Raw genomic sequence first — 72,089 nt, 5'->3', positions numbered from 1 at the left:
TCACACAAATATTTATGATTAGATCCTTTTTAACAATTATTAAACAATGAAGTGTAATGTTTCTGTCTTTTTCTCATTTCACTGGCATGTTGGAAATCTAATAGTTATTAAAAATGATGTTCTGAAACATGTCTGCTGAATTTTAGCCTGCCAACAGGAAGAGTTGGCTTGTGCATCTCAACATAAATCCAACTCTGGATCTCAGACAGAAACAGCACACCTCTTTCCTTCGGTAGACATTTGCATGTGCAGCCAAACTCCAAAAGCAGGTATAAAAGCAGCTCTACACACAGCTGAGATACGAACATGTGTGTCCACAGACACACACACCAGAAACATACAGAAATGTTCGAGCACACATTTAGTTCATATGTTCTCACGTATAAACACACACATAGCACACAGCCTGTGACAGCAGCAGCTGTGGCGTCTGTTGCCCACTGAGCCAGTCTGCTGGAGCTAGAGTCAATTATAAACACATTAGACTTTGTTTCCCATAACACACAATGACAGAAATACCTGTGCGTGATCGCTCACACATAAAGTCACACACACCACATATATAAGTCTATATCTTGGGCTTATTATTATTTCCCACTACAGTGGAAAAGAAAACAGATGATGGCAGTAGAAAGACAGAGAGAGAGAAAGATGTGGGGGGAGGGAAAAGAAAAGAGGAGAAAATTACAAATAAGAGCGAGAAGCTGTTTTACTTTAGGTGAACTGATCTTCAGCTATAATCCAATCTCTCCTAATACACAGGGGGCAAGTATACTTTTCACATTTGATATGAATAAAGATTGAGATCAAAACTCAGAAAATCATAAACAAAATATCTTCAGCCTAGACATCTTATAAAACTCAATTTGTTGAAGAATCCACTTGTTAAATCACAGGCATGCATCCAGTTCCCAGCAGATCCCTAAATGCTAAAAGTATCTGCGCTCTCATAGACAGCGGCTTTGGATTAAATGTAGCTGACAGACCGAATAGAGAAGAATATCTCTGTCTTTCAGAGGGGTTTCTTCCATTAGTGTGCTCAACAAGCCGTCACTGAGGCAGCACATGCAGGTGTACTTTGTGCTTGGGTGTGAGCTTGCATGTGCATCTTTGAGTACATTAATGCATGTGTGTGTTTGCAGTATGCGGGTGAATGCTTCTGTGTGTGTGTGTGTGTGTGTGTGTCTTAGTGGAAAATATCTCAGCAGAGCAGGTGCAGAGCAGACCTTTTACATTTTGCTCTATGTGTGTGTGTGTGTGTGTGTGTGTGTGTGCGTGTGTCTGACAGCTGACAAATAAGCATCACTCCCTCTGAGACTGACTGACAGGGAGACAGAGAGAGAATTGTGAACACACACACACACACAGTTGCAGACTACCAAGATTCAGGTACATGACATGAAGGCACAGTCATCAAGCTTGTTGCAGAGGTCTGTTATCATATCTGAATAAAAAAAAAACATTATATATGGATAAGAAGGAGAGAATCTGTAGGAAATTAGAGAAGAAAAGATAAGATGTGAGGAGCAAGCAACTGGTATCTGCTCATGCAAACACACACAGAAGAATCAGTCACAGCACACATATGTCTGGCAGCGTAGTGGGCAGATGTGACGGCCTGTCGTATTTAAGAAGGTTTTGTGATCACACTGCTGTCAGTCATGTCCTGTGTGTAGGGATGAAGGTTGAATGATCTGACAGTATTCTGTCTGTCAAAACACAGAGTAGCTGGAGGGCTTGCATGTGTGCTTTTGTGTGTGTGTGTGTGTGTGTGTGTGTGTGCATCTCTGACGTCAACATTGTTACTACACAGGAACAACTTGTGTTTGATTACTAAAGACAGACAGTTCAAGCTTCATTCAGTCAGTTAAACCTGTTTGCTAATAGCCGAACATCTCTCATTCACATTAAACCCAACCTTCAGCGTACTGTACATTATGTTAAGCTGTGTTTTTTTAGGGTTAGGGTTAGTTTAGCAAACTGAGCATTCGTGCTGTTTACAGTCAACTTTTTTCTTAATGTGTGTATGTTTTAATGTGTGTGTGTTTGTGTGAGGCGACAGAAAAGCGAATAAGAAACCTACTCTCCCTCTAGGTGTCCCAGGGTGCAGCAAAGTGCCCAGGGATAAACAGTGAGTGAATATGTGTGTGCATGTGTGCCGGAGTGTGATAAGTAATATGGCAGTGTCATAGAGGAAGCCACTGTAACCTTTATACAGCTCTTTACTCTGTCACTTCTTATAAAAACTCACCTCCATCACTTGGAAAGCGAGAGGAGAAGAAGGAGGGAGAAGAAACAAAGGGGGGGAGGGGGGCTGACAGAGGGGACGAAAGAGGGCAGAAGGGGGGAGGGAGGTGTGAGAGAAAAGTCACAGAGGAGAAGGGGCAAATCATCTAGAAGAAAAAAGATGGGGAGCTGAAGCTGGTAAAGTAAGATGGTGCAGAGACAGGGCACAGAGAAAACAAAAGACGGAAGAGTAACAGGAATAACGGGAGGGAAAGAGTGAGAGAAACGTTTCAGATTTTCTCAAGGTCAAGTGTTGTAAATGGGCTCAGACTTCCTGTGTCACGTGAAGTCAGCCTGCCCGCTGAAGCAAAGGCGGAGAAAAAGGAAACACACAGCAAAAGCGAACACGCTCACTGTCAGATCAGGAACGAAAAGATGGAGATAGAAATATACAAGACAACACGAGGAGTAGAAGGTGAAAAGGTCAATGGCATACAAATACATTAGGAGTGAAAATGAGTAAAAAGTCAACGTAAGAACTGCAGAGAGATGTGAGAAGGGGTCGTATTGGGGCATTTGTGACTTTTGTAACCTTGGAAATGATGTGTGTGTGCGTGCACACAGAGAAGAAACACATTGACCTTTCTCAGTGTACATCTTGTCTTTGCCCTCCCACAAATAAGCATTGCAAAAAAGATGCATCTGACTATAATTTGCGTTTTGTTAGGTTTCGATAAAATGAAATCCTAAAAAGAATCAATCAATGGCAGCGCAGGCTGCAAAATGGACAGCCATGTAAGAAGTGTGACCTCTGCTGTATGATGGCTTCATCTGTATTCAATCTTAATTTCCCTTCAGACAGAGCGAGGGGATTGGATTTGAATTGACCTTTACCCTGATACTCACACTGACATTCTCTGTGATCATACACATCTACACATCAGGGCATTGGAAATGCTGCATGTTAGAGCTGGTTTGCCTTGAAGCTGATGGAGACAGTGGACTTGCTAACATGTTTGGCATGACTGTACCAGATAATATTTTGTGAATGCTGTGTTAATAGTTTCCTGCATCAAATGACTGAACTCTCACAATTCACCAGTCATTTGCATTATTCTCTTTGTTCACATGTCCTACTTTGCTCTGCAGTAACTTTGATTCCTGCCTTTCCAGTCATCTATCTAACCTCTAACCTCTCTATTCTATTCACCTGCCACCTGTTGCCACCAAACACCTCTTCCAGCAAATATACTGTACCAGCCTGGTTCTCTAGTCCGCTAGATTCCATATCATCTCCAGCTTTATTGTTCTCGTTACCTCTGTTTCTAGTCTAGGAACTAGCCTAACCCTCATAAATTGTGTAAGCCAAGGTCAAGAATCTTTTCTTAAATGTTTGTACACTTCTTAGGGCATAACATTTTTTATAAATTAATCAGGTTTTTCATAAACATGATTTTACAGACATGTCCAATGCAGCGGACTACATGCTCCTGAGCACTCAATGTAAAACAGCACTTAATGTAAAAATAAATATATTGAAAATAACTTCCTCATACTTAAATAGCTGTCCACTGCGGCGACCACTGTGCACCAGAAGGCTAGAGTTTTGACCTTGGATTGATTTTTACCTTGTTGCCTGGCCCTTTTTAACACCGCTGCCTCAATCTGTGACAAATCCTTTGTCATTAAAGTCATTAAAGGCAAATACGTGCATATCAGTCCAAACCTGAGCATGTGATAGATACATGTAAAGACGTATAACGGGGAATTCCATATGTGAAGAGACGTGTGTGTTTGATAAAACAAAGCCATTCACTCTTTTTATGCCACCTTTCTATATGTTAGGCATTTGTCAGACTCCTACCCAAAGACACCTGACATGAACAGCAGTGTAGATCCTGCCTGGCTGTCGTTTGGATGAAAAGACAGTGTAACATGAAATAACATATCAGACGGAGCTCTACTGTGTGATCGTTAATACAGATGAATGATCAAAGCCATTACAGGAACACAGAAACACTGACTGTACAAGGTGTCTGTTAAATTTAGCACATTTATAAAACTGGCACCCTCTGTGCACCCCGCTGACGCAATGTCTCCTTCCTTCTGATGATCTTCTAAAAGCTAGCTAATTAAGAGGACTGCCTTAAATTATGAGCATTGCACAAAGCACAACTCCCCTCATGTTGAATTTTATGACAGATTTAGCATGGGGGGAAAAAGTCCATGTCTTGTGATAGGTTCAGTGTCGGAGTCAGCATCATGTGTTACAGTAAGCATCACTTGACTTCCTCATACAGAGCGCAGGAACATGTCAGACACAGATGTGAAAAGACATTCCTCAAGCTCAGACACACATAGCAGCTTGTTGCTAACAAGTCTGTTGTCTTTTCCCTGTTCTGAGTCCGCAGTATCAATACTAATCCTGCTTCAGGCAGAAAAGAAACAATATGCTCTGTGGTGACCTTTACCCTGCTGGACAGTTTGACATTTGTCATGATCATCCACATGTCAAGACAGTCAACAGGGTGGGTACACAAGAAAGATTTGGTTTGTGCACCTTGATGCATTTACATTTACATTTAGTCATTTGGCAGACGCTTTTAGCGTCCTACAAGTGAGGAACAAATTAGTTACACAAGACGACACAAAAGCGCTGCTTTTTCCTATAGAGAATAGAAAATATCATTTTATTCTACTGTATAATATTTTACCCACAACACCTAAAACCTCAACTGGAAATAGTATATTAAGTGGCTTATGGTTAATAAAGCTACAGAAAGTTTGGTTTAAACCACACTCACTGATTAGGCAGAGGACCTAATGCCAGCTGAGATGGTTTGATTATATTCATGGTGTGTCTGATAGTAATAGCAATGCAAACATTTATCAGGAGTATTTATCAGAATGGGCAGCATATGAATGTGACTTTGACTGATGTCATTTTTGATATATTGACCTGTGTACACCATCTCACCATCAAGTTCATCACACACGACACAACCATATGACAAAAAGAACAACCCAATCAGACAATAGTTCCAAATAGACCAGATGATGATAAGACATAATTCAAAATGACGCAAACAGACACAAGTGGAAATGATCTGGTGATAGCAAAATGTGCCCCTGATTAAAGCAGCACTGGTTGAAAACAGTAGCAGTGTACGTCACCTTTCCCTACACCTTACAGTTAACTCGCTATCTCTCCTCACAAAACACTTTTTTTCTCCTACAATACCCATCACCTCATGATTAGAGGTGCCATTCACACAGGTATCAGATACAGTAATACACAGACCCCAGTACCCACAACAATAAAACAGGACTCTTCTCAGCTCAGGGTAAACTGATTATAAATGAACATGTCCTAAAGTGGATTTCTGCAAAGTGTAAACATAAAATCATCAGTTTTCGCTTTGGGCCTTGTTGTCCAGAGTTGTCTCTATGTCTCTCTTGTTTTTGGACTGTCATCCACATGAAAATACTTAGCACCACGAAGGAAAGTATAAAGAGACATGAAGGAAGGAGTAAACTCCATTGTGTTCAAATTCTCTATACATTAAAAATATGTAATCATCAAGAAAAATGTTTTTAGCTAAATTTAGCTAAATATTGACATTTTTATTTACTAAAGGTTTGCATATACAAAAATCTACTAATTTGATATCACCCTCAAATATGTCTTTCAAACAAGCAAATACAGCATGCTGTGGATTTTGCACCTTTGCCTTAAGATGTAACATGGGGAGTTTTGGGAGATGAAGTAATAACATAAATTAAGCACATGCAGTGAGTTTGATCAAGCCTGAAAACAATTGCGTTGGCTATGATTGAGTCTGTATTTGATACGTTTGTCAGGCAGGCGCAATCTGCTCATGCACAGATGGCTGCTGCTATTATGTTGAGGAAGAGGCGTAAGAGAAATAAAGGAATAAGTTGAATAAGTGTTTACCAATCATGTTAATATATTATATATAAATATATTAACATATATTAATAATATATTGTATATATATTATAATTCATATATTAAATTATTTATTCCAACTGAACAGAGTCATTGTAAGAAGTGTTAAAAATCTTATATCATGGTCATTCTTCAACCTCTTCACCAGTGAAACACCTCCAGGTAATTTTTCTTAGTAGATCACCCACAAAATACCATAAACAAAACACACAATTTTCAAGACTGTGCTTTGAATTTGGTAATTGCTATTTCAGCTCTTAAGCAAATCAGGCCTTTAGTGTGTATGTGCATTCTTCAGTTCTGGGACACACACACACACGTTACTATCACGTCTCAGCTCCATCCTGTGTGGCCTTTGCCAGTGAGCTGTCTCCATGCCATCAACTCTCATTAACTACAAACGTGGTTTTTCTCTCTGTTTTTGTTTAGCTATGGAAATATTGGCAAATGTCAAGTTCACTGCGTTGAACGTGTCACTCTTTTCTAAAATTTGTCCAGTGAGAATGGTAAAAGGAGGAGGGCTATCCCCCCCCACCTGCTAAGTGCATTAATACTGTACACACTTAGAAGATGTGCTGTTTGCTGCAATGCAGGTGGAATCGAGGGAAGAGTAAACAATGTGACTCTTTCTCTCTCTCTCTCTCTTTCTTTCTCTCTCTCTCACACACACACACACACACTCGCGCAACTATGCCTACCTGTCAGTCTCTGCCCACAGGTGCCTTCCCAGGAGTGCCAGGACTGCTGAGACACTAAGAAGAAAGAGGTGAAGGAGGTAGAGCAGCTTTGTTCTACAGCGATAAATTACACACACACACACACACACACACACACACACACACACACACACACACACACACACACACACACACACACACACACATATCTGAACACTGCATGTGTAATAGACCTGGCTAAAAAAGGTTAAACGATGACTATTTCACTTTGTGTAGGATGTTTTTAAGATCATCAATCTCTAATCGACTATAAACTAAGACATTTTATATTTTGCCAATATTAGTCTTAAATTAAGATACCTGGCAAACAGTAAAACATTTGTGGACATTTTGAATTTGGAATTAACATCCTTAAAGGACATTTCCTCTACACTGATTAAAAAACATGAGTAATATGAAATGTTATTACTTGATCGAAAACATCCACGAAGATTGAATCAGCACAATAGCTTATTTTTATATGTCCATTTCCAAGAAGTTCAGTGGAAAGTACTGCTTCATTTAAACCCAAAAATATATTTATTCTTCTTTCACATATTTGGCATTTTCAGACTCTCAAGGTTACTCAGAAATAAATGCGTATTAGTGTACTGCAGCATTTAAACAGTGTTTCTCATTTGTTGTAGTTGTTTCCAGGAAGCATTAACTGGTTAGGTAATGTAACTATGGCTGTGGTTTCAGAAAGACAATTTCTCCATATGGTCTCCAAAAACCTGTATTACCCTAAAAACTTAATGATACATGGATGTGTAGCCTTAAAGAAGAAAGAAAACGTATTCGCTCCCTTCATGAAATTAAACAAATCCCTTAACTTTTCCTTGGAAATGAACAGAACCAATTGTGTTCATAATCATAAAAGAACAAAGGCAAAATCTTCACTAATTCTGATTAATGTATTTTACTGATGAGTTGATTTGAAACAAGAAAAAACAAAAAGGACAGGCGCTGCATTAGCCACCAATGGTATTTCCTAACTAGGTTAGTCTCTTGAGGGATCTAAGCCCATTCTGACGGCAGATTTCTTTACATTACTATTCAAAATGTCCAAATAATCTTCTTTACCCATGATTCCATGCACCTCAACAAGGCTTCCTGTGCTTGCAGCTGCAAAGCAGCCCCAAAGCACAATGCTTCCACCATCTTTGATAATGGCGTTGAAGAGCCCTCACAACAGACTCCCTTGAATGTCCAGAAAGTCCAGAGTTCCCTCTCATTTCAGTATCCCAGTGCCACTAGCCTTAGAGTCCCTTAGTAAAGTTCAGTGTGGATTGATTGTTCAGGTTTTCTTTGAAAATAAATAAATAAATAAAACACACAGGTGTTTTTTTTTTTTTTCTTAGTCAAACTTAGTGAAGATTTTGTCTCTCTTCTTTTTTGTTATGGTTATTGCCATAGAAAAGTTAATACGCTTGTTTAAACTCATAAATAGTTTGATTTTGAGGTTAACTGTATAGAATCAGAAGCAAGTTAAATGGATTCTTTTGCTAAATCAGCAATGGATTCATAAGTAATACATATATATCTAATTCAAAAATCCAGTCCTGTTGTTTCTCAATCACAGCATAACCAAACCTATAGCTTCGATCATGTCTCCATTCCTTCTTTCATTTAGATTTTACAGCAAACCTGTGGAATATATAAATTTGTTTCATTATAACAATGATTAAGAACAATACAAACAACAATGACACTTATTTATTTACACTTGGTTGCGTTATATCATCAATAATATGTGAATTATTTATTACATTTGTAAAGTAATTATCTGCTGCAGAGACATACATGATAAATTACTACCTGCTTAAGAAAGGTCAACTATGATACCTATATACAAAAACAAACAATTAAAAGCATACACTGCTGAAGGAGTTTGATTATTACTATTATTATTAATATTTCCCCTCTGTTAGCACTATTTCCAAACCTTTATTAGATAACACATTTGAGGAATAGGCTGCTCTGAATTATGCCAATCAATACATGAGCTAGTGAGGCTCTTAACAACATAATGCAGCAGGTGGCCTTCGTGCCATTACCTGCTTGTAACTCTGGTCAGTGTGACTGTTTTGGAGATGTTTTGGTTCAAGAGAGACTAACTGTAAGTTCCTAGTCTCCATTTGAATGTAAAACAGCATGTTCTCACATTTTGCTAGTTTCTGTCTGCTTGAACTTGATAGTTTGGTTCAGGCTCATTTGACCTAAGCCAAAGAGAGTCCACACACATACTTATGACTCCACATGTTCCACATCTTCCCGTCCCAGCTATAGAGAAAGGCAGTCAGTCTTCCGTGTGTCTTGCCTTTTACATCACAGTATTTAAACTTTCTAAGAATATAAATCACCTTTGTAAAATGCAACACTTCGAGACAATAACAACCCGAGTGACATGAACATAAAAGTTGGACAGAACACAGAGTTATAACCTATCACTTCAGTAAAATCCTAGGTGGATGTTTGTGTACCTGTTTCACAAGAGCAACATTTAATTAAGGTACACACACTGTGGACTCACACGGTGATTTGGAAATGTTCCTAAGACCGCAGCCACATACACTGCAGCTGTCCTGCTGCATTACGAGAGCAAAAAGGAAATAGTAAAGCACACATACAGTAACCTTTAAAAGTTTGTGATCACTTAGATCTTTTATTGTTTTCCAAGGACACACACATGAAATTAGTCAGAATAGAAAATACAGCAAAAGAACAGGACATGCTGACAATGTCATAGTCAGAAATTATTATTTTGATGGAAATGACGAATGTGTTCTTTAAACTTGTCATTTATCATAAAAAACACCTTGTGCAGCAATCAAAGCCTGGCAGACCTGAGGAATTCTAGCTGTCAATTGAAATAGCTTTACTTGCTCAAGGTCAAATCTCCTATTTTAACTCTAAAGCACCCCCAGACCATCACGCTGCCTCCACTATGCTTGACTAAAGTATGAAGCACTGTTCTAGCATCTTTTCAATTGTTCTGTGTCTCTCAAATGTTCTTCTGTTTGATCCGAAGACCTCAAACTTGGACTCATCTGTCCACAACACCTTCATCCAGTCTTCCAGTGTCCAATATCTGTGCTCTTTTGCCCATCTCAGTCTGTTTTTTATTGGCCAGTTTGACGTACAGCTTTTTCTTGGCAATTCTGATTCTCTACTCACTCCCCTTATCACCTGATCAACTTAACCTGTGTTCTCCCTCTGCTTACTCACCTTAATAATCAGATCAGTTTCACCAGTGCACCAGCTTACTTCACTAAACACCATCTAGCCAGATCGTCAGTTTTTGAATCTGGTCTCCAGCAACTCCTAGTCTTGTTTCTGTTTTTGTATGCTGCCTAGCTTTTTGTTTCTAGCCCTGTACTACCTCGGACCCCGACCTTGTTTACTCTTGGACCCTGCCTTGCCCTAGCCCCTTTTTGTTTTGCTTGCCCTGAGCTCTGGGCCTTTTCCAGCTCTTGGATCTGACCTTGAATTACGGACTTTGCACATATGCCCTTGTGAGTGTTTGCCTGCCCTTTCGGCTGCGCTTTTTGTTACTTTATTCTTTGCCAGTGACAGAGACACCTGCCTCCAGACAAGTCATATTACTTTTGGATCATCATCAGTGCAGTTTGTTGGTCAACTAGTGACAGTAATAGAGCTGGTGATAACATGACGAAGGCGTTTCCTGCTGTGATCATGAGAAGAGAAACGTACATGTCAAAAAAACTCTGAGGGATTTGGATGAATATACTCATGTGTGAAAAGGTCAAGATATTTCTTTACTATTTCCATATGTGACATGTGAGGAAAAGCTAGAATTTGCACACACATACACAAACAAACAGACAAAGTGCCCATGTAATGATACCAGAAATTAATTTGAACTGGTACTATGTGTCACAACATCAGATCTGTGTGTGTGGTGGGGTGGAGACCTAGGGGGTGTTTGGATACAACAGATATGGAAGAGGGCATTAATTGAGCTTCTAACCAAAGGGGAATAGAGGGAGATGGGGAGAGTGGGGGTAGTTGGATAGAATGACAGAGTGTGTGTGTGTGTGTGTGTGTGTGTGTGTGTGTGTGTGTGTGTGTGTGTGTGTGTGTGTGTGTGTGTGTGTGTGTGTGTGTGTGTGCGTGTGATAGAGAGTGATGATGTGAGTAGGAAAAAGGGGGTTAGAATTGCAGAGACAGACAGATGCAGAGGGAGAGAGGGGGAGAATCATGCTGAAGGGAATAACATTGAGTGATGCTCATTAAAACTGATTATTAAAGCAGTTAACATTGAAGAGCTGCATTCAGGCATAGCCACAACATCCCAAATGTGTTTGTGCGTGCATGTGTGCGTGTGTTTGTGTGTGTGTGTGCATCTGTTGTTACTATAAACAGATAGCCACTGAAGTATTACATTGGCAGAGAGCACAAAGTTAAAACATTCAGCTGATTTTCATAAATTAAACATTCATCCTGTTTTCTAATTGTTCTGGTGCAGAGTCACACTCCTTGTCTGCGTCGTAATGCGTGAGTGAGTAAGGCCGTCCTGTCGTTCAACAAGTGCTGTCAGGGTGCACTCGTGCAGGGCACGTCAGACAGGCACCCTTAATACCCTGTGGTGAAATCTAGGCAATGTGGACTGAGCAGGTCCAGCTATGAATGTGTGACAAAATTATTCTGTAAAAGTGCTGGATGCATTTCATTCAGTCTATTTTAATAATGTGAATAGTGAAATTTGGGGAAATATTATTCATTTTTTGGAGAGTAAGATGAAAAACTAACACCTATACGTCTATGTCTATAGAGCATGATTCCTATGGTGATTAACCCAGCTTCAAAGTATGGTACTGCACACCTTACCAGGGACAGATTTAAGTTTAGTGCTTTCAGTGAATCATTGATTTCTCAAGATAAATTGGCTACAAGGTAACTGTAACAACACTATCACATTGAACTTAATACATGTGCTGTAATATGTGGAGTAATGTAGACTGAATAAGCTGTTTCTGTAAAAAACTATGTCTGTGGACACCACTCAACCCCTGCAGCTCTAGACCATCAACTTCATCATCCAACAGAGTCACTAAAATAAGAGATTTTGTTTCAGAGTCTCTTTACTCAGAGACAAAACATTGCTCTCGGTGAACTGTATAAAAATAATAAATGTTCCTCCAAGGGATGAGACTATATTCAGCGTCCAGAATTCATTACTTTGATCAAAAAAAGGGCTGTTTTTTGTAGTTAATAAGAGAGAATGCAGCAGTTTAGATGACACTAGCCCACACAGAGAAGTCAACACTGCATTGCAAAATTACATGTCCTATATTAACTTTCCTTTAGGATGCAATAGGGTGGAGATCTCCTATAGGGATGGGGCTATGTCAGTTCAACACAGTCCCAGAACACGACTGACCTGGACACCTGGTTTAAAGGTGCATCTTGGGGGATCAGACGTCAAGTGGACAGCCTGAATACTCAAGCCACTTGTTGAGGTGGTCTGCAATGCATTTGACCACATCCCTTTGTAGTGCAGTGCTCTGTTAATGAGTCTTCATGCATACCTGACAATGATGTTACAGAAAAATACATCATCCATGCAGGATGTGGTGGTTGTTTTGGTGAGAGCATGCGATAGTTCAAAAAAAAAGATAGACAGAGGCATGGAGATGAACACTTCGGTGCATGTTTAGAGTGCCAGTGAAATGACTGAATGAATACTTAACTCCTATTTGGATATATGAGGATATAGCTATAAAAATGGAGCAAACACACTGTAGTAATAACTGGGCAAAAAGCCTTTATGACGCAGCTATAATGGATTCTGTAATGGAAATTTGTTCAGAACAGAATGACACAACAGTAATCAATGGACACCAAACTCATCACCTGTCCTCAATGCTCCAAGAAGCAGATACCCGCCCTTTTGCCGGGTTGTTGTCCTTACCTACACTTCCTGGAGTAACGACCAGTCTCCCGGTATGCCCTCCACACACTTGATACTGTCATGGGAGACAGAGCAAACCTTCTTGTGACTGCATGAATGGATGTGCCACGTGGGAGTAACTGTAAAACAAAAAACAAAAATTAAAAAGGGGACAAACACCTAGAACTAACACATGATGGGAGATTAAAAACTTTATTTGCAACTTTATCCCTGGCAGTCTGAAGCCTGAAGCAGCATTAACACACTTCTTGGAGATATTTTATATAGTTTTTTTGTTTTGAAAAACCATGACAACAATGTACCCAGCCCTAGAAAGAGCTACTGTATCTGTGTGCATTACATTGAGAGAGTATAATATATATAATTCCATAATGATAGATGATGTAGCATCATTTATTAGTGCTTCCTGAGGCTTCTTCCACTTTTTTCATAGTAACACCTTTTTAGAGGCAAAGTTCACATTTGAAAATTTTGTGAAGTTAATTTCAGTTGACTTGTTACAATACTGGTTAATTACATTTATGTGGATGTGATTGATTTGCCACTGTGAATAAAAAAATAAAACTGACTTCAAGGAGAATCTCCTGTGTTTTGCCATTCAAATCTACTGCACTTGAAGAACTAGTTGGTACTAAAGAAAGTAAAGAAGGGAGAGGTGTGCACTGGATTGAAGGAATAACAACAGTGAGTAGACAAATGAACCTGTAGAGAGTTGTGTAGGGGAAAGATGAAGAGAGTGGAATGGATGACAGGACATGAAAACTGAGTGAGTTAACTCAAGACTCTAAGTTTGTATGTACATTTACATGGAAAAGGTCTTTAAAGTTTCATCTTGGATACCTCCCCAAGACGTTTTACATAATGCTACCTACCTTGTGACAGACACCAGTCAATATATGCATCTCTGCAAACACTGGTACTGGTTTTCCTACCTTCAAACTTAGCTTCCATCACGTCACCTCACTTCTAGCAGCAGACAGCTGCCCTCACAACAAAGCATTGCTTTGTTGTGAGGGCAGCTGTATGCTGTATTTAAATAGCATAATTTAAATATTTTAACAATAACATTTCCAACGTGTGAGTATACTCTGCTGCTCAGTGTTTCTTGGTGTGTATTTTTCAGGCTAGGTCACCTACAGTAGCTTTTGATTAGTATGTGCTGTCTGCACTCCAGCGTGCACTGCTAATTTATTAACCACCTGAGATATCAGCATCATATCATTATTCATCACCATATCATATTAATCATCTTTCCTCTTGTGTACATAAGCCCATTGCTCGGCTGTCCTTTACTCTTCATCATCTATTCCCAACCCCACCAACCTCCTCCACTCACCTTTTCTCTATTCTAATTGACCCTTTGTTCATGTTTGAATCCCCAGTGATGGTTGTTAACTTAGACAAGCCATTACAATGCACAAAGATTTGATGGAAAGCTTAAGGTATTTGCTGTTAGGTTACTTGCTCAGAGAGAAAAATGGCCAATTTATCATTTAGGATTAAATCCACTGTAAGATTGAGGTGTATAACTACCAAATGGGGGGTGAGGAGGGAATAGAAATTGCACATCCGTGTTTGGGTGCAGTGCTCTCTGAAAGAAGGTCTGGGGATTAAATGTTATGTAATTTGCCATGTTACCCATATGGCTGAAATATATTAATACCTGACATTTAGGTTCTTACAAATATTTGGTAAACTTTAGTGCTGACCTTTCCTCTAGTGCTACCATACAGATGATAATTGTTGTTCAAGAACTACACACATCCGTGCTCACTTCAAGATGAATTAACAACATCACTGTCCACGTTGTCCTTTTATAATTTGTTTAGACATGTTTAACTGTAGTTTGTCTGTAGGGCTGATTGACAAACACTAAACTAAAATGATGAACATGGTAAACATATTAAACATCATCATCATCATTTTTAGCTTTGTAATTGTGAGCTACTGTTAGTAGCATGCTGACATCAGAAATGAGCTAAAAGCTCCAGTGTCACTAAGTACAGTCTACTTGTACGGCAATGGACTTTTAATTCAAGCCTAAGACAAAGCAGTAAATGACGACAAGTCATCATAACTCATCTATTGTTAGCATTGTCCAAGCTGCAGCTCCTATGATAGAAGTTGAGCTCGGGATTTGCAAGATCGATCATGTTGTCTAAAGACAAACAGCCATACCAATTGTTTATGATTTAAATGATTAAAGATTGTAAGATTACAAATATATCTGGACACTTTTAATATTTGGCACATTTTGGTATATCAAAAAGAGTGCCCAGGCCTATAGGAGACTTTTCAGTAAGCTGGTATGGGACAGATGAATCGAGGTCAGGCTAAAGGAGAATCAGTGTCGTAAAAACCTTTATCTGGTGTTTTGTCACCCAATTGCACTTATACATCCCGAGATGATGAAGTGGGAGATGTGTTCACAAAAAAGGAGGATTAAAGGGGAAAAATGGCAATAAGTGGACAATTGGACTTGTAGAGGGTTAAATAGGAGGATGAATGAAGAATAAATAATGGTATGTAGAACATGAAAGCTCAGAGAAAGAGTTAATGTACACCATAAATTGATATGCAAATTTACATGGAAAAGGTCTTTACAGTTTTACCCGAGACACCTCCTGAAGAAGTTTTGCAGTAAAAGATCGAAGTAATGCTGTCTGCCTTTGGCTGCCACGGCTGCAAAAGGTTAGTTGTCAGTAAAATGTCAACACTGTGCCTTAAAAGTGTATCAGCGAATGCTGTAATTTTCCTGTTATGGACAGACTTCTTACTGTTCTGAAGCCTCCTTTCATGTTTTAGATTAAGGATTACCGTCCCACAAAATGAGAGCAGCAACTCTTCCTATAAATAATCTCAAACTTTGAAGCAATTTATCTTAGTTTCTCTGAGCCCTGTAAGAATTTTGTTTTCTTTTTTGTAAAGGTAGAGGTATTTCCTATGATGACAAATCAATTATGACCAAACAACTCACACGCACGCGCGGACACACACACACACACACACACACACACACACACACACACAGAGTGCCGCAGAATGCCACATCTGCCAAATCAAAATTCAGGGCTTTGTGAGTATGATGACAACAAAAGCTTTTTGTGGCAAGCGAACACAATATAATTGTGAAAGGAACGGAAAAAAGCAAGAATGTCATGTATACATCCGCCTCCCTCCTGCTCCTTGACTGTGTCCCCTCCCTCTGATCTGTCCATCTCCTCTCCTCCTTTTCTCTTTCCCTCTTCCACCTCAATCTCTCTGCCCAAAAGGTTAGTAAATGTCAGATGGGAGTTGTCATCATCTTCAATGGCATCATCTTTCTTCATAGAATCACTGTCTATCTGTGTGTGTGTGTCTCTCTCTCTGTGTGTGTGTGTGTGTGTGTGTGTGTGTGTGTTAAAGGAAATACAATTGAAAGGAATGAACACAAGGATGTTGAAAGTGGAAAATTACTGATTGCTGCACACACACTCACACTCATGCACGCCCAGAGATAGATTTAAAATAGAGAACATGAACATGTACAGTAATGCCTCACACTGCCTGCTCTCTCTATTCCCCCTTTATTTCACCTTTATCTCCTTCTCTGTGTTCTCTGTGGATCATAAAGAAACCATAAAACATCATTGAACAACTTAGCATCTGTGTAGATTCTTGTCACTTTTCCAATATCCTACACAGACATTTTACCTCTCTCTGCATCACTGCTGTGTCTTCATCAGAGCCTGTATTTGCCTCTCTATATATTTTATGACTAATAGAAGGAGAAGGCCTTTGTGGCGATGACAAATCCCTACACTCAGACAGTTTTACAGCCCCTAAAGAGCCCCTTGACAAACGACTGGGCTGTAAACCTAATATTCTAATGCGCTGTGTTATTGTAATAGCATGTGTGTGTACGTGTGCATGAGTGATTATTTAGGAGATGTTAAGTATTGCTTATCTCTGCCAATTATAAAAGTGCTTTAGCATCAAAAACAAACGTTAGTGCAGACGCATGCATACAAGCACACTCACAGAGGCTTTATATACTATGAGGAAGATATGTCTGCGTTAAAATGCACTCGGTCAGTAATACAGTGTGTGAAATAAACATGTTCTGCATGCATGATCTGCACACGGGGACGTCTGTACACATTTATTTGTGCCTGCCTAAAGCTCTTGGCTGTTGTAACGTCTCCAGCATGGGAATTTTGAAAAGTGGAATCACTTCACTATAAAATATCAGTATAATGAGTTCATGTAAAAATGTTCAGTTAATGAACTTGGTAGCAAATTAGCAAACCTGGGTTGCCTGTATGTCACCACAGGTGCAATAGTAGCCACAGTCGGCTATAACATGGAGAAATGTGGACATAGAGGTTAGGGGAGAAGAATATTATTACAGAAGGTGGAACTGGAACAAGCTTTTTACCAGCTATAGTCTGGTAAAATAATGGTGGCAAACAGTTGCCTGGAGTCATCCAGCTGAAATGGAACATTAGCACTGTCTATCATCAGAAATCTGCATCCACACAGAACTAGTACAGGTGGATTTGGTTATTTCTGTCTCTGATCACCCTGCCTTTACTCCAGAATTTTGTCACCTGAATGTTTCGGTTCAGTGTCATTCAGTGACCTTTGTTGCTTATTATGGAGCCAGTCTTATTGGTAGTGGCTTGCCAGGGCCCTGCTCCGCTAATCGGCCTAGTAGGCCATTATCAGTAATTATCACTTACTCATGCTTTTTACGGGAATACATGTGCAGGACAAAAGCCTGAAGAGCAGCATGAAAAGGAGAGCTTATCAGACTTTCTTTTTAAACTATCTCTGCCTAAAGTCAGGTTTAAACTGAAACTAACACGAAGTGCCTTGTAGCAGTCTAAATAAGATGCTTTTCATCGCCTGTAGTGGCTTTCTGTCTCTCTCAGTACGCTCAGTCTGCTCCCACACATAGAAATGCAGCAGAAAAAACGTCTTCTGCCACTATAGAACTAAAATATGTCTCAAGATTATCCTAAATAAGTCTGAGGTCAAGGAAAAATCTGAATACTTGTCTGCTGCACATATACACAGATTTCTAGTTACCAGGATTCTCAGACATAATTATGGGAGTGATGACTGATAGTGTTATAACATCTGAAGCAGGTGGGTTTATTTCCTACCTACCTATAAAATTACTTTTAAGTGTTTGAGCATGAAAAAAATGTGCCCACTAATGCTTTGGTTATAAATGACATGTGAGCACTTTTGTTTATAGTGAGACACTGGCCCTGTCATGTTAGGCATTGATAAATTGTGAGTGGAGTCTGCCACTACGTCGATAAGGCCTCAGGGCCCACATGCTCCATCCTCAGTCTTACAGTATATATGTCTCACACCTTTTCTTCCTTTACTCATCCATGATCCCCTAATGGCTACACGCCGTTATTTCCCCCGAGGGTCGGTGAGCCGCACACCGCTGCGGGAATGCATTAAATTCAAGAGTTGTTGACGCACGCTCAATGGAAAGCAATAACCTGCACAGGGTTGGCTTTTTTTTTTTGTCTTTCCTTTCATTTTCTGAGGTCGAACAGAATTGCCTTTCAGTGCTAGTGTAATCATGTTCCGTTTAACATGGGAATTATGAGAATTACACACATAAGTGTAGTGCAGCATGCCTCAACAAGATTAAAAACAGCTGCGCAGGGAGGGCAAAAGACACAAAGGACAGGTAGGGAGAAGGGAGCGAAGCACCCAGAGTCAGGAGACAGACGTGTAGCTTTACAGTTTTAATAATGATATCTCGCCTTAAACCTTTTTTAAAGATAAGTTACACACATTATCAATCCTGTGTGTTTTACATTTACTTACTGTAGACAGGAATGCACATCACTGACCTCTGGCTGTTGGAGAGACCTTAAACCCCAACAGGCAACACGCTCAGAACATTTAGCCTTAAATCTGTTGTTGGGAACATATATTTTAAACTGTCAAGATGTTAACCTCCTTCCTCTTGACACTTGCTGCCAACACCTAAACACTCCTCATGACAAATACTAATAAAGTAAATAAACAGTATTATTTGTGGGAACCACTGAGCACTTTTGCCAGTTTCCCAGAGTTTCCCAGTTTTCCCTAAAGTCCCAGCCTGTGACTGGCACACTGCCCTCGATCACCAATAAACACAAAATGATGGAAGCTGCCTTAAAGTACTCTACTGTAAAACCTGTCACTGAGTCAGGATTGTCAAAGTAAAGCAGGTATCAGTGAGCGGGGGGGGAATCCCTGGATACATCACCCCGAATGGTATGAGCCATGTCCGTCCTAGGCTCTGCAGCAGATAAATGAAATGGCTAGTGAAAATGGTTAAAAAAAACTCTCTCCCCTCAATGTGATTTGGACTAACTTAATCATCAGAATCAGAAGTGGAGCGCTTTCAAGCCGCTGGCACAAGACACTTCATTAAAGACCTGCCGCCGCTTCGTTACCCCAGCAACTCCCAGGGATCGATGTGTAATGTGCTTTTGTTTATGGAGGCATAGGAAAAAGGGGAGGAGAGAGGACGAACTAATTAAACTCGTCCAATTATTATCCTGGTAACCTCGTACTTGATGACAAGCTGGCACTTCAGAGAGATCCTACCTGTGAGCAATTACAGATGCATTTCCGACTCAGCAGACGCACTCGCAGGCAGCTATGTGAATGTTGACAGAGTGATGTCACACACCCCTTCCACTTCTTGGAGGTAGAAAAATGAAATCACTTGTCTTTATCTGCCTTGTTCTTTCCTCTGTAGACAGCCAATAGACTTTAACGGCAGGTATAATTGAACTGCACAGTCTGCATGCTCACACACACACTCACAAATAGCCCTCTTGGCTGTGAGTGTCTGAGTCAAACTAAACAGCACTAATATGGTGTCTCACACACAATAATTACAGCCCAATCTGTGGTGTTTTGCCTGTTTTCCCTTTTAATTACTCCTTTCTCTTTCTATCAGTTCCTTCCTCTTCTCCCTCTTGCTCTGCCCTCCCTCCATCCTAGCCTGTCTCTCCTCACCATACTGCATTTGAAGAATTAGCCACACTAACGTAGGCCCTAATTGGCTGTCACTGTGTGCTCGAAAATGTGAAGCCACTTCCTCGATATAATCATGTTTACACGCGAGCGCCGGGTGCCAGACTGCTGGGCTTGTCTCTATCGAGCTTGTTTAGGGAGTAATTTACTGTAAAATTGGCTATGATAGTCAGTCAGAGAGAGAGAGAGAGAGAGAGAGAGAGAGAGAGAGAGGGAGAGAGAGAGAGAGAGAGAGGGAGGAAGTAGCTCAGCGTAAAATGGGTGTTGTTGAGACACATTGACTTCCTCAATGTGCAGGTTATTTTCTTCTTGGTGCTGATTTGGGGGATGGGGTTGTACTGTAGGATCAGCAGAGGTGAGCCTCATGATCACCATATTATCTTTGCCAGATTAAAATAATGTTAACTCGGTTTGAACAGTGTGTTGCAACTGCTTACAAATCACATAAGATGCATTACAGGAAGTACACAACATTATGCTTTTGCTGGCAAAGTTATTTACACGATTTGGTTCCCCCACTTCAATTTATCACACTAATTGGATGAGATAAAATGCAGCCACTTCAGAAAATAACAAATCAAGATGCAACTTGAGAGTAATACATATGCCCATAATTCATCTGTCAACGCACTTCCTTTGAGCATAAAAGACCTTGATGGCGAAATGATCAAATGGGTTACTTCAAATAGAGCAGTCACGCCTTAACTTTCACACAATGTCTAACTCTACAGGCCCAATTTTCTAGAAGCATCAAGAATATTTCAGATTAAAAGCATCTTCATTTGGAAACAGAGTGACCAAAGGGCAACTCTCCCAGGAACACATTCCTTATTTACCGGCCCTGTTAATTCCCATTCCCAGCACAGCGAGGGTTGGGGGGCCGCTTGAGAAGTCTGCACACTGTGAAGTAGACCTGACATTTTTCTCCTCTAATTGTGTTTTCCTCTCCTTTTGCTGGATTCCAGTGTGCGTGTCTGTGTGTTTGTTTGTTTCTGTTTGTGTGTACGGGTGTGCGAAGAAAAAGTGCTTACAATATGTGTGTGCGCACGTGCGCAGACATACTTATTCATCTCTCTGTGTGTGTACAGCAACAGTGTGTATGTTTTTTGCCAATTAGGCACTCAATGACAGGACATGTGGTGAAGCAGCTAGCTGGGCTATTCATGGATCAGCAGTTATGGGAGAAAATTTCAAAATACCAACTGGATACAAACACACACACACACACAGAACCACAGTCATTTTGAATGCTAAGTCTATGAAGCAGTTCTTAGTCAATTCATCACGTGTTGACACAGTTGTCCTCCTCTTGTGTCAAGTTCACTTGTTACCTTGGGATTTGCAAATTTCAACGTTTCTGACAAGTGGTGTCAGCGTTCTCATTTTTCATACTCTGACGTTAACACTTGAATGCTGCCTTCAAGGGGTAAAAGGAACATTCTGGAAATTTAATATAGTTGTATGGCATCTTATCCAGACTCAAATGAAAATCTGGTAATTTCATCTTTGAGTGTTGAGTGTGCAGAGTGAGGTGTGGAACATGTTGAGTTCACCTTAGCAACTCGCAGCTCTGTCAAAAAGAAACTGAATTGATATTAAAGTCGCATTCTGGTTTTTTTTATGTGAACTCAGTTCTTAAGTCTGAAGTTGTGAACAAAGTTAACTTGTGAGCTACGGAAAATTGTGCTTTGTACATTTGGTAGCTAGAGATTTTTGCAGTTTGTGGTTTTGGGACACAGACAATTTGATTAAACTTGCTTTGGATTATATTTGAGCAGTGAAATATCAGTACTTCTCCTGTGTTTTCGCCTGTTGTCCTCCATAGATTCTCCCTGAGAGATTATGAAAGGCTTAAATTAGTTTATTGAGAGGACAGTTATCACTGTACATGATGTGCACTGAAGACTACAATCACATGCCCAACCAGTTAAATTGCTGTTGACATGCATGTCTGACGGGACTCATATTCTAATCAGTTCATCTTTGAATCCAAGTAGATGTTTGTGGCAGATAACAAAATTCCCTCCAGGCACTCATGAGTTATAGATTTAATGAGAATAGGACAAATGTGAGGTTCCCCTGACCTTTGGCCACTTAAATCTAATCAGTTCATTCTCAAGTCCAACTGGACTGTTGTTTCGCAACAAATCTCAAAACTTAAAGTGATCATTAATTAGAAGTGGATTCAATTTTCAATTTTCACAGTGTAGTCAATGTAGACAATGTATTAATATGCAATTCATTACAGCGTCCCCATTGCTCCACATTCATATGTTTCCATCTGCCACTATTTGTTACAGGCGTTATGTGTTTTTTCTGTTTTCATTGCACTTGTATTATTTAATATAAGTGCTATGGAAGACAATATGGAAGATCCACTTTAAAAGAGAGATAGGTTATACATCCACCTCTGAGTGTTTTAAAATGGGGAAGACAGAGTTTTGGCAGATTCTTCACAATAAAAATATCTTTTATTTGTGTTAAAATGGGTTGTAACTTCTCTTCACTAACTGCTAAACTGGTTATAGAGGTCACTGGCCATAGGAATGACAAAACAAGTTATGGGAAAGAAAATAAGAGAAACAAAGCTACAACATATGCAAAGAGTGGGAAACACAGGGCAGATAAAGAACTAGAAAAAAGAACGAGTGGGTAAAATAAAATGAAGCTCACTCCTCAAAGGCGTCAGTTTCTGGAATAGGCCAGAGCAGAATGTGTCGCATAGTCAATATTTTTCTATTATTTATTTTGGTTATGAGGTTATCCATCCAGTCCTGAGTGGACACTGTGTTGTAATGGTCACCCACTGGACTGAAGTCACCTCCTCCTTGATCGATCATCTCAGCCCTCCTCGCCTGAAGCGATGCCATATGGCATCCCTAACTCCCTTCTCTCGCCTCGTCTCTCAATCCTGTTAAATTTCCCCCCTCTTCGTCCTCTCTCAACCTTTCTCTTCTTCTCCGCTGGTCTTTTTTTCATGTGATTACTCCAACTCAATCCCTCTCTATCGCTCAAACACACAGATGTACATACGGAGACACACACACTGTCCAGCTTGCCCTCCTGCTATTGAGCTTTCAGGGCCAGATCTGTGTATGTGTGTATTAGTGTGTCCTTGTGCTTTGCCAGTGGGCATGACTTGTCTTCTTCTATCTCCTTCCTTTTTCTTCTTCTTTGTCACCTGTCTCTGCTCTGTTCAAGCTGCTCTATTGGGTCTTAGATCAATACAGCAGCAGAGCGAAAAAACAGGGAAGTATACACAACAATGTTGTGTTTTAATAATGATTGTGTCTCTGTGGTTATGGATAAGATATGGACGTAGAGGTTTCTATATCACAGCACGGTGGTTATATTTATATGAAGATCAAAATAAATAGAGTTGTAAAGGAAGTATATTTTAAAAATCAAAGTTATGACTGTAGAGATTCAGAACAGATTCCTTAATCATGCCAGGTGCTTGAGCCTCGCAATTTACGTGCGCCCCTAGTGTTCAGGGCTAATATGAGATGTTTAACACTGCACTAACTAATTTAATTTCAGATATTTGACAGTTTAGTGAGACACAAAATAAACTTTCACTGGAGATCATCCTTAGCTTGCCTTTCATGGAATTTGCTCAGAAACAATGTTGTGAACAGATGTATGGTTGTGGCAATTTACTGCGTTTACAGTACCTTGTTATATCTACTTTGACGATAATAAAATCATCCTTTATGCTTTATCATAAAGGTAATGTGGCCATGTACACAGTTAGTTAAAATATGGTCTACAGGGCTTTGATGTTGATTTGACTAATTTCCTGCTCACTGCTCTGATCCAGTCAGGTTGAGGTGCCTGAACGCCTCATGATTCTTTTAAATCCTTTGCCACAGAGGGGTCTAATTTACAGACTGTAGCAAAGAAAACCATTATCCATTAACAATTACCCAATCTTGTTAAGGATCATGGGGCTGTTGGACCAATGGCAGAGGCATTCAACCATTTACACATGCAGGAAATTCAGAGCCACCAATTAACATGATTGCATGTCTTCAGACTGTGGAAGGAAACCTACACCAGCATGAAGAAGACATGCAACTTATTCATTTTTGAATAAATGATACAGCCACAACAACATGCATAATATATATGGTTATAACTGTTTGTTATAACTGTTTGTTATAACCAGTCTTCATATGCACATAAAAAATTGCAAATAGAAAAGTGCACGTCACTCTCTGACTGGTTTAATTAAAGACATGATTGTTACATTGTTCCAGTAGTAGTTTCTGAGATGAACAGCTTCCACCATGTTTCTGTGTCTAATGGGCTTAATGTTCTCTCTCTCTTAGTCAGCTGACTAGACTGGGCATCCGTCCAAGCAACACACCTGCTGGATGCCACAAAACACATTAGTGTGGTGTGAGAGGCTCTCACTGCAGCCCTCAACTGCTCTCATTTCCTCTCCACTCCTCTCATCATGTAACCTCTGCATTTTCTTTTGCTTTTTTTGCTTCTCTGTCCCCTTCACTCACTCCTCTTTACTTCCCTAGTGTAAGACCTTAGTCCAGCCTCACTCCGAAGATGTTCTTTCCATGATCTTGGATCTGTCATGATCTTGTAGGTGTTTTGATCTGCACATGTAGAACTCACTGGCCTGGTGCAGTATTTGGTTTTATCACACACCGACTACATTTGGACACTGTCTTGACTCAGTCTTGCAGAGCCCACAGCTATGAGATGTTGGAGTGATGTTGGAGGTCTCTGGTAGTTTCTGAATTTAAACTGAAGCCTCAAGGAATCATCTCAACCTTAAAAGCTTCTGCACAAGTGGTAAGCCCACAAGTCCTCAAGTTCCATAATCCACCAGAAGCAGTGTTTATTATGTTTTTGAGGATCTTCCTGCCCATCTTTATGACACATATCCTTTTACTTCATGTGAATGCTCAATGCTACAGTTCCCAGTGAAACTCTTTAGAAAACATCACCTTGACTTTTCATCTCTCTCTGTATTTATCCCTTTCTCTGATTTATTCTTTTTAACCCCCTTTTACACTGTCACTTTAAAGCAGCTATACGGCGCTAACATGACAACAGCTGCAATAATTCTTATTATAATTAATGTTACCCATCATTTACATGTTGCTGCAAACTGTGACTGTTTAGTGTAATGTTTATGATCATGCTGATGTAAATAGTTTCTAAAATGTACAAAACTAGCAAAAGCACACGATGGTTCATTCAATGGTAACGGTTTGAAAGCGACGTACAGCTGACGTGCGCGTTAAAACGTCACCTAACCTGAGTAAAACGCACACTTGAGCGCCTTTATGGCAGAGTTTTAAAGTGCAGTGTAAACAGGCAAAGGTGCCTTAACGAGGAGGACACCTTCTCACCAATACGGTGGCATTTCTTTGTAAAAGAGGTTTAAGTCTTAAATTGCACAGTTTCTCTCTTATGTCTTTGACTCTTTGTTAGGAACCCCTTTCTCTGTCTTAATCTTTATCGAGATTTGAATTTGCCTCAGACTCCTTAGTTATCTTACTTAGTTAAGTGGTCTTAACTATGAAGACGCCTATCTTGAATTACAGTAGGAGATGCCACAAAGAAAGTCTTTAAGGTCCCTATTCATTTTTTTCTTTTCTGTCATCGAACAACAGCTCATTTAGGTTTTTTTCATATTCAGGTGATAGTAGGAAGTCTGTTGGTGTCTGTTATAGTTGGAGAATGTTTGGTATGTTAGCTGGTCCCTTTAGTGTGCTCCACATGTTACAGTATATGGAGGGTTCCTTTAATTACAATTAACCCCAGCAATTTTTTCTCAGCAGACATTTTGGCCTTTCATGGTAAGAAAAACACAGGCGTAACTCGTACCACACTGTAAGTAACAAGCACAATTCATTTAGGTAAGTCAGTTACAGGTTCTGGTTACAGAAATTGACAAAGAGACGTGTTCCCTCTAAGCTATCTGTCAAAGGTTGTTAAAAAATTTTAGATTTGAGGCAAGAGATGCAGTGGTGGAGCAGAATCATGCATGCAACATGGTGGTGACAAATTGTTTTCACATCCACCAATGCTAAAGGTGATAAACATAACGTACTGGTGGTTTGTTAAACACCAGTTTCAGTCTCATTCCTCACTTTTACACATGAAATAGGAGTTAAATTAAAAATTAAATGAGCTATTTATTCAGATCACCACACAATTAAGCTTGATCATTTTTGCTCACCAGCACGTTGTCCCAAACCTTTATTTCTTCATATTTATATTGCTTCTGTGAGGTTTTATGGAGGTGCTCCTCTTGCTTAAAAATATGCTTTGTTGAAAGAAACATCTCTTATATTTTTATTGAAATTCATTTTTTGTGCATTCAGAACAATCCTTCGTCTGCGGAAGATGAGAATTAGATGTGTCTGTTTACATCAGTGGCTTTAATCTTTAATGCAGCTACATTCAAAAATGTAGAAAAAGACTTTGTCTCAGTGACTGAGGGACAGAGGTAATAGTGCATTTTCAATTCTTTTAGTGTATTCAAAACTAGAAGTTATTCATCTCCTAATGTGAAGAAAAAACATTGATTACGGTACTTGCCACATAAAATACTAATATGTACTAAACTAATTATTTTTATATAAAATTTTAAAAAAGCACAAAAAAACCCACATGCTTATGCAGAATGAGAATCATCTGCTTCCCTGTCTCACACTAGTGGTTCTTCATCATTGCTGCAGCGACCTTTGTCACCGTTGCTGTGTTCCTGTGGGATCCACCTGTCGCAGCATTGGTGTAACCGCAGCAGGGAACACAGGCAGAACATGTTTCTGTATGCACTGATAACCCTCCTCACTGACACTGTCACACACACACACACACACGAACACACACACACACACACACACACACACACACACACACACACACACACACACACACACACACACACACAGTATATTTTCTTATACTCAAGTCAGACCCTTCTTTGTCCTCTGTCTCTCAAACACAAACACAGAAACACAAAACTGAATACCCACACATCCCTCCAACCCTCTTACTTTGAGCTTCTACAATTTTTGTATTCTTCAAATCGGGTCAGCTCTTCATTTTAGGTTTCTGACAGGTCTTCGGTTAGACAGACTGGCATTTGATTATTAATAGTGTTGCCTCCAGACTACAAAACCTTAAAAAGCCAACACGATGTTAAGACAGAAAGGCAGTTCAAAATTAATTAGCTGTCTAGCTTGATGAAGAAGATGAAGAAGTGCTCGAGACAAGGATAACAATCAGGATATGGACACCAATAGTATGAGTAAAACGTCAGAGCTCTTAGGCCAGATGAATAAAATTTCTATGTAGATTCACAACTAAACATGCACGTGTCTTCTTTTTGTCAGAGATACGTACACCTGGTTCTGTTTTATGAATTTCAATCCTTGTGCAAATGAGAACTAGTGCACAAGCAACATTTTCGCTCCCCCAATTCACCATAAACAGGTGTAGAAACTCTCTTAAACATCATCATTTGCATATCAATACACGTGTCTGTTCCGCTACTCAGATCTGTCTGTCGCGGCCAATTCTTACAATTCAGACTTTGTGCGTCTGTGAGTCTGTTACAGTATCCATGACGTAAATTTCATCACATCCTATGTGCATAAGGGTCCAGATGGATTCTCTATGGAAACCCGCATGCTGTCAAAAAATGTGTGCCAGCCTACTGACAGCACATGTATCACATCTAAACTAGATGATTATTTCATATATCAAAGATATGTGACACTTATTTCAGCAACACAAATACACACAATTACTGCTTTATTTTATTTATTTACTTAGATGCAGGGCTTGAACAGTCCCACCACCCTGGTTGCACCCTCACAGCAGACATCTAGTAATTGTTGGTTTTCTACAATGTGGAACGAGGTATTCAGGACCTTCATCAAGAATAAAATCCATGCTCCTCCAAATCTGGTCTGTATTATCTATTATTAACTGTTGTCATAGTTAAACTTACATTCAAATTCACAAAATTCACATTACTCTTGTAAAACAAAAACAATTACATTTATTAAATAGTTTTAACCCTATATTATCTACAAGTGAGTGGAATGTTTTAACCCCTTTTGGGGTTAATGGTATGAATTATAATGAACATTGTATCAAGTGAATCGTGAATAATTTATTTTTCTCTGAAGAAAACAAATGGCAAATTGGATGGAAAGGTTGCAGTGAGCCAAGATTCACAAACAGTGACTGGAATCTTGTCTTGTAGACTGATAAGTCCTAGTTTGAGATGTATGCATCTAAGAACATACAGTAAAGAGTTGAGATGCAGAGCTCCTGAAAAAATAATAGATGTCTGCCAACACCATCAGTAAAGCATGGAGGTGGAAATGTGATGAATTTGGCAATGGGAGAGTGGGTGATCTGCATCATGTACATGGCATCCTCAAGCAGCATGGATAGCAGTTCAAACTGAAGAGGCATACTATTCCCTCTGAGCAGTGACTTACTGGGAATAACTTTATTTTGCAGCAAGGCGATGACCCCGAACATTTTCCTTATTGTGCAAGAATTATTTGCCAGGCAGTTATTACTGCAAAGGGCCCTTTTTATTTTACTTAAAGTAGTTTTTTTATGTATATAGTGTATGTGCATGTCTTGTGTGAAGTGTGAAGTGTGAAGCGGCTGGGATAAGAATTACCACCTCCATGTCCGAGACCATGGTTCTCGACCGGAAAAAGATGACTTGCCCTCTGCATGTTGGACTTTGTCTTGGATGTTGTCTTGTTTATGAGTGAGGGAAGAATGGAGCGTGAGATTGACAGAGGGATTGGTGACAGCAATGTGGTCAATGTACAGATCTGTCTGTGGGGAATCCACAATATGCACTTTATTCTGAAAAGCACACATATAAAAAGCTACTGGTGACAGCTAATCTAAACTAAGTGCAAGTTGGCACCACCTCGGGTGGCAGCCTGTTGCAGAAGCTCTGGTTAGATCTGTTCTTTTCCTATTTTTGTTGTATTTTTTACTCTTTTCTGTTTATACTATTCTTGCTAACCAGAATGGGCGGTGCATTACTCAAAATGTATTTCCTGGTTTTTTTAACCTTTGTTGTACCAAGAAGGCATGGCAAGAGGAGCGTTAGTATTATTTACCAGCGCGACCATCTGATCGTGTGTGATGCCCACAACTGTGTGATCACATTTATGTGAATAGGAATAGATGATATAGTGTTTTCTTTATTTTTCTACAAAGGGTTAAGTGGTATAGTGTCTACGCAATTTAGTAGTTTACGACAGGTGACCGTGGTTTACGGCAAAGGTCGCAGCCTCTAGCGTGTCTCGCGCCGTCTTTCCTCATAATGGCGGAGAGCTCAGCGGAGGAAAGCCACGTCTCCCTGTCTCACTAATTCTTTCCTGTATTACAGGTCAGTAACATGTATAAACCATGCAAAAGTTCTGATTAACAATGTATAAGACATGATATTGATGAACAGTTTGTTTATTTGCATATATGAGAACGGTATTTACCGCAAGTAGTGGAAATAGCGGCCGCACACGTTTAATCGCTAGCTAGCATGCTAGTCGGCGATAAACGATTAGCTCGGGCCACATGTCAAGGCTAATAGTTGTGTATTTACACAGTGATTACGGCTCCTTATCCTTATTATTACTATTATCCTTATTATTATATATATTCATTCTCATGTTTGAATTCAGTTGTGTAAAGTGTAAAAGTTTGAACATGTGTTTATTAATACTGTGTACATGTCCAGGTAATACTTAATAGTATTTTTGTTGTAATGCCTGTAAGAGGTAAATAGAGCCAAAAACTTATTTGGATAGCTGAGAAATGGAAAAGTGAAAGAAGATTAGTTCCACATGAAGTTATGATTCAATTGTGTTTGTTTTAGGAACATGGAAAATGTATAAAAATACATAATGTGCAGTGAGAACACTGAAAATGGACAAAATGTACAGTGTTAAGTGAGGAAGTTGTATGAATAAGTGTGTGTAAATAAAGATAATGGCGGAGAGCTCAGCGGAGGAAAGCCACGTCTCCCTGTCTCACTAATTCTTTCCTGTATTACAGGATATATATAGCTGCTTACAGGTGCTGCAACCTGGTACCTGTAACACGTGCTCTTCAGGCCTGCAATGTTTCCCAGAACAGAACTGTTCCAGTCTTCTGTGACAGTGTTCTCACCTTTTCTCTTCACCCTGTACACCTCTGAATTTCAGTACAACACTGAGTCCTGCCATCTGCAGAAGTTATCAGACGACTCTGGACAGAGACAGGTTTAAACACGGTCTCCATTTTGGAGAGGAAGTAGAGGTGGTGAGGGGGTAGAAATATCTTCATCTGGACAACAGACTGGACTGGAAATGAAACACAGAGGAACTCTTGGAGCAGGTTGTTGAGAGGAGGATGCTGAACAAGTTGTTGAACATCATGGAGAGCAGCTCACATCCTCTTCACAGCCTGCTGGTCAAACAGAGGAGCAGCTTTAGAGACTTCTCCAGCTCTGCTGTGCTAAGGAAAGGTACAGGAAGTCATTCCTGCCATTTACAGCCATCACCCTGTTTTGTTCTGTAGATTTAACTATGTGCAATTTAAGGTGTAATTAGTTTTTTCTGTCTAGTTCTGTTAGATGTGTTGCTTCTGAATGTGTATATATGTTTCTCTGTGTAATGGCTACTGCAACACCAGAATTTCCCTTCTGGGATTAATAAAGTATCTATCTAATCTAATCTAATCTAAAGATTGTGGTACCATTTGGATGACAGGACCAACACAGGTTTCATGTGTAAAGAAAGAAAATAACGTTGTTAAAGTTAAATAATGCTGCATTATGCAGCCTGTGTAGACATCTATATCGTAGAAGCATATCTATCCCATTAAACATTTCTGAGATGGACAATTTAAAAATGCAGCTGAAATGTCTCCTGTGTAGACACCACTGCAAGCACATATGCAGTAGTGTATGAAAATGTCTAATAACAAGCAATAATTCTGTGCTCAGTTTAGAGTGAAGAAGGCCTCAAAGAACAGATTGTCCTAATTGAGACTTTTCAATGAGGGTTAAATCACTCAAAGGTTGAATGCTGTACTCACTACAACATTGCAAGATCAGACGTTTAAATTCATTGTTGACTTCGACTTACTACACGTAGGTGAATCCTTCATTTTAAAAAATACTAATTATCCTGTAGTTATTTAGAAAATAGCTGAAATACTTAATCTACTCTCTACTATCAAATATCTTATAACCTCAGCCTGGAACATACTGTTTCGTCGAAGGAATCAGAAAGACAGGTCGTATCTCGCAGATCTGTCATGATTGCAGCGTTCATACGCACACACATGGTTTCACACATTCAGATGGTGCCAAAGTCAGTTCGCCATGTGGTTCCCATTAAATAGACAATCTTTGCACATTTTTGGCTTTCATTGTGCTGCAGAAAATGGTAATAGAAACGTTAACTGTTGATTAGCCCACATGGTGTGTTGAGAATAGTCACACAGGAATCTAACGTGTGCGGCACTAGTGTACTCTTACAGCAGTACCTGGCACATACCTGATTTGTATGAATGCAGGAAGTAATTCAGCGTGTGACTTGCTCAAAATAAAGTCAGACAGCTTTTGTGTCATTAAAACAAACATGAAGCCCTTTGAGTTTTTGAAAGCTGCAGCTTTATACAGTATGTGCTCCTCTCTGAATATCACGACTGAATATAAGCTTTCAGTGTTCATTATGCTCACTTTTTCTTTCTCTGTATTATATCTATCTATAACTCTATGTTCTGGTCTCTTACCCGCTGTCCCCCATCACCTCAGCTCATAACATAAAATCAACACAGTCGGGCTCTGCGCATAGTACTTACTGAAAAGTCCAACATGTCACATTTGTCTTTTCTCTCTGATAAATTAAATAGTCCCGGCCAATGTATTCAATTTGAACTCTGTAGTCATTTTTTTCCTTGAACATGAATATAAAATGTCATGAAATATCCATAGAATAAATCTATTTATGACATCTGTGAGATGGGACATGGTACGCACTGTGATTTGTATCCCGTGGTTCAGAATCAGACAAATGTTATTAAAACTGTCACGTAGCCACATTGCCTCCCATGAAACCCAATATATAATACAATCTAGTTTTAACAAAAATGTTGGCGTAATTGTAATATTTTTGGAGACGTGAAACAAAAAATAAAAACGATCAACACATTGTTGCCGGAGTTTTTATATTGGTCACCTGCCATTCTTGCACTATACAGACATGTTGATTTGTTCATCTCTACCTGTGCAGGGCATTATATAAAATATTTCAAACCAATGTACTGATTAATGACATTAGCAGTAGTGGTGTTCTGTTTTGTCTTTTGGTAGTGAGCGCACTTTAAAACATCTGTTCTGCTTTGAGATGATTCTGGTTCAGGTGTTCTTGCTGAGTGGTGATTTATGGTGAAACTGATTTCAGAGCAGAGGTTTGAGGATCAAATTGAAGAGCATTTACATTACATTATTTCAGTCCATTAATTTAATTACATTTTAACTGGATTTGATCAATGTGCTCTACTCTCTCTACTCTAGTTTTAAGATTAGGCCGGAAACTTTCCTGTTTTTTAATAAAGCTGTAGTTAGATCTAGCTCAGGTGAATCTGAACCATCTCTTTAGCCATTTTCACATATGAAGCCTGGACAGTCTCTGAATAATAAGGTTCAGACATTGTCTGAAGTCGATTTTTTATACACAAAAAACACAAAAAGAAACTATTTGTGACAAATGCGCTCTCACTTGGGGAAACAGTCTGTTTGATTTTAGTGAGGGGTGGTCCATGGGTAGATGCAGGACATGATGCAGAAAGTACACTGGAGAAATCACAGTGTTTTGTTCACAGCACATCCGAGCCGTGTGAGTTGCATGATTAGAAACTGTGCACTGTGTATATGACCCCGGTTTTGTGAAGGAGAGAAAAGCAGTACAACACCAGAAAGTATAGTAAATATGGCCCATATGTTCTAGTATTGTACTGAATCAGTACACATGAACTAAAAGGGAGTCTCCCCCTTAATTCACTGAGCTCCCCTCCTCATTCATTAACATAGTCCCATTAAATGTTAATGATTCTGTACCTTTTTTGTCCCACAGTTGTAGCCTCTGACCTGTTTCTTCCCAGTGCCAGCCCTATCAAACTGTTGCAGAGTGTTTTGTCTGTTACTTGTTGTTGCTCCTATTTTCTCTCTCTGCTCTCCATTCACCCCAATCAGCCGGGGCAGAGGATTCCCTATGCTGAGTCTGGACCTGTTGGAGGTTTCTTTGTTTAGGGGTCTTTTCCTTCTCCGTGATAGTTTGTTCAGTGGTGATTTGTTGAGAGCTATGATTTTGTAAGGTCTTTGTGTGCGATGAGTCAAGGTTTCTTGTATCTTTAGATAATTTTCTTGCTGTTATTTGGCCCTACATAAATAAATTCAAGTTGAACCAAATCTTTATTAAGAGAAATTAAGAAATATATGAATTAGGCATTCACAGGTGTGCAGCTTTTGAAACTTTCTACAGTACAGAATATAACCTAGTTCTATTTGTAACTTATGTAAAACTCAGATTTAAATGAGTCAAGACTGTTAAAAAATAAAATAAGATATAAAAAAGATAAACATGAATGCATAGGTGCTTTATGCCAGCAGAGTATTTTGTAGCAGTACTCCACAGCAGTAGAGTATTAAGTTAAGCTCTCCCGACCATCAAGTATGACACAAGCATAGGAGGTGAAGCAGTATTTAGATCCAGACAATTAGCTTGAGAAGGTTTTTAGGGTGGATGGTTGTGAAGAAGACCAACATTCAAGTCCAGTGTGCCACGTGTGGTTAACTTCAACGTTAACCACTTTATTATTTTAACCATGACAGTGACAGTCCTGAAATATTAAGGAAGGGAAAGGATGGAAAATGATAAATAAATAAAAAAGTTTTGTGTTTAAAAGTCTGTTCTTTTGGAAGATACAATATCTACTTGTGACTAATTCAGAAGGCTGAAGCCTCACATTGTCTTCAGATGAACATTTTAAGACATTTTAAAGTGAGGAAGGACTGCGGATTTTATCCCGTCAAGTGGACCGTGTATTAACAGGATTAAAGATCACAGAAAGCAAGAACCATTTCAGTGTTCATACAGGCAACTACAGTAACTACTGTAGACTTGAAAACTGTGAACCTGCCCTTTACATTGACCACAAAGAACCCTTTCCTTTTTCAGCAAATGAAAGTAAAAACAGCCCTCTGCAGTAGTGTAAACTCTGCATACACTGTACATCATTGTGCTGCAACACACACTCACAAGATGCTATTACTTGACATTACAGACAGGCTAACCATGGGGGAACGGAAGAATGGGTCATTATAGTGCCTGACATGTGGCACTATGGCAACTCCCACCCCTGGACTTATTATCCAGATATGATATTTCTTCAAACAATAGTTCACCTATTGTATGTTGAGTCCATCTGTGTTTACCTTATAATTGGGTTGCGACTACACAGTGTGAGCTCCAACACTCCAGCCTGACAGATAGTATTGGGACTAAAAATTAGTGTTGGACACGACAATTGCATGCTGCTGGAAAATGGCCATATAAAGCTACTTGGTTATGTTCAGGTCAGGTTTGTGGTCATTGTTTGACATTTGTACTGTATGAGGCTGAGATAAGTCAGTGGTGTTGAACAGGAATCCTTCCCTCTGAGTCTACTCTGGGCCAGTATCCAAAGAAAAATTGTTTTCTTCTTCCATTAGGTGTGCATGTGTTAGAACTGATCCATAGTTATTTACTTCACTGGCAGGAACTGTGTGAAAGATGGACATTTGCCAAGTTTTTTTTTTTTTTTTTTGCTGCACATATATTTACTGCACCTACATGTGCAAATATAAACAGGGCATACTTTTCTGAGTGAATATGATACAGAGGAGTGCAATATTTATACATTACCAAATAAATAAAATCACAGTCCTCAACTTGAGTATTGAAAACTTTGCACATACTGCATGTATGAAGTTTTGTAAGGTCCTCACCCTGACCTGAAGGCCAAACTCGCTCTCTTTGTGTCTGTAAATGAGTGACAAGGGTTGAGAGAAAGGCGAGGGCTGTAGGGACAAGGTGTCAGATGATGTGAAAATGGTAGAGATCAAGCTACCATGACTGTATCTGAATATGTCCTGAGGAATGGGTGAGTTGTGGTAGAGGTCAAAGGTTGCCTGTCATTGGGACAAAAAACTGCCAGTGAGTTTTTTTTTCTTTGTCTAGATGTCAGTCTGACTCGCACTCTGTCTGTCTTTTTTTGTTCAGTGTTTATCTGCCTTCTCGCCCATCTGGCCAAAGTGAGAGAGTGTAGGGGCAAAAGTGTGTATGGCAGCAATAAGTGTCAGTGTGTGTGTGTGTGTGTGTGTGTGTGAGTGTGTGCTCTTGGTAACTGTAAATAAGTGTGTGCAAATTTCCATAGTGCTGAAAATATAATGCTGCATCAGACTGAACTGTCAGCTTTCCCTTGACATTGAGAGGAGAGAGCAGGGAGGAAAGAGGATACATATAGGAGCAGAGGAAAGGAACAAAGAGGAGGAAAGTGGAATATAGAAGAAGCATCACTGTAGGAGAGGACGTATAAGCCCGAGTGCAAACACCACAAAGACACACACTCACACTTTGTTTGCTATGCGGTGACCTGCTGCAGACAATCATGTCTCCCTTGCTCTGCCACAATCAAATTACTGCTGGAGGACAAGGCCTCTGGACAGAACCTGCTGTGAGGGAAATGAACACACACACACACACACACACATTCCCTCTCTCATATACACTTGCCTTTCTTCATACACACATATACCACTACTTTGTTTTCTGCATTAGTTTGTCATTAAATGTGATCTGAGCTTCATCTAAGTCAAGAGTATTAACAAATATAATGTGCCTAAAAAGTTAACACAAAAAAAATCTAATCTTTTATATCTCTATTGAGAACAACCATAAAAACCTCATAGTGCTAGTAAAAAACATATGTGAACCCTTAGAGTTAGCAACTGGTTGATCCACCCCTAACCTCAACCAGGCTCTTCCTGTAGCTATGGATCAGACCTGTACATTGTTCAGGAGGAATTTTAGCTCATTATTCCTGCAGAACTGTTTTACCCTGTCATATTCTTTGGATGTCTCATGTTTGACTCTCTTCAAGTCGTTTCATAGCATCTCCATTGGGTTGAGGTCTGGGCTCCGACTTGGCCACTCCAAAAGGTGGATTTTGTTTTTCTGAAGCCATTTTGTTGTGCAAAGCAGGCCCAAGTCATTATGTTTCTTCCACTATACTTCACGATTGGCATGATGTTTTCATGATGATATGCAGTTCCCTTTTTACGCCAAATTTAGTGCTGTGTGTTTTTTCCAAATAGTTCAATATAGTTTGATCAGTCCACAAAACATTTTGCTGATACTGCTGTGGAGTGTCAATGTGCTTGACTTCAGGTGTGCAGTAATGTTCCTTTTAGTAAACAGCAGCTTCCTTTGTGGTGTCCTGCCATAGACAACCTGCTTATTCGATGTTTTACATAGTGTAGACTAATGAACACATACTGTATGTTAGCCAGTTCCTCTGAAAAACTCTTTTGACGAGGCATGGCTCATGGTATTCTTCTTGTTCAGAGAAAACTCAAAAAGTTTGAGTAGTTTTTGTCAGTAGAAATAGCTCTAGTTCACATCTCCAAAGTATTTTTCTTAACTTATGGTAATACCTGTCTCCAATTAGCTGACAAGGGCCCAAGGCTTCACATACTTTTTCCACCAGCATTGTGAGGTTTTCATGGTTGTTCTCAATAAAGACATCAAAGATCTGATTTTTTGTGTTATTATTTTAGGCACATTATATTTGTTAATACTCATGACTTAGATGAAGACCAGATCAGCGTTTATGACAAATATATACTACAGTACAGTATTACAGTATACACAAAGTTAAGTGGAATATTTTACTGCTTGTGTGGAACACATACTGTAAACGAGTCATTTAAGCTTTAAGAAATCTGCTTCACTGTTCCACACTGACACCAACAAAGAAGCAGTGTTTGGAAGCTAAAGACAATTCTGTTGCATTTTTTTTGTCAGGACACTGTGAAGATCACAGTGCTGTGTGGGTTTTCTTAAATGGAGAAACACTGCATAGGATCAAATAATCAACCGTCATGTTCACCTTCATTCCTGATCTCGAAGACTGATTTTGGCCAATAAGCGACATGCAAAGACGGGCAGAGAAAGGTTTTAGCAGTAACTATAGTGCATAGTTAAGTGGAAGTGCTTTGATAATCAAAAACATTCAGAAAGTGGAGAAAAAGCTCCATCTACAACATGGGTCCTCAAATTAAAGTTCAGAATTTTCATGGTGTAATGGCTTTGTAGGAATGTTGGAAATGTCGACACAAAACATATGTCTGTATTTTACCTCCCGTCGCTATCACTGTGGTGAGACGTATGTTTGAGATATTTTTGTGTCTACTTCTCATTAAATGTGTGTATTTGCCATTAGCCTCAATTCCATGTTTTTAACATGGGTGCATTCTGTTGACTGTAAATGCAGCTATAAAGGTAATGTGATGTGATGTGATGTCTCACTGCAGCCTGGATAGTGAATATTTATCTTCTTAGAAAATAAGACTTTTTTTTATATTACTTTACTTGATGACAACCTAATGTTGAAACCTTGGAACTTGAGTTCTGGCTTCGTGAAGTGTGTTCATAATCTTGAATGAGATGTATTGTACTACATAGTTTGCATTGATCAATGAACTAATGACCTTCAGTTGTTTTGGAAGCAGTCCACTGAGGTACATATTTTCTGTTGGACTGTCACTCCCTTTATTTCTGACCACACAAAGCAATTAAAATGTTCTATTTTCAATTATTTATCAAAGATTTTAAAATATTTTAGCCTAAACTAAACAATGATGAGAAAAAATAACAAACTGCTTCATCTCCTGCGTCCTTTGCCGTTGACAGCAAAATCGCGTCACTGGTCAAAAATGTCAGGGAACAACTCAGTGTTTATTCACTTTTCTTATTCTTTTCTCACCTTAAAATGACCAGGTTGACACCACTCTTACGTCTATTAAAGATGAAACTCCAGCCAATGCCTGCTATATAGTTTAGTTTAGAGGCCCTGGTAAGCTGGCTGTATCCTCTTGTTTATTGTGGCTTTTTGCTTAGAAAAGCAAACTGGCTTCTGGTTATAGCTTCATATATATACTGGAGAGATATCACACGCGTGTTAAGCTTCTCAGCAAAGGCCTCAAAAGTGGTAACAAAGAAGACCCTAAGTAGCCTGCAGCAGTTTATGCACAGTTTGACACTAAATTCCACCACGGGACACCATGTTTGTTTACTACTGTGGTCAGGAAAATCCTTCGGACTGAGCTTGATCATCTCTACAGGTACATCGATATTGATTGGGCCAGTCAGTTGTCATTTACGCCCATGTACTTAACATGAACATGAGACATGAACATGTTTGGGGCCTATATTCTTAGTAGTAAATCCCTCCAGGTAATTCAAAGTACACTCAGTTGAATTGAACCTGAAGTGATAATTACATTCAGGTAACAAAAAATGAAGGGCATGGTCAAAGAGAAAGACCGTGACAGAGAGAGTTAGACACCAGCACAGAAACAGAAGTGTGCTGATTAATTAAGGGTAAAAGCCTGGTATTATATTGGTGCCAATATCGACTTTGGCAGCAAAGAGGGAAATGGAAGTAGAAAAAGTACACTAGGACACTAAAAGAAAGAGGAGAAAAAAGAAGAAAGCACCTGCCATAGAGATGGGTCTGAGGAAGCGAGGGGGGCAGAAAGGCAACAAAGACAAAGTGGAGAGAGGAAGGACAGGAAGGAGAATCAAGTGACAGGAAAGCAAGTCATAAAGTGAAAGAATTAAGGCAGATGAAGGAGAAAAAGAAGAAGAGTTGAAGGAAGAAGAGCAGGAGGAAGGAGGGATCTGGAGAAAAAGGGGAGATGATGTTGATGTTTGCTTGTTATTCCAGCACTAATTTTCCCCCTGGAGCTCATTAGAGTCTGGAGAGAAACGAACCACAAAACCTTAAAAACCAACAGAGTGGAGACAGAAAAAGAGAAAGAGAGAGAGGATGAGCATCCACCAAAAATCAAAAATAAAAATTAATAAATAGGGAAGGAGCAATGAGAGAGGTTTGTTGAGAAGGGCCAGGAAAAAGAATAAAAGGGACAGGGGGAGCAGAGAAATAAGAAACCTAAATCAAATGTTAGGAGAGAGAGAAAAGAAAGATGAAAAGGCCAAAAAAATTAAGCAAAAGAAGCCGAGGCAGAGAACGGAGGAATAAAAAGATAACGAGACGCAGTGTAGAAGTGACTGAGTGAAGATTGACGGAGATGTGAAGGAAGAAGGAGACAATAACAAGACAGACACACATAGTGAACACCGCCCACCACTTCAACACACCTGGGGCTGTGCATGTTCTCGGTTGCTTTCAGAAGTTATGCCAGCTTCAAGGAAATAAACCGCCAGGCCAGGCTCAAAGTAGGTTTAAGAAAAATAAAAGTCCAATTGAAATTTTATTGATTTCATCAGAGCAAATAAATAAGAAAACAGTAGATAAAGTGATTTGATTGATTGAGAAAGTAAAGAATATTGTCATAGTCTAAATATTCACATGTATTTTACAGTCAAGATAATAATAATAATAGTAATAATAATAATAATAATGATGATAAATAAAAAGGCTGTAGGTTTAGGTTTATATTCTAAGTAGTAGTCTTAGCTTTTTAGCCACATCTTGGTTTGACTCAAAACAAAAACAAGAAGCATGTTTTTTTATCAGAAGAGCAGAACGGCAGCCTCAGGTTTCCACACACAATCACTAGTAAGTTTCTCTTAGAATATATTTTTTTTAATTTATATGACACTGATGTACGGAAATACAGATATTATAGTCATTAACCAGATTCAGGTTTCAGTATTAGTATTATCATTATTATCATCAGAATACCAGAAGAATAGAAAGGGTGGCTTTGATTCTGTTTGTTATATTTATATATCCATTTGTATAATATATATATTTATATATATATATTTATAGAGTTTGTGGTTGTAAGTTGGTTTCAGTGTCCAAAGTCCAACATTGAAGAAAAGCAAGGAAGGATCCGTGCTGGGAGGCAAACGAGTACAGCAGCAGAGAAAGTACAGACATGAGGAAGGAGAGGGACAAGGGAGCGAGAGGTGAGTGAGGGGATAACAGAGGTATACAAAAAAGGAACAGAGAGAAGTCTGCACTTGTGGGTAAACAGCAGTAGTCAAAGAGAGAGGAGGATCCTGGAGGGGTGGAGGGTGTGTGTGGCTGTGGGGAGGGGCACCAATCTGAAAAACAAGATCAGTAATGGAAAGACCAAGAACAGAGGGCAGACTGATGGAGGGGAGATGAAGGAGTGGAGGAAGGACGGCTGGACAGGATGGAGGTCGATTCGAATGTTTGTTTGGCTGCCAGAGAGATGATAAAGACACTAAGGCAGCAAAGTATAGCATTACTTTCTGTTTGTGTAACTGTGTGACTTGCAACAGTAATAGTGTCACTAGAGAGTCATGATAAACTACAGACATGACTAGAGACTGGCTACAGTTTTATTACATCTGCATTTAACTGTGTGTGTGAAATTCCTGCTCCCTGAACCTGTACGGTACATTACAGAATAATGTATATCAGTGTGCCCTGTAGCAGCATTATCATTTAAATCTTCAGGTTTCCTCACATGTCAGATAGAAACCGTGTCTCAGTCAGTTTTCTTTTGGTATGGGAACATAATTTATTTACTTCATGAGCTGTGGGGGGGAAGCCAGGGTGGATGGTGGGCATACAAAGCACAGGACTTGGCACTGGGATTTACATCCGGTTTGAGTGTACTCAGTTTTATCCAAGAAAAACACTGAGGGAAAGGTTGTGCTTTTGGGTAATTGTTAATAAAATAAGCACATCCTGTCTCATCCTGTTTTGGTATTTGAATAAGCCAAATCATAAAAAGTCATTATAGCTGTAAAGTACAACTTTAGCCTCTCATTTTGTGATCAGAGTTTGGAGTTTCCCCTGTAGAGGTTCAAGTTTGGCTTCAAGGGTAGAGACTGATCCAAAATCAGTGCAATTTATGTCAAGTGTAATAAAAACAAAGAAATGGAAAAGACTACAAATATGGCCACTGTATGAGCGATGTGGAGTGCAGTTCTTCTAGAAACATTCTTCAAAGCGTATTGATGGAGATGGATGAATTAATGATTGAATGGTGAATGTGGAGGAAGGGGGGGAGGGGTACACTCGGGGCTTTAGAGCACTGTGGAACATATAAATGATCAATTGCGTCTTTCAGCAGAGAATAAAAAAGTTTTGGCTGTCCAAAGCTGCAGTCAAGCCACAGAGAAAACAGAGGGAGGAAAAGGACAGATGAAAGGATGGATGAAAGGAGGAGAGGAAGTGAAGACGCTGGCCGTATGCTTTCGTGTACTGGTTCCATCAATCTTCTTTCATTTTACGCTCGCGTGGTCGTTCTGTGCCTTCCTTCTTCTTCTTCCCTCCTTCCTTGGCAGCGTCCCAAACAGAAGTCTGTTGTCACATTTGCTCCTTTTTCTTCTTCTTCCCCTGCTTTTCCACCAGCTTATTCGTGTCCTTTTCCCTTTCCCACGCTTCTTTTCTTCTTCTACCTGCCTTTCCCTTGTCTTCATTGCACCTGCCATCTTCCACAGGCTCCTCCTCCTTTGTTTCCACCCCCTTCACCTGCGCCTGTTCCTCTTCCTCTCCCTCTTTCTCTACATGGGGAACACTAGGAAACCGGAGAAGGTGGAGTATTTCCATCCTCCCATTAGGTTTCCTCTCTCCAGTTTGAGGTAGGCCCGGTCCCCCTTCTCCATCTGGATCAGGACACCGTTGCTGGCTGCCTCGCGTGTCACATCCTGGTCTCCGGCAAATGCAGAAATCACTGGCCAGCCGTTGTGCATCAGGCTCACCTGGGTATGGTGGGAAAAGGAGAGAGTTTAGAGGACGAAAAGGAGAAGAAGGAGACTGAGAAAGAAGTGACGGACATACAGTCGCCCACACCAAAAATACTCAATATCATGACAATGCATTGATAACACAAGAGAATATTAATACTGGGGTAGAATTCAGCATGCTATCTATACATGTAATGTACACTGGTTTCTGTTAACATAACAGAAAGAAATATGGGAGACATTCACACATACACAGACACAACAGATCCGTGTGACTCAACAAATGTTTTGATCAGGAAAAGCATCTTGTCAGTGACGCGTCCCCTCCCTCTCCAGACTAGATGACATGCACACACACACACACACACACACACACACACACACAATGGCTTTCATCATATCTCTTTTTCTCTTTTGGGCAACAGCAGAAAAACAAGCATCCTCGGATTTGTTTCACCTGTATGCTTCGCTACATAAATGGTTTTATGGCACCCCTGGCACTGGTGAGGCTCCAAAAGAAACTGAAATGAATGTTGAAAATGAAAAATGTCTGTACCTGGATAAGGAAACAGAAACTACACAGAGCTAGTTTTCTACTGTATTCGAGAGCTTATTGTGAAATACAATACCTTGACTATGTGAGGATCGATTTAGTATCAGGAAGGGGAAAATATCCAAAACTATTTGTGAGTGTATTATGTCATGATACAATGTAATGTCAGCCAATTTATTTTTAAATGTGGTAAAACAATGGCAAACTGTCACACAAATAGCATGAAATACTTATATTATTGATCTGTTCTAAACAACATGTCTTATAAGAACAGCTGTCCCTTATGTTAAAGCCTAATTTTCTGTTGACTACTCCATCTAATCCATTGATGTGTAGCCTTTGTTACTCTATAATTACTCCACCAGACTTCCTACTTCCCTCCCATCATCAAAGAGAGATGTCACATGAACAGAAACATATGTTGTTGTAGTGCACCTGATGAATTGATTGATACTGTTATCTTTGTTGGGTGGACGGCCTCGCTACAGCAGATTTCTAACACAGATGATTGGATTCTATTACTATTAAAGCTACAACTACCATCCTCCAGCTTATGTTCTCACATGTCCGTGTTGTAACCAGCTCACTACATGGAACAGTTCAGACACAAGTTTTGAGCAAATTCAAAATCTCGTCTGAGCGCTAAATATTTTTGGAAGCAGGAAACTGTAAAGCTGTTGCTAACTGATGGAAAACTGTCATAAATGTCCCCTAATTATACACTTACCCACCTCATTTTACCTGATGGTCAGGAGAGAGGCTGTGTGTGTGTGTGTGTGTGTGTGTGTGTGTGTGTGTGTGTGTGTGTGTGTGTGTGTGTGTGTGGTGTGTGTGTGTGTGTGTGTGTGTGTTGTGTGTTTGTGTGTGGGCAGGAGATGGAGAGCCTGTCAGAGTCAAGAGCTCTCTTAGCCCAGCACTCCTCTTAATAGCAAAGTGAACATGGCAAATCAGAATCTGTGTGTGTGTGTGTGTGTGTGTGTGTGTGTGTGTGTGTGTGTGTGTGTGTGTGTGTGTGTGTGTGTGTGTGTGTGTGTGTGTGAAAACACTCAGACTATACTTAAGCTGTTTTTTTTTACATTTGCAGAATGAACACGCACACAGCACAGGTCAGTAAATATATTAAACATTTGCTGAGGCCAGGAAAATAATATAAATAAATTAATTCATTAATTCATTAATAAGAAGAAGAAAATGTATTATTTGTATTATATATGTACAAATATATTGACATATTTAATATATATTGACATTTAACTAATAGTTTTTATTAGTTAACTAATGCTGGTGCTAGTTGTTTTCAAATGGTATACTTTCCAGTGTGATCATTGTGTCTCTTACTCCAAAGGGAGGATTTTATCTTTGTTGAAACTAAAATGTTTTTGTCATACAGCCTTTACAGTAGCATCTGCACTTACTGTATGCGTGGTGGCCATGTGAGACAAGACATAGACGGTGTCACTCGGCATGACAAGAGAGAGCGTTGTTTTGCCTGTTTGACCTGAACTCGCCTCCTGTTGAACACATCTTGTGCTATAGGGAAAATAACTCTCCTTCTTGTTCATGTTTATTCAGGTTCTGCTTCACAGTTTGACATTTTCACACTCCCTCTTCTGATTCATATTCATTCTCCCGCAGCAGTCTACAGAAGTGCCAACTGTTCAAAAGTCTTTAAAACAATGACAAAAAAACACCACTCATGATGGCAAAGGGTCACTAAAGTCATGAAGTTTCAAACTTTAGTAGCTTTAATATTTCCTTTATATTGGAGACATTTCTTTACTGAATTAAAATGTACATTTCAGTACATTTCCAAGGAACCACAACATTGACATTTTTGCCAGGACAATTCATAAAGATAATGAAATCCCTAATACCAGCAATGCTGTGGTGTGTCTACTTTACATTAGTGAAGTTTACCAGTTTTTAGCCTCACTGCAAGAATACAGAGTGCAGCCTCCCTAAAAGCACTACTTCATTAGTATGCATCCTGGTTGGTTACAAACTCTTGGAAACATTACAGACTGTTTCAAACAGTCTTCAATCACTGAAAGAAGATGTAGAAACAAGAAACTTGGACCTCATCCTGCTGTGTAACCATCATCAATAACTGGGATCCCTCAAGATTCAACCATGTTTTGTGGATACTAAGTTTATTTACGTACAACGAACTTGCAACAGCAACAACATTTTGTGGAAAACTCATAGTAATTAGGACTTTTTCTAGTAAGTAAGTAAATGTTAATTTACATATTTGGTCATTTTTAAATATATTGACACTGAATGTATTACTAAAGAAGACAACATATTTGTTGTGCACTAAAATATCAAATGTTGCAGCATAAAATCCACCACTGGTACAGACTACTAAATATAAACACCTACCAAATGGCAAGCTGAGCCCCCATATTCTCACAATACAGGTGACACTGAACTGGACTAAAAACGACATTGTATGTGGAGAGATGCAACCAAAGGATTCGTGTTAGCAAATGCAATTTTGAATTGTATGGTGACAGGCATGATGCAAGCTCGAACAGCAGAAAAGTCCCGTTGAGACAAGCTTTGTAAAAGTAAAAAACTACTGACATGTAGTCCAGCAAGCAGAACCTAACGAGCCTAATGCGCATACATGTTAGACCATGTTGGTTGTGAAGAGTATGACATTATGATTTATTAATAAATATTAGTTTAGAACCATAGATTACAATGTGTAGGATTCAATCTTAAACTGGATATACGTCTTTAAAGATAGCCTGTGGAGCTTCCTAGTGAGAAAGAAATGTTAAATCAGTGGTAAGCACCACAACACATTGAATGCATCTCCTTTCCTAAATAAAATGTACATATTGATCAATGTTAAGCATTATAAAAATATATATACCCTGATTTAGTCTTTTTGTTTTTTATTTCTATTGTTATTTTCAGTTCACAACCACATAACCCACACCACAGCTCTATGTTTCAGTTTATTATTAGAAGGTGTTGCCCTGTTGTTTACCTAAACCCACTTATACATGTATCACTTAAAATAATGGCTTTTTGGCTTCACACAAAGGTCTCCGTTGTAGAGAAGTTCCACGCTGACTCGGTTAAAACGTGATGGTACGGTTAACAGATTCAGAGCCAAGATGCTTGTGTGATATTTGGCTTTTGGCTTGTGAGAGGCAAGTCAAGACTTTATGTACAGTGTAAAAGCCAAAAAACTGTTTACTGCACCATCCCACGACAAGCGGCCTTGCTATATTTGGCGCATGGAGCAAGAAGAACAGTTTGGGCGTCGTACCAAATTCCTGTAAATTTTTTCACAAAAGTCGACTCAGAGCAAAACTCATTCTCTGTAATAAAATAAGCTGCTGCTCGAGGCATGTGTACTTTGTACCTCCTGATTATATGTGTGACGTGGCTTTTAATGTTACTGTGACAGCTTTTCTTCATTAGTATAAAACACAAGTACAGTAAGTAATACAGAAAACCGATTGACCATTATAGAAAAAATTATATTATTTTTTTTATTATGTTTATAGAAGCAGTTACAGAAAACAGTGGAACAGTGCACTGAAAGGTTCAAATCTCTCTTTCTTCTTCTCTCTCTCTCACACACACACACACACACACACAGACACTGAGTCAGTGTGTGTGTGCCAATGATGTATGGCTCTAATAAAGCTGTGACAGTGGCTTTGGAAGGATGAGACTGTGGTCACCACAGACAAGCCACACACACACACACACACACACACACACACACACACACGGATGTATGAATAAAAAGCATGTACCGAGTGTGCCTGTGTGTTAATATGTGCCCTCACCTCCCACCCCACAGCATTCACGGACACACACACACACACACACACACACACACACACACAATCTGTCAACTACACCCTTACAATTACCAGCCATAAATATAAAAGCATGATAATAGGACTGCGCATCGTGTCAGGCCTCAATCGATCTGCATTCATTAATGCATAAGCACCAATTAAGTGGCTGAGTAACAGAGAGATAGGATAACAAAAGAGAGAGAGAGAGAGAGAGAGAGAGAGAGAGAGGAAGCAGAAAGAGGAGAAAGCTGGAAGGGAAAGAGAAGAAGGTAGAGGAAAACTCTGGCTCTTGATATGTCTGACATCTCATGCAGCACTTAATACCCACGATGTGTTGACATCCTGTTATTGCATCATCAGTTCCTGTCCAGTCAACGGTCTTGACACCACTGTGATATTTTTTTTCTTCCTGTCTCTCATTGTCTATATATTTTTTTTCTCTCGTTGTCTCTACATATTTTTACACGTCCTTTCCTTTTCTTTGAACTCTACATGTTTTCATTAGCCCTGCTTTACTTAGCTCTTCCTCGTATTGCCTCTATATTTCTCCCCCGCCTGCTTCGATTTGGTCTTCCCCATCCTTCTGTGTACAGACAGAGACATGGAGATGGACACATACATAATGGTGTCTCTGTCTGGGGTCTGTGACACAGTCTGTCTTTAAAACGGTTTCTTATTGTGGAAGTTTTCTACAGTTGTCAAAGTTTCGGGTACACTACAGTAAATAAACCTTAAACCTGTTCTTACTTCAAATAAAGATGGAATATGTAGATTATCTCAGCCACTGTTCATTTCTTTACTTTCATTCCTGATGTTTTTTTCTGTTGAGACTGAACTACCCGGAATTCCTTAATAAATCTGATTTGTGAGGTACATACATTTAAATTCACACCTTCTTATTGTACACTCTCTATGCGTGTACAGACACACCTAAAGAAGCTTTCATGATTAACTGCAGCAGTGAAGACGGGTGATTTCATAATATTAATTTGGTTAGCACTGTCACCACACTCGTTTTACCATTAAAAGGTGTGTTGTGGAAAAACTTGCACTCATCAACAGTTCAGTGTGAGTGAGAGAATAACTGCTGGCAGACAGTGATCAATAAAGCAATGGTAAGTACATGGGATTGTCAGTGATGCTATTTTTCAGTAAATATGTGTGTGAATCTGGTGATGATGTCTAAAATCGTTATCTGCTGCCCACAGTCCTGAATTCATCGTCCATAGTAGCGTGCTTTGCATTTTATGAAAAAAAAAAAAAAAAAGCTGTGCCCTGATACTCAGGCTCCCTCAGCATTAGAATCAGGAACATCTGTGCTGGCCAGGAGGCTTTATTTAGGTCAGCTCTGTGTATTTATTGGATGTTTTCAACAAGCTTTTTTATATTTTCAGATTGCTGTTTTTCATTGAAGCACCTTTTGTGCTGATATTGTGGAAACCTACAGGTTGTGTGTTATAGAAATACAGTCGCCCATTGAGAGCTGGTTTGTACAACTCTCAGTGGGGTCACGGCAGTGTTTGGAAACCATTTATAATAAGCTGTAGGGAGGGATATGTGTACATAAATACTGTAGAAAACAGAGAGGACATGGTGTCTAATTGTCCAGGTTTTTTACACATTGACTAATTTTAACAAGCAAATGTGAATTTATCTGCTCTAAATATGGTAAAGGTATATATCTTGTACCATCTACTCTGATGTTTCCTAGTATGATTTGGTAGGTGTATGTGGTGCAGCCTTTACTGCAGAAAAGCTTTTGACATTTCACAGTAGGAAAGCACAAGTGTAAATAAAAAATTAATGCTTGCTGAATTTAATTTACCTGCTTCAGTTTCCGAGTCCTGGTAATGTGCATGCTGGCTCACTGTCACACTGTATCACATGTAATTTAATTGTTGTCTATTTAAAGAGCTAAATAAGATGTGATTTATTCCTGTGTAAACACAGCATTAGGCTTTAGATCCTGAAGGTGATGTGTTGTCACATACTGTAGTCTTTTTAGTTTGTTTTTTTTAGAGTTTCAGTAGAAGCAGCTTGCAAGTAAAAAAAAAAAAAAAACTAAGCAGAAATGATGCAAACAGATGGAGGCAGCACAGGAAAGGTCAGAACTTAACAAAAACTATTTACATTATAGACCAGGGCGCAAAAACAGATCTTACAAATGTCAGCAAATCTTCACTAGTCTTCATCAATACTGCCTCAGGGAAAAACATCATTAAGGTGGGGGAACCACAGGCTTAAGAATCCTTCCGCCATATTTCCTTTTTAGTGAAAGGCAAAAAATATAACTCTGAATCATCAGTTGCTAAATGTCAATGCACAGCAAAAGAGGAGCCATAATTAAGATGAATCAGTTGAGAATTTCAACAAGACCAGACAGTCGTATGTTTCCTGCGATTTAGCCTTTACAAGAAACAAAACAAAACAATGGAAATTAAACTAGCTACCATACTCATCAACTGTTTGCTGTATGTGTCGTATCCAGTAGGATCAATCTCAGCAAACCAGTTTCAAATGTAGAGGTCATTTCAGCCTATTACTGTGCCCCATCCAACTGTACTAGCAGATATATAGTAAGACATACAGCACGTTTACTCTCACCTCTCATCTTTGTTGGTTTTCTTGCACCACTTTATTTCTATACATTATACTGTAACTGTAGTTCTTTGACCTGAGTATATCTGTTGTTTGAGCAGCCACAGGTGTCAGAGCTACATCGAAAAACGTAACTGATAAATAGAAGCTGGTTAAAGTAGCGTACATCTACTGTACTTTAACATCAGAGTTAGAAATCTGCTCAGGTTGGGTGACAGTTTGGGTGACACAGTGTTTGCCATTTTTAGGATAAAGGTAATGTAGAATTCAGGCTTATACAGTCTGTGAAGCTGTTAGCTACAGTGAGCCATACGGGGTGATTGAACTAATCTCTAACCAAGTGAAACACTCAATGGTTTGTATGATTATTTAATGCACATTCCTCACTTTGAAGTCAACGCCTGTTCAAACATCTGAAATGATGTTTCCGTGAAGTTTTTACAAATATATAAATAAAAGTTAGAGCTGGAGAGTCATCTAAGTACAGTTAGGTCCATAAATAATGGAAAAAAAGATTAGCTGTAAATTCTGTTGTTAAAAATTAAATGTGCTAGTGTACAGAGGACTAATTCCAAAAAACCTTATCTGTGCATTAGAGTATTTATGAATCCAACTGTATGTTTTAGGAAGAATTTTTGTAATAACTGATTTGTGACTGTGGTGAAAATCCTGAGTGGTTCAGCGGCTGACATGTAAAATGTAAATGCACTTTTTTAAGCAGCTGTTTAATGACTCACTCTATGTTGGGTCTTTGTATTATTCTTGTTCAGTGAATTTTCAAATAATCCTTTGAGCAACACCTCCCCTGTCTGCACATGGGCTCAAACTTTTTATAATGTCCTGTCAAAATGAGAAAGATTGAGTATAGGTTGACTCAATGAAAATGAACGGGACTTGCACCAGGTTCGCCATGCTGGTTCCTGTGCATGTGTGTGTGTGTGTGTGTGTGTGTGTGTGTGCAGAAGATGAGAGGTTCCATCTGTTATGAGCGAAACCATAGTTGAAAACACACTGTAAAAGTTTCCCCATTAGGTTTTTACCATATGAAATTATCTACAAACGACATTCACACATCAGGAGTGGTGAGCACATGTTTTTATAAAGATATTTCTTCTCCTAACACGTTAACTTAATATACTCCACTTTGAAGAACACAGAAATCATATCCTTCAGCTTCTGACAATGGGTGATTTTAATGGATGCGTCATCACACTGGTCACTGCCGTATCTTCCCCTCCCCAACTAAATCCATTAAAGTGTCACAAAAGACAAAAAAGGATGATGGTTATGTAGATCTAAAGCACATACACTCAGACATTTCTCAGACGTTGGCTACTTGGTGTTTATTGTAAAACAGGAAATTCAAACACTGAGGTAAAATACAAGGGGTCAGAATTTACTTTGGTACAGCCGAAATGTCTAAACCCGCCCTTGAAACAAGCTCACAAACAAGCAACTAAAATCTATTGTGTGTGGGCCTGACAGCTCCCAGAATATACTGTTTCTCTGGTCAGCTGCAGACAAACCAACTCCATTATCTTGTCTTTTCTTCCCACTTTCTCCTTTCACCACTTCAAAGGCAAGAGAACATAGGAACAGATAAGATGTTTATTTATGTGGCTTTCACTTGGCTGTCTTTTCCCTGCATCTCCACTGCGTAAGATGATCACTGTCTGAGCCAGTAGCACAGGGCTAGTCTATTTCTATTTTTTTCTTTGTCATAACTCAGTGCCTGCTGTTCATTCTGTTCACACTTCTTGGTGTAACGCGTCAATGTGCTGCCGGCCACTCATTTTCTTCAAACACATAGTACGTTGGAAGTGTAGTGACACATATTTCCTTTATTCTCACACTCTCGCTATTTCTGAGGCGCTGTTGGCCTTAACCACCATATGAGAGTGAACAGAGATAATGCTTAAACAGTGAAACACACCAACTTTTGTTGGTTTTACGTCCTTCATTCTAAACAACTATATACACATGTCTCTACCCTCAAGGCCTCTAGAGAGGCAGAAGACACTCCACAGTTAAAATGTTAAAATGGTTAAAAATCATGTTCATAGTAAAGAAACAATGTTAAGGAAAACATGAAACCAACTGTGTTAAAGTCCAATCCATCCATCCATCCATCCATCCATCCATCCATCCATTCTGTCTATGCAGCGTTTCCAGTTCAACACATTACTGAACTAAACTGTGACATTCACCCTCGTCCTCAGTCTTACATGATACATGATAGGAGGTTATTACAATCCCTTTTACATGTGCATTCTTGCTAAGCTAAGCTGTTAGCTCAAGCTTGTCTAAACCACCAACTTGGTAATTAGTGAGAGGCTATGTGAGGTGAAAGCTTTTACTGACTGTATCAATGGTAAATCAAGAGTTCATACATAATTACAGTGGATGACCCGCCATAGACCACAACGTAGCCCACCACTGTAGTTGAGAAAAGGTAGAGGAACACTAGTGGGATTGTCACTTTTTTTGTCTATATATAGTTTTGTGTCTATACAATGACTGTATTTGTTTCCTGCAGCAAGGATGGACATGTTTTGTCTGCAGTAGGAAGCTTCATAGGCAGTGAGACTATACCAAATAAACTGTTTGATGATATTCAAAGCTTATCAAGAAGGGACTTTAGTGGCTTTAGTTGAGATTCGTCTCAATGCTTCTATACACATATTAATCTTTAAAAAGTGTCTTTTAGAAAGAGAATTTTCCAGCAGTTTAATGAAGTGGTGCTTATACGGCGTAAGCACTATGTGACAGCACTGTAACCATTTTAATCAGAGAGGAGCCTCATTTAACACAGTCACAACATTCATTATGGATTAAATAAAATATATGATTATATGTTTCTCAAAAACAATTTTTTTTAAATAGTAAAAAAGATTTGCTTCCAGTGTATATGTGTCACTCTAAGCCTGCACTCAGCCGGTCACCTAATGTCTGTTTTGTTTGAATGCTGTGAAAAAAGCATTAGACAGAAACTTTGGATAAAAACTAGTATCTGTGCTTTTTATGCAGCTGAAAGAGCAACTGTGAATTTATGGTCTGGAAATGACATCACGTTCTATGGTCTCTCACTCACCCTGTTCAAAATATCCAACCACCTACGTATTGCTCAACAGCCTATTTACAGTTCTGCTTCATTTGTATGTTAACATGCTATGGGGAGTTATTTCTTCTTGCTACAGTAAACAGTACAGCTACCAGGTCTTTGCTGCTCTGAATGAGCTACACAGCATGTGAAAACGGAAATGTTTGCTATGAAATGACCTCAGGGATCCAAGTTAAATCAGAAAAACGTGTGTATTCTAGAAAACAAAGTACAAACATGGGTTCCATTTGAAAAAAGCTGCTTTATCCCTACAAAACATAAAACAACTTAAAAAAAAACCAAAGAGTAGTATGTTAAAGGGAAAGTGTCTTCGTATTGGAGAAGTGTGCTATTATCTCCTCGAAGCCGTGCCTCCGGGTGTTCTTCTATCAATGGGAAAATGACACTTTAATACACAGGATAATGTGCTCTGTGATTTTTACTCTAAATTAAACCTCAAATTTAGATCCAGTATTGGGTGAAATAAAACGTATTTAAAACAACACTAACATCTAATTTACATGTTTTTGGTTTCGATTATGCTAAAGCTCCTACAGAGGCCACATAAATCCGTGTCTAATGCCTCAAATGAGTTCTAATAGACGCTATTTCAGTCTTTTAAAACAATGAAAAAGCTCCACCCAGAGAGGACCTCATCCTGCGGAGTGCTTATATCCCCTCCGTGTTTGTCTTTCAGCTCTGCGAGCTCTCTGTTCCTAGCCGCAGGTACAAGTTGTACGCTAAGAAAGATGAAATTTATTTGCTTCCATTTCATTTCAATATAGAGCAGTGCCAAGTGTAGTAAATAGAAACAGTTCCACCTGAAACCCTGTTTTAGAAAAAAGTGTTTGATATGGAGGTGATTTTCAAGAACAATGTAAGTAAGCTATCCATTAGTGGGCGCTTCAGCATGGATGATGTGTGGCTGTGTGGGTAGAGTGATGGCTTTCCCTTCAGATCTGAGCATACACTGTATGTGATTTGCAATACTTGTATTTAATTGATAGGCAAATAAAAAGGGAAAAGGAGTTTTTGTATTTGGTTTTGTGTTGACTTCTTTCACCTGTCACAGGTAGATAGATCCTTCCACAGGAGACGATTGATGAGAGATGGAACAAACTGTTTATCCTTTCGCACATCTGCCCAGCGTCCCCTGATCAATAGTTTCTCATGATGTCTTGTTTTCTTCCTAACTCTCTCTCTCTCTTTCTTATTCTGTCCTTCCTGTCGAACCTTTATTCTTGTCTTGTTTACCCTTCTTACTCCTTTTCGCTTCCATTTATTTCCTTCTTTTCCTTTATTTCCATTTTTCCACTCCCCGTTTCTTTTTTTTTGTCTTTCTCATTCCCTCTCTCTTTTCCCCTTGCCCCTTTCAGTGTCTCTCATCCTTTCCCATCCCTGCACTCTCCTTTTCCTGCTGTCTCTCATCTCCAGCATGCGCCACAGTAGCTGCCTCTAAGGCAATCAAACAGTGGGAGTTTTCAACACAGCAGATGTGCTGGATGGATGGGCGGATGAGTGGAGGAGGTTGAGGGTGAGTAGCACACAGGCTGGATGCTTGGAGGAGAGAGGACAACCTACACCTGTCTGTTTCACATCAGAAACATGACAGAACAAGGCTTTGTATTTCTTTTTTGCAAGGCTAAACTTTAAAAATCAGTTCATCTTTATGGCTTCAGAGGATTTAGACTAAACATGACTTGACCTCAAGTGCTTTAGCTTGTAGCCTAAAGATTCTGGTTGCTCAAATCCGAAATCTAAAATCTAAAATGGCACTACACCAATTCTCTGTTTTTGCTTTTTTATGGCTAAATTGTGGTTTCATACTGAGAACAAAGCCAACTGGCACAAATAACAGCAACAATGGTAATGTGACAGGCATTATCACCACTGTGTTCTGCATGGTATGACAGACTTAATTACCTCAGTGCCACGAGTCAAGTGTTTGCGATCCACGGTCTATTTGCATTCAGTCACACACAAATGACTGCAAGTATGCACGGAGCCTGACATAGCATTCCCCTCTCTCATATCGCCCGCCCTCCTTGTTGTTGTCATTGTTGTTACTGCTGCTGCCATGCTAATTAATTCAAGACTCCAATAATAAAGTATAAGTAGCAAAACATAATGCCAAAGCCCTGGGGATCCAACAGCATAATTACACAACTGTTTAATTTGCATGAGATCCATTATAATTAACACTGTGTGGCTTGTAAATCGTCATCATGTGCATGTTAATTGTTGGAAAGGGGCTTGAGACAGCTCAAGTGCTTCCTATCGCTTGACACATCAAAAGAATATGGAGACTGCATCTAAAGTGCAGTGAAATGGAGTTGTTAGGGAGGATGAAAGCAAAGTTGTGACGGGGCACGCTGCAGGCAGTGTGTGTGAAGCAAATGAGCGGAGAACACGGTATTTCGACGTGAAAGCCATGTGAGTGTGTGTGTGTGTGTGTGTGTGTGAGTGTGTGTGTGTGTGAGAGAGAGAGAAAATTAAAATGCCTGCCTCTATTTGCTCTGTTCAGCATTCATTTAATGTTTTAATCCTCTAAAGTCAGCCTGCTGCCTCGTTTTCATAGAAGACAGGAGGCAGACGCTGGAGCGTCGCTGTCCGCGGTGCTGAAACACACGGCCGCCGAGGCGCGCGCGCCCCCTCCTCGTGCTGGCCCCCACGCGCTTCACTTGGCTTTGCCCCCCCCCCCCCCCTCCCGCACACATATTGATTATTTCTGATCGGATGTGATCATATTGCTGATCTGTTAGACCGGCAGCGCAGCGGATCTGCAGCTGTAATAGGGGGAAAATCAGTGTGTGTGTGTGTGTGTGTGTGTGTGTGTGTGTGTGTGTGTGTGTGAGGGGGGGGGCGCATGCACATAAAAGACAAACAGAGGAGGAACACGTGCTACCTGTATGGTTTGGCGGTTGTAGACTTTGACTACGTGGAAGTTAAAACTGTAAATCCCTTTACGTGGCGCGATGAAATTACTTCTCTCCTCGTCAAAGTTCTTCCCAACGTTTACCAGAACCTGAGAGAGAGAGAGAGAGAGAAAGACAGAGAGAGAGACAGAGAGAGAGACAGAAAGACAGAGAGAGAGACAGAAAGACAGAGAGAGAAACAGAAAGACAGAGAGAGAAACAGAAAGAAAGACAGAGAGGAAGACAGAGAGAGAGACAGAGAGAGAGACAGAGAGAGAGACAGAGAGAAAGACAGAGAGAGAGACAGAGAGAGAGAGAGAGAGAGAGACAGAGAGAGAGACAGAGAGAGACAGAGAGGAAGACAGAGAGGAAGACAGAGAGAGAGACAGAGAGAGAGACAGAGAGAAAGACAGAGAGAGAGACAGAGAGAGAGACAGAGAGAGAGACAGAGAGAGAGACAGAAAGAAAGACAGAGAGAGAGACAGAGAGAGAGACAGAAAGAAAGACAGAGACAGAGAGAGAGACAGAGAGAGAGACAGAGAGAGACAGAGAGGAAGACAGAGAGGAAGACAGAGAGAGAGACAGAGAGAAAGACAGAGAGAAAGACAGAGAGAGAGACAGAGAGAAAGACAGAGAGGAAGACAGAGAGGAAGAGATCACATGAGTGCATACAAACATTACTACAGATTTATTGAGTAACACACAAAAGCAAACACAGACTTCCCATAGAGGGACAATGAGCCGCGGCCCCTCCGACTCTTTATGTGTCTACTTGTCTACTTGTGGACTAAAATCTGTCTTCGCATCGCATTTTCCTTTTCCAGTGATAATCTATTCAAACTGATCGGCTTCTCTCTTATTTCTTCAGACAGGGGACTCAGATTCCCCACTGATGGAGGGGAACAGCTCTGCTCTCATCCAGGCTTTTTAAACTTAATAAGGGAACTTAATCAATCTTTCAAATGATATTTTCAATTATGCATTTTCTGCAGCCAAATGTCTGGTTTTATGGGCGGAGGCGAACTGTGGCGTGTAATTGAGCAGCAGTTTGATGGAGAATTAACCTTTAACGGCGGGCGGGGAAGTCCTCGCCCTCACGACCTGCCGTTATTAAATTATTTGGCGAGATGTCGGTTCCCATATCCCACACTGTCGGCTCAGAAAGTTGAAATACTTGAAAGCCTCCCAGGCTATACTTTGAAAACCACTTTGGAAAAGTATTACCTATAAAAAAACAAAAAGGGACAGTAGCGAGGCCGATTTGTTCCCGCTCCACTTTTGGGTCGTGTCCGCTGTCCACGAGGTGCAGACACCCATCACCCAGTTTCCAGAGTCCTCAAACCGGTCCGTGGACTGCGCCGAGCTCTTTTTATATTTTATTACATGTGCGCACTCACTGTGTCCAGCGGCGTGTTTTAGATCCATCGGCACCGAGCGCTGCGCTCTCGGGGAAGTGGAGGCGGAGAAACAAAAAGAAAGCGCAGCAGCGTTTTCTACCGTTTCAGATGCTTCTGTAAAATCGGACAGACCATATGTGACATTTTCCCTCCAGGCTGTTTGTTTGTTGCCACCACACCTGGCAACATGCACACAAGCGCGCCCTGAAACTTGGAAAGCTCCGTACCACCAGTGAAAACGCTCCTGAACTTGCTCTACTGCTATTTCTAGTTTAAAGTACAGTATGATACAAAGGCTCCTACCCGGTCGAAGTAGATGACCATGGTCCGATTGCTCATCTCGGAGGGCTCGTGGTTGGTGTTCCGGACTGCGGAGAACGCCACCTTGGCGCTGCCCGAGCGCACCGAGATCCCGAGCGCCGTGCCCGTGGGGTCCGAGGTCGGGTTGGAGTCGCACACCACGAGGCACTTCCCCTCCAGGACGATCGGTTCCGTCTCGTTCTGAGCGCGGCTCGGGCTCGCCGCGAGCCACACGGCACTCAGCAGGCAAAACGCCAACATACCGGAGCAGGACGACGAAGTTCACACCGTTCACCGCGGGTCTAGTCCCCGTTTGAAGAAGTCACGCAGGGAGAGTTTCCCGGTGTTTCCCCTCGCTGGACCTCGTCCGACCAGGTGCCGCTCCGCGCTCCTGTCTTCAGTTCGCCTGCAGCTGCGAGCGCGGCTCTCCTCCTGCTCTTGGAAAAGGCAGCTGGCTCCCCCCGTGTCTCCGGCCGAGCTCTCACTGTCCAGCTCCTTCTTCTCTTCTCTTCTCGTCTCGCTTCACTCAGACGCGCGGTGAGCGGGGAGTCGCGCGCGGTGCGGAGGGGCCCTGGACGAGTGACGACGAGGCAGCAGGACTCATAGCGCGCGGGGGGAGCTCCGTCTGCTCTCTGTCGCGCGCGCCTGAATTATTGATACGTGAGATAGGAGAGTTTCAAACGGCGCGCGAGCCTTCCTCACCCCCCCCCCCCCCCCCACCCCCGTAACGGATCCCATCATCAGATTAGCGCGTGCGCGTCTTCGATATTTGCCAATCACCGCGTGCGGACCGCCCCTCCCCGCCCCACGACTTTATCCAACATCTCACACACACACACACACACACACACACACACACACACACTCTCTCTCTCTCTTTAATCTTTCGCCCAAACAAACGAACTCTTTTTTATTCTCAAATGTCTAAATTCCTACATCTTCCTCTCTCTCTCTCTCTCTCTCTCTCTCTCTCTCTCTCTCTTACTCGCCCACCCGGACACACACTAGCCCCCAGCAGCTCACAGGTGACCCGCAGACAGCAGCACAAGTCCTTGTGAAGGGGGAGCCATGTAAGATACACACACACACACACACACCTATGCACAACATCCACCCTTGCCATGTAATGGGCATCTCTACTGTCACTGTTATTATTCTCATCGTCATCATCACTGACTGCCAGAGTTGTTAAAGTGCTGCGTAGAGATGAAACCATCTCTGGAAATTCCTCCTGATCACTGTCAGACTCAGTTTGCAGCTAGTTTCTTTGTCTGTCTACATTATTATTGATAGATCGGTTGGACTGTTCCAGCCCCCTAAAGCACTGGCAGTTGTAAAGAAGGTGCAGCAAAGCAGAAAGTGTGTAAAACGAGCACCAGTGAGAAACAATCCAACAGGGACAGGCAGACATGACAGCTCTTTTTTGTTTAAGGGGGGGACCTGTGAGATGTGTTGACATTTAGCTCCCTGCAGAGCGACACAGTATCATGCACACATCATACACATGTTTATGCAGCTCCTGTAAATGGACTCTGGAGTGCAGATGCTGAAGCTCATTCATTCAGAGACTGATCCTTTTATTTCATCGGGACAGTTTTGCAGAGCCGTAGTGGTGAAACACAGTGGTGTGTGACACGCGTGCACACAACCACTCACTGTCAAGCCTTTTATCGGTGATTTATCTGTCTTCACTTCGTCATGGGTCTGTACATTGCTCCTCGACTTTTCACTCTTCTTCATCACTTCTTTTTTCTCTGCTCTTCTCTGTCCCCTTTGCTCATTTCTTCTCTCCTCTCCCCCACTTCATTCTTTGCTCTTTCCCCCTTTCTCAATCGTTTTGCCCCCTCCTTTTGTTTGTTTGCTGCTCATGTTCTCCTGGCCTCTTTCTTTCTCCTGCTTCCCCTCACCTCTTTGTCTCGCTCGGTTGTCCCTCCTTCCTCCCCTCTGTCGTTCCTGCAGGTTTCCTCTCTGTCTTTCTATTGCAGTTCCTCTGTCCCAGGGGTTCCCTTCAGCCTCTAATACAAGCTGACGGTGAATGACAGGCCAAAAGGACTTCTCTCTCAGATGCAGGACGTGGGGGACGAGCCACATCTACTCCCTCTCTCTCCCTGTCTTTCACACACACACACACACACACACACACACACACAACCTCTTTTTCTCTCTGGCTTTTTTAAACACGCGATTCATTTTTCTGTCATACACTCAAATATAGATGCTGTTACACACTCAAAATCACCATTTTCCTCTTTTTTTCTCACGAGCGCATTGTTCTTTTTCCACTTTTGTGTGTGTGTGTGTGTGTGTGTGTGTGGCTGCTTGAAGTTGTCTCAGTCACACCGGAGGAACAGAGCTCATTGTTTTTCAGGGTGACACTGGTCTGACTGCAGTTTAACTGGACTGACAGGAGCAAGCTGCCACCTCACGCCTTCTATGTGTGTGCGTTGTTTTTGCTTAGCAGAGATTAAAAGACGACCGTATTCATCGCCTCTGGACCAACAGGGCCTGTCTTCTTCCCCGACTGCCTGTCTGTCCACCTGCCAGCCTAATTATCCTTCTGTCTGTCATGCTCCGCTTCCTGTCTGTCTGTCTGCCTGCTGGCCGATGATGCTCTCTAGCCCTAGACGCTGAGATTGCGCAGTGGTGCCATGACATTTAGGAAGTGAGATCACCAAAGTTCATCTTTTGAGCGAGTAAAGAAACATAGAGGGAAACTAATCAAAGCAAAGCTAAAGTGGGGAAAAGACACTGTCCTGTAATGCTAATTATGAAGAGATCATCAGGGAACAACCACCCAACCAGCAGCCAGTGGCATGTGAAGAAAATATGGTTTTAGTCACTTGGCACGTTGTCTGGAAGAAGTCCTATTGTCGTCACTTGATTAAAATGTGCTGTTTGGATACGAATTAGGTGCGAATGGTAAAAGGAACAAGTACCATTTTTTCTATTTGCTAAGCTATTTTTATTTTAATACTTATATTTAACAGGGATGTATGATGTGGTACTTTAATTCCTCTGCCTGGTCTTTGCATGTGGAATCATCTCAAAGTAGTTTTAACAATACAGTTCAACAAGAAAACTGGCCACGTCTATGTATTCATTCTACATGTCCCCTGGTGTCATTCCCTACGAGTGGACTGAAGGCTCAAACACAGCTCCCAATAGCTGTGCTGTCACAAAAACAAGGATTTAATAGAGGAGGCAGCCTGAAGACAAGAGGCAGAGCCTGCGGGACGACCAGGGTTTAACCTCGACTGGGTCTTTACAAGTTTAATCGCTTGAGGGGCTCAACGCCAGCACGAGACCACAGTTAGAAATAACCACATCTCTGCCTGTTAACAAAGCTTTATTTGGTTTTATTTTTGTCAGTCAGGCTGACAATAGGAAAACAATTTTGAACAAGTAACTCTAATTATATACTGTAGTGTGTTGTCATGCACACAATTATATCACACCTCCTACTGTGAGTTCCCAATTAAAGATCACTACACAAGTCTGGCTGCAGCACTTTCGATGTCTGCCTAATCACGTCGTGCCCACCTACTCACCTACAAGACAGAAGTAAACCTTCTGCACTTCATACGCTGACACGTGTGCTCTGTCAATTGCATTAGCCTCAGCATCAGGAACAAGACATTAAAACCACTGACAGGCAAAGTGAAGAACTGATTATCTCGCTACAATGGCACCTGTCAAAGAGCGGGATATGCCGGGCAAAAAGTGATAGATGTTAATGTGTTGAAAGCAGGAAAAGTGGGCAAACGCAAGGATCAGAGCAATTTTAACAAGAACCCGTATGAAATATAACTAGTAATGTTAGTTCCATGCAATAAGGAGGTCATACGACTCTGTTGGGCAACATGTAGAATAAATTAAACAAGGTTTCAACATGTTTTAACATTACCTGCAGTCTCACCTGTGAGTTGATAATGAATAATATCATTATAGCTGGTTCATCCTTACTGCCTCATAAAGACTTTTATTTCAGAAGTGCTACATGTTTCCACAAAGAGAATAAAAATCTCAACCAAAAAGAAAAAAAAAATCTATGTGTTAAGATTGGAAATTGACGAAGATTTGCCACTTAAAGGTAGAAAGTTAATTATAAATTAGGTGTGGAAAGAAAGTGTGAATCAAACTTTATGCAGCGTACATAGGAATAATACATGCATACACGTACTTACACGATTGCACACATGTAGTGATTTTTCATCAGCTAAAAAGAACATCTCAGAAGAAAAATCTGAGGTCCCACGGTTTCCTGCAAAACAACACGCCCACACATGCACAGAGCTGACACAGAGACAGTTTTCCAGAAAATGTGCACACACACACACACCGAGCCAGGTAAGCACGGAGAGATCAGGGTTAACCAGGCATCAGTGATGTGTGCTGTCTGGTGATCGGTGGTCTCCCTCCTGAGACTGTGTGTGCAGGTTTGTTCCTGTGAGCGTGCCTTTTCATTGCCCGAGGTACAACATGTTTTCCTCAGTATCTCAAATAAACGGAAGCAGGAGGAATAAAACTAATGCCCTCTGTTTTCCTTTTATTGGGGAGCTTGATCTCTTACGCTTGCTTGTACATGTCATATATCTCTGAGAAATGACGGTGACTGAACACAAAGAGAAAAGCAAAGAGCCAGAAGATTCAGTCCGCTACTGGGACACAGTGAGCTTATGAGGAGCCACTGACAGAGCAGACGAGGAGGCAGCTGGTAAAAAAAGGTTGCCTGGTTCCAATTACTGCAAAAGGTGGTGCCCAATGTTCTGTTTTTGTCAACATCAGCATGGTCTGTCTAATCAAAGGTGAGGTTGAGATACCTGTGTGAGGCAGATTCACAAATAGTCCAATCTTAAATCTTAAATCATTGAGAGCTGCTGGATTATTCATGTCTTCAGGTCAGATAAGCTTAGCTACAGGGTATACCCTGTACTAGGGTATATCTAGAGTCTGTTTGGAGTAGGAGGTCTTATGTCTTCAAAAGTCCGTCTGTTTGGACTAAATCTGATTAAAACATCCAAAAACATTCAACTCTAACAGGTCTACAACAAAACCAGGTTGAAGACTGGAGAACATGCACGTTGAATAGGCAAAAGGCGATGTGTGAAGAGAATGGATGAAGTTTATATAAATAAATGTCTTCCTTATGTTACTACCAATGGATTATAAATCTATTTTTAGCAATAATACAAGTGGCCATTTAATGAATGCATGAAGAACTGAAATTGCAAACTGCGTGTACTGTACAACCAGAAATCTATTAAATAGATCCATTGTTGAGATTAATGTGACTGCAGGTTGTGCACTGACTGTGTTTGTATGCACATTTATATTCTGCTTTTGAGTTCCACATGTGATGTTCATGTGTTTACATGAGAAACCTGTTTTTTCAACTTTCTTTTTATATACCTGTAAGCAATGTAACTGTAAGGACTCAGGTTTCTGACCATTTTGTAGCACATGTGTCGTGATTCCTGAATATCTGATCTATTTATTCCTCAAATTCATAAATTCTGACCACAGCCAGATTTAATGTTATATTTAATCCTTTGACAGACGCTTTGTTCCAAAGTGACTTAAAAGTGAGACAAGTGTAGGCAGGGTAAGCGTAAGGAGGTCTTGCCTAAGGACCCACAGTGGGGGTAGGGTCACAGTCGGGATTCAAACCCCGGTCTCCTGCATTGAGCAAAGTAATCTTACCACTACACCACCCAACAGCCAATTTAAAAATATGCACGATACAACAGGTTTGAACATCACAAAATTAACTTCCACCTAATCGATAGCACAAATAGGTGATGACATGTCACAGCATCCTTTACTGGAGTACCCCATTAGCTTACAACCACAGGAACGACTAATACAGATTTCTGAAAACAGGATATGATGTTTACTCGTGTGAAACAGAACTCAGATATTCTGACAACATTCATTAAACTAATCCAGATATAGGCAAATGAAAGTTGGCATTAGTTTAATCAACATGTTCCGTTTAAAAAAAATGTTTTTGTAATTACACATTGTTACTTTTCGATTTCTGTGCCTTTACTGTAGTAAAAGATGAAGAAAGAGACGCTTTCAATCAACACACGAACAAAGACAATTCCCAGTCAGTCTCTGACACTGAAAGACTTTTCTCCCAGAATGATACTACATATCACTACAAACCTGTGAAACTGATATTTTAGACACTTGGGTGCAGTTGTTAACACAACATTGACATATCATCCCCTTGTAGTTGATATAGAGATGTCTTTAGTAAATATTTGCTTCATTTATACATTCAACAGTTGTGGATCAACACTCAGGTCCAGTCTTCACTCTCTAGTTCTGGTGTGCGCCAGCTCCTGAGGGAAATATCTGGCTAGAGCTGTTGAAAGCTCCGCCGTGTGTGCTCGCTAACTGTGCCTCTCTGTTGTTTAGAGACGAGCAGGTAGCGCACAGTGGGTTTTGCAGGATTTTACAGGTATTTTGCTGAAAACAGCTGTCTGCCACAGTTGAAAATTACATTACGATAGCAGTGAGAATAGTGGCACTGACAACTAAACAGTGAGCCGTAACTCCTCGTGGAGCTTGTAAAGCTGAAGGGAGATACAGGCGATAATACTCTGTAGGTTCATCTCTGGAAGCGAATCGTATTGTTTAAACTAATGCCTGTACAGTAAATTCTGACTGGATTGATATTGACACTGTTGCACTGTTGGACTTTTACCGACAATTGTCAAATGTCCATAAAATGTCTCCTGCACTTTAAAGAAGCCATAACTTGTGTACGTGGATGTTTTGGACACCTGAGGCTGACCTCTTTTTGCAGTTCTCTTCTGTTTGTATTCATGTACCAGCATCATAATGCTCTGATTCAGCACACGGACAGAATACACAGTTGTCCGGGTGTAGGATTAATTAACATATATAGGCATATTTTGGAAGTGGGGCTGCCATTAAGTGAATTATTGTCTGTCACCACATCCAGCACTTCTCTTGAAATAATCAAATCAGCTATGTAAAGTGCAGCCTCTAATCTTATTTTCCAAACCTGATTACTCTTTGTTGACGCAGCATTGGTGCGTCTGCTGGGTGTTTGGGCCGTGACAGTCTAGTGCGCAGCAAGGTCGTCAAGTCGTGGGTAATTTTTATGAGCACTGGCGCAACAGAACAACATGAGACAGTTGCTGCTTGTATGATCTAAAGCACAAATGTATTTTATATACTACTACAGCTGGAAGGGGTAATACCCCAGTACAATATCACAGACATCTTAAGGTTTAGCAGACCAAATGATGTTGTCCTGCCAACAAAAGCTTTTCTTCTTGTTGTTACAAACCAAACCTTTGTTACACGAGACAGTGGTTCAGTTGCTTTGTGCTTTTTTAACATACAAGGTGAAGTTAATGCATGATGTTAGATTTTTGAACACGCTGTTGTCCTCCTTTTTTTTTTTTACCATGAAGAGAGCACTCAGCAGACACAAGCAATAGACTCTCAGGGAAATCTGCCATCAATATTGCATGATATCCATCTACTATCAGCGACAAACCCACTCAGAGCAGCCATACTTAATATCTGAAACTGTACCTTGAGTGCATATGTTTTCTCTCTATGTTTAGATATTAAATGAAACGTCTGGCATGAGTTGCTCTGATTTTGGATCTGGGCAGACGGATATGCGAGGGGAAGATCAGAAATCTGTCTGGATTTGTTTTTTTTGTTTGTCCTTTTGGACAGTCTGACAGTCTTTATTTTTATGGACACGTCCATGTGACTGTAGCGGCTCCACACGAGTAAGAGATGTCTAGAGGGAGTTTTAAGCCTCTAGCAGTTTTACAGTGGTAGAGGGTCATTTTAAATGGTGCTTTTAATATGAATGGCTTTCTAATTTTCTCAAGAACAAAGAAAACAGCATTTAATACAATAAACGCACAGACAAATTGTGCAGAGGAAAATGAAGATGAAAAGAAAAAATGTCAGAGATGTCAGCAGAGTGGGAGTCTGTCACCAAGGCTACAGGCTTTGTCGGTACCTGTCCTTGAGTCGACTGGAGAGGCTTCTGCTGTTCACCCTTTTCCTCTCATACAATGATGCCTTGTCTTAATGTTTAAGTTACATAGACTTTACAAGGTACATCTTCCATTTATCTCCTGAATCCTACAACCAGATAAAGGCAAACCAGTTAAACAAATGAGACAAAGAAATAAACATCTTCATTTATTTGTTGTGAAAAAACAATCCCATCGTAAACATTGTATAGCAAATGTATTTGAACCTGTGTCTTCAGTCACAGAACAGCTTCAACTCAGAGACATTGGTTGGCTTCTTTGCACAAACGCTCTGCCTCAGGTCCTCAGGATATCGCTTAGCATAACATTTGTTCCAGTAGCGCTCTGGCTTATCCACACGTACGTGAGCAAAGTGTAGGAAGGCAGGCGCGTTCTTTTTGGGGAATGGTGGCTTCCTCATTTCAACATTACCCTCGGGTCTTTTGTGACTTGCTGGACTATTACACCTTTGCTCTCTGTGTGATCTTTGTTGGTTGGGTGCTGAATGTTCTGTATTAGTATGCACTCCGTCTGACGGTCGACTGATGGAGTCTAAACTCTTCAGAAATTATTTAGGAGCCCTTTTAGTAGCCCTTTCCGTTCTGGTGTGCTTCAACAACCCTTCCTCTAAGGTCCACAGTCTCCTTTGTTTGAGTCACGACACACTTCTACAAACCTGTGTTGTCATGATCAGGCTTAAATAACGAAGAGCCGCATTTTCTCTGTACAGCGACCTCCCAGACTCACCCCTGGTTTCCATTCTACTAACAATGACTGACAGGTTCACAAACTGTTGTCACACAAAATATTTAAGATTAAATCATTTTCCACAAAAATTAAACAAGTGTTAAATCCGTCTTCAAGTGCTACTGTAGTGCTTTTCCACTACAATGGAAATAGTTCATTGTTTAAAATAATCATACTGAGCAGAGGTTTGTTATTTTTAATTACATCTATGTAATCATCTGAATTTGGCGTCAGAGCTGGAGGACATTGTTGGCAGTGTTCCTCCGCTGTCTGGCAATCACTACTACCAAATTATGATGTGTGTCTCCTGCTTCAGATGAGCTTGTGTTACCTCATCCTCCACAGTTCAGAAGGTGTCTATACCACATATTATGATACATCATGCCCTTTCTGCCATCCAGTCTGCCACTTAATGCGCCCCCTGTCCCATGATAGGGGGCCGTGTCATGATGTTCTTATCATTATCCTGGTCTTTCTTGATGACAGTTATCCCATGGTCTCTGTGGTCTCTGGAGATGAGCTCAGCCACTGTAAAGGATTCCACCCTAATGTGAGCATGGGTTTTCTCATCCTATCATAGAGCAGAAGTTGAGCTTATCAGTGTTTTCTGATCATTCTTGGACTCAGATTTTCTTTTACCAATCTTACTTGAGTTCATCTCAGTTAACTTATAGGCTTCTGCCCTCGGGAAAGTATTTATAACCCAATGTTTCCAGAGGGACTTGATCGGTGATGTTAGGAATCATCTGGTCTTTCCTGTATCTTATCAGCTGAGCCACTTTATTGGCTTCTTCCCTTAATGCGTCTGGATCTTCCAACAGGCCCCAGAAATCATCTTTCTGGCATCTTAGAGGATTGACATCACTCTCATCATTCATACTCTTTAGTCCATCTCTCCCCCTCACAGAGCCAGCTGGAGGAGGAGACGTAGTGAGGCACTTGCCAGGATGGTCGTTGCTGTCAAGCAGATTGTTTTGCCACTTAGCTCTAATTTTCCATAAATAATAGAAGTCGTTGTCTCTTGATGAGCCATCGGTGATGTGAACAGCAACATGCACCACTGGGGTCAATTCCTTGAAATCACTCTTACGCTTCTGGCAGTTACACTAATGCCGAGTGTAGAGGTGGCAAACAATTCAGCTGTAACCAGACACTTGAGAGGACTTTTCTATTATTTTTCTATTTGTATATCTGCACAATGTAAAAACGTATTTTATTCACAGCATGTGAATATTGTGATTTGTAGAATTAGATACAGAGCTAGCAGCGAGATCACTGGATTTGATTTGCAGTGTTAAAGAAATGTGAGAGGGGAAAGTCAGATTTTTGACCTTTTTCCTTTTTCTCTCATTCACACTCATATCCCCAGTGCTTACAATAACTCCGTTTCCCCCAGTTCCCCGAGTACAACTACTCGCTGTGTCACATTAATAGCCTGAAATAACCCGATAGTATTGGCGCATTAAGAAAAACTTTCACCTTGCCTCCTCTCTCTCACACCTGTCTGATTAGCTGCCATCACTTCTGTCTTTGTCTTTGCCTCCTTCTCAGTGTCTTACTCTCTGGGTTGTTCAGTTTTATTCTCCATGAAGAGAATAAAGGCAGAAACTCTTTATTTCTCTCTCCCCCACACTTTAAATCTTGCTCAGTCAATCTTCTAAATTTTGTCCCCTTTGTCTGAGTGTCTTTGTGTGAGTCTCCCTTCAAATGTCCAAATTCTCATGATTCAGAACCAGAATGAATACAACGCTACCTGCGTTAAATAAGTCATGGAGAGAAGACAAAGGAAGAAAATGAATAAAAAGCAGGTGGGGAGGTTGGAAGAGGTAGAATAATAATTTAGAGTACTCACAGCAGAGATCTTCTGTGGGGCTTTTATTTTTATGGCTTGACGCACTCGGCTCTCCAGTGTCTCGGTGCTTGCACATACCGTGTGTGTGTGTGTGTGTGTGTGCTCATATACTGTATATGTCTCCAGTGTACACACTCAGCCTTGTGAAGCGTAATAAACCTCCGTAAACTAACAGCCAAAGAATTAAACCTTCACCTGATGTGATCCCCCAGTGGCCGTTACTATTACATACATAACATACACCACGACACAGAAGCGGCCGGTGTGAATCTTACACATGTTATTACGCGTAGAGTCAGGGTTTGTGTGAGTGTCCTTAACTAACAATGGGATTAGGATATTTCGTCTTTCATTTTGACAGTAAGGTATGGTGTACACGTGCTGCTTCTGTGTTTTACTTTGTGTGCATGTGTCTGTGTGTGTCTGTGTGTGTGTGCGTGTGTGTGTTCGGTCTGGGTAAGGTGTATGTAATAAAGGTTTTCATTTGGTTATGGGGCTTCAGAAGGGCCATCCAGAGAAGCTGCAGATTGGATCTGCTGTGTGTCCGAGAATGGGAAATAACATCAGCCGTCAGGAGAGGAAAGGTGAAAAATAACCTGTCATCACTTCTCTCTCTCTCTCTCTCTCTCTCTCTCTCTTTCCCATCTTCTTCTTCCTGACTGTCCTCCCTCTCACCTTTGCAGCTTTCCCTCTCTTGCGCTTACTTGCACATCTCGAGCGCACTGGCTCATACATGGGCTTTTCTCACTTGTTTTTATGCCGTCTTGTTCCTTCGTTGCTTGTTGCAAAGCGATCTGTCTCTCTGTGTCTCTTCTATATGGAAGCTTTTTAATTCACTCTGTCCTCTTTAAGTGTGTTATCAGTGTCATCACACAAATGTACATGTAAAACAAAAAGGCACTTTATTACTTTGAATGGTAAAAAATATGCTTGGCCAGTTGATTTTATTAAATTAGCCACTTTTGGGCGGCAAGTCAAAAAGTTCATTTCTGACTCGGGCTTCAGGTATGTAAAACCTTTTACAAGCAGATATCTTGCTGCCAGGCACTGCTGTGAGTCTGACTTCATGAGAAGTGTTGGCAGCACATCTCCATATGATGATATATTTTAGAACATACATCTAGTAAAAAATAAATAAAACATTTCACAAAAAGTAACCACTATATATTTAGTTTTAAAATATCAAACACCAAAAGCTACAATTATTTCCTGGAAACACACCTTCTGTGTAATAAGTATGAAACAGAGCTGCAAAATTACCAGTTTCTATTTAATTTCATGGTGATATCTGTAGTGATAAAGATGGATGACTAACAGATCCCCACAGCTGAAGCCACGGATGAATGATAGCGTCATAACTGTCTATATTTTCACACTGACGTGATCTCTTGGTGTTGTACAGTAGGTGTGTTCAAAATTCAATTTGAATTACTCTGCACATATCTAGTGAAGTTTAATGTTAAATAAGGGATTGTTTAGTTTTATTTTTTGGGATTTCATTGGTCACACATACATTCACACATAGCTGTAGCTGTTTACAGTGGACTCTCCACATATCCTGTGTGAGTTTAAATGAGACTCTCGAATTATTTGGCTCTTAGTTTTCAGTTTTAGGAAGTGGAAATGAGTCGATTTAGCATTTTCCAGCTCTGTTTCCTGCTTATCACACAGAAACTATGTGTTTTTTGAGGTAAATATAATAATAGTAATTACTACTATTACTTTATTATAAAGTTAACTGTTACTTTGCTTGTACTGAGCTGTAATTTGTAAAGTTCTACCCCAAATCCTCCCCCTCTTTGCATTTCCCCTCTCTCACTTTACTTCGCTCTCTGTTTAAGCCAGTTTTTGGTGAGAAGAGTAGCAAAACTGTGCGTGCGTGCGTAAGAAAAGGACATGCACACACACACATTAAGAAACAGTGCGACATAGAATGAGAGATAATGATTAAAGGTGAGAGCGTTAAAGCGTAGACTTTATCTTTAAAACTCTTTTAAACCGTGCTTTTGTTAGCATGACAGCTGGAGGGTAGGGGAAAGGTGGGACTCGCTAGATGAGTGTGAGATCAGGACCGAGAGCAGTAAATTGAAAGAGAGAACGTGGGAGAGGTGAGAAACACCAAATATATATAGCTGTAGGGCAGGTGCAGTTTTCATTAAAAGTGATTAAAGTGGAGGTATAGTGTCCAGATTTCAAACGTGAGCGATGGGGTTTGTGCAGACTTTGAACTATACTGTAGTCCACGAATACCTTTGATTTATTGATTGATGGTGTGATTAGGTGACTGACTGAGTGTCAGTCACCTAATCAGTCACATGACTCAGGCATGGAGAGCTGTGCTCAACATACCCAGTATAAAATAAATTTGAATCAGAAAAAGCTCTTGAGCACTCTTATCAACCTTTCCGACCAGCTATGCACAAGACGTGAATTCTCTACTAGCCCTAGAAGATCCGTGAAGTGGGCAAGCACTGAGAAAATGTCTACAACAAAAATAGCCGGACTCCTTCTCCATAAGCTGCTGAGAAGAATGATTTAAATAGATTTGAATGGGAGGTGTAAAGTGGGCAGGCAGTGATAACGCTGTTGTGTTCACCAGAGGAAGCCAGACATGTTGGAGAACATTTGGTATGCAGAACACCCTGAAGAAAAACATGTCGCTGTGGCCAACAATGAGTAGTGGATGCTCATTTTTCTCAGACGTGCATGAATCTGCCCTGAAGACGGCAGGTGATGTCTTCAATGCTAGCGAGGTGGGTAGGACACAGTCTTTGTGTCTCTCTAAATGGAAGTCTTGTCATGTCAAAGTGTCGTTTATTTGTGTGCTCGTGTGTGTCAAAAGGGTCGGGGTGGGGGTTCGTTCACTGTTTTTCTATTCGTGTGTGTGTGTGTGTGTGTGTGATTTCATGTTTGTTTGGGCCTGTGTGCAAATATCAGAGAGGCGTGAGGTGTCGTGTTGACTCTGGAGATCAATGGTTGATCTCTCAGCAGGAGAAAAAGGCCAATCTTCTACTGTAATAACACTGGCACACTAAACATTGATTTCTGGCCACATCTTTTCTTGTATTTTATGCTGGAATCTGCAAAGTTCTGTATTTCACCTGGTGTGTCACTCGCACCTTAACAACAAAAAAATAAATAAATAAATCGCATTCCAAAATCAAAGAAATGCTAGGTTTGAATGCTTTACTTCTCAGGGATGTGGATGGAAATTTGTTAGTAAATTCTTTAGTGCTATTCAACAGATTTAAGGGACCCAGGGGTTATAAAGTTTGCTCCCATTCAACAGAGTAAAAAGAAAATCAGAGAAGCAGCAGCAACGAAAGAACACTGCAGGTATATCTGTGTGGATAGTGCCAGGACATGTGATGTTGTCTTCACCTCTAAGTACTGTACATGAAACATTTCATGTACATGTGAACAGGATGCTACCTTCAAGCTGAAGCAAAACTATTTATGCTTCATCATTTTTCATACACTTTCTAAAATGTTAAGTTCTAGGCTACATAAAGCTGTCAACTCACAAACTCAAAAGGTACATACAGAGTAAACAGAGCTGGCAGGAGAACGTGAGAGCATCAGTGTTTGTGTTAGACTCTGATGCTGGAAGGGATGTGAGCCAGTGTTGACACGCCGACAGCCTCTGTAGAAAAGTTTGTTCATTTCTTTCAGCTAACCAGCAAATCAAGCAGAGTTACCTGCTAATACGACAAATAACTATGATTGCAAAATATAATATTACGAACCCCAAAAAAATGATAAAAACATAATTTAATGGGAAATTAAAATAACGTCTTCGTCTCTTTTAATGCCATAAGTGAGGGTGTAAATATATTCAAATAGTCTATACCCATAAATTAAGCCAAAATAAAATCCATCTTAAACTCTTCCACTGCAGATATCTCTACCTGGAAGGCAAAGCAGTGGCTCAGCACACTAATTAACACTCTCAGCGTGTATGTGTGTGTGCGCGTGTCTGTGTTTCAGTCTGGCGGTGTGTTAAATGCACCTGATTGGATTGTGAAGATGAAAACTTGAGTTTGCTTCTCACGCCCTCAATTAATTTAAATGTATGCAGAGAGGAGAGTCTGACTGGCCCATTTACTTCATCTACACATTAAGGGAAAGATGGAAGTCGAGGCGGAGCGGGACAGAGAGCTGCTGGGAGGTGGGGGGGTGGGGGGGGGGGGGCGAGAAACAGATCCAGGTGAGGTGACGGAGGAAGGAGAAAGTAAGAGTGGAGCAACACTGTAAGAAGTCTAATGCACTAGGTGATGTGCAGTGATGATGTATCCAAGCATACTCACTACTTTAGTTTCTAAGCTCATTACACTACATTGGGATGTGGTCCTAGTGTTTGATCAGGTCATGTAGTGGATTGTTTGTTACATAACTGCTAATGTGCAGTTGTTTAACTCCTAAAATAAATTTTAAAATGGTTAAAGGATAAGGTTTGTTAACACTGGTGAATCCAGAACCTGTTTTCAGCTTGGTCGTCAGAGCCACTGAGCTCCGTTAACTACTCGAAACACATCAGTGACTCACGCCGCTGCACTGACTGACACATCTTCCTCATGAAAAATGTGATCCAAAGGCTGAGAGCAGGCGCCATTTTTTACACTCTGAAATTCATTTCTACAATAAAAAGGGATGGTTTCTGGATGGCCTTTGGAGCCTTTTAATTAGCACATTTAATCAGCTGTTCAGTGTCAGACAATGCTAGATGGTCACGTATCTGGCCATGTTCCCCGTCTCCGCCTTCCTGGTGCACCCCTACTTCAATTATATTATAGCCTAAGATGTCTTTTAAACTCATTTCAAGCACCACACCCGCATTAGAGCTCTATGGCAGAG

At 40.4% G+C, this 72,089-nt stretch overlaps 1 protein-coding gene across 1 annotated transcript; it reads right to left on the bottom strand.

Annotated features, from left to right (window-relative positions):
- Positions 1–39,515: 39,515 nt before the first annotated feature.
- On the bottom strand, positions 39,516–57,149 carry cbln1 (cerebellin 1 precursor). The gene is made up of 3 exons (XM_026365914.1): positions 56,604–57,149; positions 54,894–55,013; positions 39,516–41,925 (listed from the first exon to the last, which is right to left on the bottom strand). Exons 1-3 carry the CDS (start codon positions 56,859–56,861, stop codon positions 41,728–41,730), a joined length of 576 nt encoding a protein of 191 aa, XP_026221699.1. The 5' UTR covers positions 56,862–57,149; the 3' UTR covers positions 39,516–41,727.
- Positions 57,150–72,089: the final 14,940 nt, after the last annotated feature.

Source organism: Anabas testudineus, chromosome 6, assembly GCF_900324465.2.
Source record: "Anabas testudineus chromosome 6, fAnaTes1.2, whole genome shotgun sequence".
Lineage (NCBI taxonomy): Eukaryota > Metazoa > Chordata > Actinopteri > Anabantiformes > Anabantidae > Anabas > Anabas testudineus.
The sequence above is the reverse complement of the archived record's forward strand: the minus strand, read 5'-3'. Positions and strand labels throughout refer to the sequence as shown.

What these genes read in the sequence shown, in the direction of transcription:
- cbln1 (XM_026365914.1), bottom strand. Translation starts at nt 56,861, where the DNA reads ATGTTGGCGTTTTGCCTGCTGAGTGCCGTGTGGCTCGCGGCGAGCCCG. An exon ending in TGGTCATCTACTTCGACCGG is followed by an intron (nt 55,014 to 56,603) that starts GTAGGAGCCTTT and finishes TCTCTCTCTCAG; the next exon opens with GTTCTGGTAAACGTTGGGAA. An exon ending in ACAACCGCCAAACCATACAG is followed by an intron (nt 41,926 to 54,893) that starts GTAGCACGTGTT and finishes CACCATACCCAG; the next exon opens with GTGAGCCTGATGCACAACGG.